This window comes from Harpia harpyja, chromosome 1, assembly GCF_026419915.1.
Source record: "Harpia harpyja isolate bHarHar1 chromosome 1, bHarHar1 primary haplotype, whole genome shotgun sequence".
In the NCBI taxonomy this organism is placed as follows: domain Eukaryota; kingdom Metazoa; phylum Chordata; class Aves; order Accipitriformes; family Accipitridae; genus Harpia; species Harpia harpyja.
The window spans coordinates 80,536,034-80,607,687 of record NC_068940.1 but is presented as its reverse complement, the minus strand read 5'-3'; the positions used below and the strand labels follow the sequence as shown (position 1 = coordinate 80,607,687).

The 71,654-nt window shown below is 42.7% G+C and overlaps 2 protein-coding genes across 5 annotated transcripts; one reads left to right on the top strand and one right to left on the bottom strand.

Moving 5' to 3' along the window:
* The first annotated feature begins 25,006 nt into the window (after positions 1–25,006).
* TAC1 (tachykinin precursor 1) lies at positions 25,007–31,932 on the top strand. 3 transcript variants are annotated; one of them, XM_052801635.1, is made up of 6 exons: positions 25,007–25,103; positions 25,914–26,054; positions 26,205–26,301; positions 26,975–26,998; positions 28,664–28,717; positions 31,296–31,932. In XM_052801635.1, exons 2-6 carry the CDS (start codon positions 25,932–25,934, stop codon positions 31,343–31,345), a joined length of 348 nt encoding a protein of 115 aa, XP_052657595.1. In that variant the 5' UTR covers positions 25,007–25,103; positions 25,914–25,931; the 3' UTR covers positions 31,346–31,932. The 3 variants fall into 3 exon arrangements, with proteins under 3 accessions (XP_052657595.1, XP_052657604.1, XP_052657586.1); XM_052801644.1 differs by having other exon boundaries at positions 25,008–25,103; positions 25,917–26,054; XM_052801626.1 differs by lacking the exons at positions 25,007–25,103; positions 28,664–28,717 and adding an exon at positions 25,146–25,167 and having other exon boundaries at positions 25,917–26,054.
* A 20,232-nt stretch (positions 31,933–52,164) lies between these two features.
* ASNS (asparagine synthetase (glutamine-hydrolyzing)) lies at positions 52,165–70,030 on the bottom strand. Of its 2 annotated transcripts, none has more exons than XM_052801603.1 (12): positions 69,900–70,030; positions 68,402–68,684; positions 65,898–66,135; positions 64,238–64,423; positions 63,838–63,939; positions 61,602–61,729; positions 60,690–60,816; positions 59,199–59,305; positions 58,750–58,850; positions 55,444–55,525; positions 55,017–55,172; positions 52,165–53,677 (listed from the first exon to the last, which is right to left on the bottom strand). In XM_052801603.1, exons 2-12 carry the CDS (start codon positions 68,648–68,650, stop codon positions 53,468–53,470), a joined length of 1,686 nt encoding a protein of 561 aa, XP_052657563.1. In that variant the 5' UTR covers positions 68,651–68,684; positions 69,900–70,030; the 3' UTR covers positions 52,165–53,467. The 2 variants fall into 2 exon arrangements, with proteins under 2 accessions (XP_052657563.1, XP_052657572.1); XM_052801612.1 differs by having other exon boundaries at positions 68,402–68,669; positions 69,900–70,029.
* Positions 70,031–71,654: the final 1,624 nt, after the last annotated feature.

Here is a 71,654-nt window from a genome sequence, read left to right as displayed (position 1 = left end):
CATATTGCAATGTGGATGCAGAAACTGTAAGCAAAGTTGTACTGGTCTGACTTTAGTGACTATGACCAGACTTGAAGATGCAACAGGATTCAGTAACGTGGGTCTGGCACATTCTTGGTAGTTAAACCAGTTCTCAGGTGATATATAATTGACTTGCATACTCATCAGGACACAGTTTGATTAATTTTTTCTTTTTAAAGAAATCATCTGAAGAATTGTTGTATTCCTCCTTGTGAATTTTTCTGTGAACTGGGCCCGATTTCAGGTGGTTCACCATGTTCTAGCTTACAGGTTGTATAGTAGTCACTGCTTATTATTTAATGTATTTTAAGTAAAGCATCTCAACAACTTGTCGTAGTCATGTGCTTTTGCTCTCCAAATGGATGTCTTTTTTAAAGGCAAATCTAGAGTGGGGCATGACTCTAATTACAGTTCTGGAGGATAGGGAGTTATGCATGCTAATATCTATGAAACTCCGAGGAGTTGTAACTGTTTGTATGAATAAAGCAGCAAGTCATTAAAGCATTCACAAAAGAGAATAATATGTTACCAATAGTAGCTATATGACTTTACCATGAATATTCATAAAGCTGTTAGTGCTTTATTTTTTATATTGTTACATTAATGCCAAATTAAACTATACTGCAAACAAGCACCTTAGTAATCAGACAAATATATCTTGGAGATGTTGAGAGGTATTAAGCGACTGGTAAGACCAATGTGTAAATTGTACTTCAAGGACTGTACTTGCTTAGCTGGTCAGCTGGCAAATATACCAAAGAATTCAAACATAAAAGACAATGATTTGCATCATGTGGCTGAAAACAAATAACTGCCTCTCCATTCAGCAGTTGGTTTGCACTAAGACTAAATCATTCATATGGGATGTCTCTTGTATGTCTCATGAGATGCTATAGACAGCTTTGAATAAGAGAGTAGGGAAAATTTCCTTCATTTCCATACAATTCCAGTCTTCCCATTCACTCTTCTTTGACCTGTGAATGGTCTTGGATTTCAGTAGTAACAGCAGCTGGTGAATAAGGGGTTGGCTGTCAACATCTACCTGCGAGCACAGTCTTAATTATTCAGTGCTTACCTGGTCTTCCAGGAGGCTGTTGTCTACTTCCGTGTGGTGATCAACTCTCCTGAGGAACGTAATGCCCCTGGAGACTGACTGATTAGCTGTGTGCTTCTTCACAGGGCACAACTGTTAGTACACAAGACCACGGCTCCAAGCCACTGAAACACATTCCTCCTTGTTGAGGTAATGAGAAACAGCCCCACTTAGTGATGCAAAAAGACTTGGGATAGGGTGGGTTTGTAGTGCAGAAGGACTGAGAGGGAATTGCCCTGGGACAATCCGCTCACAGTGGTTGGCCAGGCTCTGTCCCTGGGAAACCCAAAATCTAGTATTCTCTGTGTGATGTTTTAAGCATAATTAATTGGAAAATAGGCAGTAGGCATCACGTTCACTTTCACCTACTCACAAACTGATGATACGACTAACAGCTAGAAATAGAGTGCTACTTGAAAAAATCACAGCAAATAAATGATTCAGACCTATGAGAAAGTGAATAAATTACATCAGCTTAAAAGCCATGCTAATGAGTGTATTGACTTTTTTTTCTACACTGATGGTTTTTCGGTGAGCATATGTATCACAAGTTTATCACACTTTGCTATTCAAGAGTTATATGTACATCTGCTGCACATAGCCAAGGGGACATTTGCAGAAAAGAGATTGGAAAAATTGGAGATCTGTGAAAAACTGTAGAAAATATTACTATTGTTTAAACACCACAAATTTTTATTGCAGGTATTGATTTATCCTGCAGAAAAATACTGTTAGTAGAAGAGAACTCTCTTTAATGTACCTGTATTGACAAAAAAGATAGAAGAAGAAAGGTATCTGATCCCAGAAAATAGTTTTATGCAGGCAATGATTTAAGCTATGTTGGCTTCATTAGAAGAGAGGAAACAAAGCAAAGAGTCAAATTAATTTTGTCTGGAGCAAGCAAATTTCATTTTCCTGCTCCCAAGAAACAGTAGTGAAGGACAGTTTTCAATGCAATGAGCTTAGAGAAGGCAAAAAGTGCCAGATCATTAATTAAACAGTAAATAAGGAAAATTAAGTGATGTGCTGAAAATGAAGGCAAAAGTGGAGACACACTTTAATTGAGGGACAAGTAGGAGAAAAGCAATTAAGATACCATTTGGAAGTAAACAGAAGAGGTGACAGAGGATACATCATCCTCCAAGAAAACCTCTCTAGCTCATTAAATACTTCAAAATTATTTATTATGAGCACTCCCCCCCTCCCCTTGCCAAGCTTTGTGCTATGTGCTCACAGAACTTGGAGTAGTAGGACTCTAAGCCCTGACAGGTTGGCCAGTTTTCCTCTGGCCACAGGGGCTGGTGACATGCTGAAGCACTAATCCACTACTGCATTATTCTAGTTGATGATATGCTTACGGTCCCTCTCATGTCCAGTCCCAAACCCACATATACACTTGCTTACTTTCTGATGGGTTGTTCGCAAAGTCTTAGACCTTCAATGTATTTACACTCTGAGATGCAAGGCAAAACAGAGTAACTGTGGGTGAAATCCTGGCCTCACTGCATGTGTGGTGTTCATGTCAGCAGAGCCAATATGCCAGTTACACACTTCTCAAACCTCTGCTTTCCTGTTGCGACCTCCTCTACACACGTAATGTTGCGTGATGGACATAGGCAATGCAATGCTAAGCTCAAGCCAAGGATCAAGCCACCCAACAGGGGTTTTTGGAGCATGGGCCTCCCATTCAGAGACTCACTCCACAGCTGCAACACAGCACCAAGACTTTGCTCCTACTCCTGACTCTTCATCTCAGACCCAGCTGGGACAAGGGCAAGATAGGACCACAGTGCAGGCACTGGCTGGTAATGTGAGGTGGGACCTAAGTGCATGGGTGTGCCTGATGCCTCATTTAGTGGATGCAAATCCCCCAGGACTTAGAAGAGTTAGAATTACTCATTAAATCCAAGAGCCTTCCTCTCATGATATCAAGGGATGCACTTTGCATTGTGTGATTTATTTTCTCTTAGCTTGAAAAATAATTCTTCCTGTTTGCCTCTAGTGCTGTCTGCTGCCTATGGGCAGAGCCATTTAACAGGTGTAGCCAGAAACGTTAACTGTTCTCCACTACTCCCCCCATACATTTCTTAATTTCACTGACACTTGTAGCTGATGGTATTTGCCTTGGGAGAGTCTTCAGACAATCATTTGAGGAAAAAGCTCCTTTCTCCCCACTTTTACTCAACCCCCAGAATATGCTCCATCACCCTTCAAGTTTCCCTCCTGTATAAAAAAGAAAGAGTAAACCAAACAAAACAGAGTTTGGGACAGACACTCAGGCCAAGCAGCACCTCAAAGAGAGATTAAAGTTGGCTCAGCAGATGCTTAGAGTGTCTTCTAATGTAAATGTTAATTTGTGGAACAAGCCACAGAATTCTGAACATTTGCTTGAGGTTTACATATGTGTTTTACACATGTCTCTGTGTCTAAGGTTGGGGCAGGGATGCGCTGCCAGCACAGCAAGATGCCAGAGCACTCCCACCATGCTGAGCCGTAGGTCAGGCCCTACTGAACCCCTCTGGCCAACTGAGTAGAGAGCAGTCCTGAACTGAGAAACCCCATTTGTTCCTTGCATTTAAACCTTCACAGTTATTTGTCTACTTTCCCTATCTCAGTCCTTCTGTTCCCCCAGTTAACTGCCAGGCACTTGGAACAATACTTGTTCTACTGTAAGGTTAGCTAGCGCCCCGAAACTCCCTTTTTTAGAAAAGTAACTTGCTTTCTAAACCCAAGGAGAAGAGTGGGAGGGAGACTGGATTCTGCTACATTATCAGTTTGGAAGCAAAAGAGTATAAAAGGATGAACACTAGCAGATTTTGCATCATTAGCTAATTTAATGCGTACTAATGTATCAGCACCATAAAGTGCTTGGTAGCTTAAACATCATTATGCTACTGCAGGATTTGACAACTTGTATCACATACCATGGAGGGCACTTGGACAGATTTTGGGAGTGGGCATGGCTAAGAGATGAGCACTGAGGTAAACAGAAAGGACCAACTGTGCAGCAAGTCCTTGTCTCCCTGCGGGATAAAGGGAATCATTGGTCTATCAACTGCATTTTGCCCCTTCAAGAGCATCTCCAACCTCTGCTGAGCTCATGCCAGCACACTTCAGCTCTAATTTGGAAAAGGAAGCCTGTCCAGCCAGACCACCCTTAAAAGGCTGCAGATCTCTGTGTTAAGATATGAGAATTTAGACACTTGAACTGATTCTGAAATGCAGCAGTTTCATTGCTGCAGCTTTACACATACTGTAGAGCTAAAACTTGAAAGCTTAACTCCTGGTTGGTTGCTCCTCGTGAAGAAAGGTGGCTGAAATTGCTCAAGTGAAAAACCAGTGGGCACAGTACAACACTGGAGCCAAACTGGAATCTTATTTTCTAAACAATATAAATAGGAGATATCGCTTTCCGCTCCTGAAAACTGAAAAGATAAAAATGGTGATATTAAGGTCCCTAAAATCTAAACCTAAAATCTGATGCTTAGAGTAAGAGAGATTGCACCAGCATGATGTTTTTTCTGCTAGGTTTCTTTTGTGCTCCATGGCTTTTTTAAAAGTATCTTGAAACTAGAGTTTTTCCAGGTTTCTGTCTATATCTTTCAAAAGATTAAAAGGTGAGCAATAGGTATCCTTTACACCAAGTTACAGTTTTTCAGGGTCTGAAAAATATTTTGAAATTATTTGAAATTGTTGGGGATCATGACCAAAGTCTGCCTGTGTACAGAAGGAAGAGCCCAGGCCTCAGTTTCGAGTGCAATGCAGAGGCTGTGAACATGAAATGGAGCTCCATTACTCACTCAGTCTGAAACAATTAACAAGATATCTTCTTCTTATTGTCACATTTGTCTACATGTAAGACAATTGTGAACCACTTTCAGGAGACCAGAAATACATATAGGCAAAAATATAGTAGATAAGGAAACCCACTTTGCCCTCCCATGAATCATGGCTGTCCCCAAATCTGCATCCCAGATCCCCTCCAGTCATTCTTACAGCTCCCTCACACAGCTGGGAAATGGACCCTTTAATTTTTGACAGAGGAATTAAACAGTTTTTGGGTAGAGGGCATGAATCGTCCTCTGGAGGTACTGGGTTACCCCCACTGAGTACGGAGGGACTCTGGGAACTAGTTTAGACTAAATATCTAACTGTTAAATAAAGATACATGGGATGACCTCTAGTGCGTCACCAAAGTTTGTATCAGATTTTAATTAACCATAAAAATAATTTATTACTCTCTTATACCAACACAATCCGATCTGTAGCATCTCCTAAGTATGCCTGGATTCAAAATGAAAATGCTGATGATTTCTGGAACAAGTCTTGCTACCATAGTAGGCCATGGAGACGACTTTGCATCAATTTTACTTTTCAAAGAGTCTTTATGCTGCAAATGAAAAATCTTTATTCAATACAAGCTGATTTACAAGGCTAAATACTATGAGAATGGAAGTTATTGCAGATGGTAACATTAATTCATACCCGTGCTTTTATTTTACGATACTACTTAACCTGGAAGACCACACTGCAAGTTAACCTTAGTATCATGACTTACCACTGTGAACTTATATAAGTTAACTAAATCACGTATAGAGCTGTAAATATTAATGAATATTGGAAATGCGCGCCAGTTATGAGTTGTTACTTATCTTGCCACTGTGAATATTAATGAAGTCTAGTGAGCGGTTGCTTTGGTTGTGAGTGGTGTTACTAGGTGTAAAACTATAAATATTAACAATGCGGAAAAGACAGTCTATTTGGTTGCGACTTGTGCTCTTTTCTGAGCAAGTATATACATTACACCCTTCAGTGTTTTGATGGAGGTTTAAGCAACAGCCTCAGCCTCCGCTGCTGCTACAATAAAACAGTATTTTGACAAACACGTCCATCCAAAACGCACGAGGTGGTTCCATTTCTGAGTTTTGAACACAGCTCTGTCTGCCAAAGGCTGTCGCAGTCCCACCATCAGTGCTGCATTTCAGGGCTTTTAGAGGAGGATGTATCTGCTGAACCTTTGGCAGCCCCAGACGTACATCTTGTACTTTATGCTATAAGCAGTGCAGATGGCAGCACTTATGTTTAACTTTTGCTGATACTTCCCATTGTAAAACTTGGTTTTCAGTTGTTTTAAAATTTCCCAGAGTTTTCTGGTGTGCCTGCTCCCAGCTCAGGTTTTCCGTTTATCTGTTTCTTGCCAGTGCTGCAGGAAAGGTGAGGACACTGGGCCTCCCTGCACACCGAAGGGAGGGCAGCACCCTCTTCTCCCTCATTTCCCTCTGAAGCCTGAGATGTGCCTGACCAGCCCTGATTCTGCTACATCAGATCCGCCGTGGCAATTCTGTGCAATTACTGGTGTAAATCGGGGCAGAGCCCTTACCGTGCAGCCTACGTGAAGGGCAAGTGCAGAGTAGAGTCCAGGCTAGAGTAGGGTGCAGCCTGGAAATCCACCTAACTGTGAGATAGATAGTGCTCCTGTGACCTCTCTCCTGCCTGATTATTTAGTGTGTGTTAGCATTTACAAGGGAAAGATTCTCAGGCCGCCTCATGCTGTTGCTATATTTATGCATTTTCCAATGCTGTGCTGTTGGACCCAGATGTGATGGTTTCCAGAAAAAAAAAAACCATGCCAGGGTCACTGGGGTGAGGGAGCTGTAGATAAGAAAAATATTCAGAAGAGGGCTACTATTATGAGCAGTTAATCAGGATTGGCTAATACTTCAAGGCAACTGAATTTCCCTTGGCTTGTACATTTCCCATTGAGTTTCTACAACCAGACAAGGCACAGGGTCTTCCAAAATTTCTGGAAGAGGGCAGCAAATGCTCACTTTCAGACTTGTTACATTTTTTTTTTAAGCAAGTATTTAAGAATGAGGGTCCAACAGGAGAAATCAGTTTGGGAAAGAGAACTGAATTAGGCAAGGAGGGGTTGTAGGGCATTAAAAGGAGTACAGGAGCTGCAAATGCTCACTTTTGTCAGAAATGAGAAACCAGTTCTTTGAGATTTCATTTCCCTCTTTAGACTTTCATTTGGGAAGTTAGGTCAGCACAGTTATTTCTAGATCTCCAGTAATGAATATTAGATGAAACTACATTTTCTTCTAATTGTCCACGACTTCTTGACATAGCTCATATCTTTACTTCAGTCCCGGTAAAGCCTACATTTTCTGCAACAGACAATCACAAAACTACACTGAAAATGTCTCTTCCATGCCTTTCCTTCCCTTTTTATTTTATGGCAATTTTTCAGAGTGTTTCTATTAAAAAAGAAATGGTTTTAGACAATGACTGTAACCCAAATGGATTTTGTAACTATAGTATCAATAATATAACACTTTGACAGAAGAAAAGGAGCATGAAAAAAATGCAAGACAAAGTCCTTATGGGACTTGCTTCCTTCAGGGATACAAAGCACAGGGGTAATAGATTACTCAGTTTTCCAAAGCCTGTTAACAAAATGAATGTTTTTGAGGGTTTGTCTTTAAAGTACAAGTACGAAAATGTGAGTTTCTTGTTTCAAGACTCTGTGGAAACCAGGCTGTACCTTGATATTGCTAGAGAAGTGCAAGTTTAGCCAGACTAAACTTTCTGAAAAAGACTTTTAGGAGTCTAGACTAGGAGGAAAGTTTCTTAGGTTGCCTGATATTTTATAAACTGGGGTTTCTAAATAAGATGAAGCCTGTTGGTTTGTAAATGAGTTTCTGTCTCTATTAGAGTAAAGCATGGAGTGTATCCTGATTAACATCCAAAAGTTCCTTAGTGTTCTGGCTCCCCATGCCTGCTCCAGATATTACTGAAAAGTTTTGTCTAGACCTTAGTTTCAGCATATAGGATATAGATTAAATAATTGCATGATATTGATATGTTTAAAATACTTTCTATGCAGACATAATTGTCTATCATGTATCAACAATTTGTATTAATGTATTTTAGTTTGTCACATTCATCAGCAATATCACCATCATTCATGTGAGTGTCTGTGCATGTTTGTTTGTATCTATGTATAGATATGTGAGAGGGAAAAAATGACCATCTAGGCATTGCTCTTTGATATAATCTTATGATTAGTCTAATACTTTAAACTGAAAAAAGCTGTACCTGTTTATCTTTACATAATGCTACTATACAGGATCTCATTTCTAAAACACCGAGTAATTCTCATTTGCTTTTCCATCAAGGTTTAGTTGCTATTGGAGTTTATGGTGCTTTTCCTCTCTAAATATTTCTAGTCTTGCTCTCGTCCTTTTGCTCATCTGTAATCATCTCCACACCAGTAAGTTCATCCTCACAGCGAGGCCTCACAAACACATCTGCCTGCTCCACTCCCTACTGCCCAGCAATACCTTTCAGGGAAAAATTTCTCAAAGTGAGCTCTCCTTCATCATGTTTAGAGTTACATTGCACTGGATAAAACCACATCCAACAGGTATTAACAGTCTTTGTACAGCTTCACTTTCAAGAGTTGAAAAAAATGCTTCTAGATTTTATTTGACCTTTATTTGACTGCCTAATACGATTATGACTAACACAGCTCTCTACACATTATGACCATTAATCATTATTTGCGCACAGCTCCTTTCTGTGGAGGTACAATTTTCTGTATGAGAGAAAAAAAGGACAAAAGTAGTTGTATTTTTAGTCTATTTGCCAAAGACAGAGAAGATTTTTCTTTACCTGACTAGCCCAATAATCCACTTAGCTAGTATGCTTAAGAATTTCTTACTGCTAATATAATTAGACCAATTTAATTAGGATGAAACCTGACCTAGGGGATGTTCACATCATTTTATCTGGATGACTGAAACTTTTTAGGATGGAGAATATGAATGGTAAATGACTAATATTTTTATTCTTACGGAACTATAAGCCTTCCAGACTTGTAAGTATGCAAGTACTTACGTATATGTACGCTCAGAAATGCAAATCTTTCAGGCTAGATGCAGAAGACTCATCCCCAATGATTCCCTGGGATCAAAAGCCTACTTGCAGACAGGAAAGTGAAGAGGCATAAATGCAGTCAAATGAAAAGTAACCTACTGTTCAGTCTAGTGTTTCCAACTGCTCTCATATGCACTATTCAAGCAATTATAATCATTGCCAAAGACTGCTTCCATAAATATAGAATACCTTTCTATTTATTCTTTTCTAACTGTCAGGACAGCTACTTCACGTGCACCTAATATAGCTCATAGTATGGCATTCAGTGATTGCTTCAATGATCAGGTTCAAGCTTTCAGATACACTATGACATTTTATTTTAAAGAACGGCAATGAAAACTGCACTGTTTCCTTTTGATGGTTTGGTATCTTGATGCATGGAGAACAGCTGCATTCCCAGTTGCAACTGGGCTGTCAACGCTGTGAGAAGTTGTCAAAAAAGTCCTCAAATCTCTCACGTAATCTGAAGCTGTAACCCAGATACAGCAACAGGGATGAGTCCCACAATTAGTACTCTGTGTCCAGACCACAAAATCTGAACACAAGATCTAAAGAGCACCCACACTGGGTTAGACCAAAGATACTTCCATCCCAATATCCTTTCTTCAATACTTACCCAGCATGGAAGGAGGACAGCCTGATCAGGAAGGTGGTTTTCCCAGGGTGAGGCTCATCCCTTGCATTCCTAGAGTGCTGATCTTTAATTTTTTTCAAATGCAGGAAATTCAGCTGTACCATTTGTGGTTAACTGGGCCGAGTTCACTCTCTTCCTGTAAAAGACTAATACTCAAAATAATTGAAAGAAAAAAAAAAAAAAGGCAGGCCAGTACCTACCCTCCAGCAGAAGGTGCTGAAGCTCCATAAGAAGTCACTGTGGCACCTCAGCTCCTGGTGTGTCCTCCAAGTCATGCATCAGTTCCCTGTCTGCGTCCGGGACCAGTCTGAGGAACACAGGAATGAGCAGTGCATGGTGAAAGCCGTGCAAGCTTTCAAATCAGCTGAGGAAGAGTTAATCCATATTTTCAGCCTCCCATCATGCCCTTTTCTCCTGGTGGCATATCTGACAAGAGGTACAAGTGCTATAGGCTCCCTCGAATGTGCTTGGACCACAGGCATCCTTCTGAGACGGTAGCATACCCTGATTATCTCTCCAAAAGAGTGCAGTGGACAATGTGTCACTTAGAAAGACAGGAGAAGAGTTTGAGCATTTAGAAGAAGCTGATGGTGCAAAAATGGATGTCCTGCCTCCAGCCTGTAAAGAAGGGCAGCTGCTGTCTCTGGGGTGACACCTAGACCCCTCAGATGTCTTATGTAAAATCATTATTTTGTGTGTGAATAAATTAGTCCAAAGAGGTTTGTCTTTTGAAAGCAGTAAAATTGTCAATAAATATATGATACTGTAACTAATGGAGAACAAATCTAAATAACATAAGCGGAAGGCATTTTGTGGAAAATAAAACCCAATCCCCAACACATAAAAGCAGATAGCAAAGAGCACATAAATGGAGAGAACTGGTAGTAACACTCCTGAATACCTCCTCTCCCCCTAAACTTAAATCTCAACAACTTCCTGAGCCAGGAAGCTCTCAATGGCTCTTTTTTCTTCCCTTTGAGTGTGGAGCATGGCTGGTTGTTAATGAATCCAAGAAATGTTTTTAGCATCCCAGGGAAGGAGCTCCACAACTCTTCCCTGTGCTATATACCTCCTTGAGAACCTTCCTCCTGCTGGCTGCCCCATAATGCCTCCTGCTCCTTGTACTGGGAAAGGTGGTGAAAAACCAGTCCATATCTAACTCTCTATGGAAGACCGTTACCATCTCCCCTTCGGTTAGCCTGAAATACTACCGTATCCTCTGCCTGCCACCCACCTGGCATTCCCCGAGCACCACACATCATTATCAACTCCATGGCTTCAAACCAGTTGGCAAAGGCTCTGTATATGTTTCTGTTGCACATATAAATAAGAGGGAGTCTGGGGTCCAAAGACAAAATATGGGTGGCTTCAAGTAGACAAGCTGTTCTGTGAGCAGGCAAATACACAAATTCGGTTTCTTTAGGCTCTACCCTATTTTAGTTTTCTGTAGCCATGTCCTGTGGCCTTATCTCCAACAGCAAGCAGTAGTTTCAGCCCTGTTGTTACAAGAGGCATTCTGTTTTCTTGACACTTGAGGAACATCTTTTAGAGGTCAATACTTCTACCAGATTTGGTTGGAATTGTGACTATCATGTTGAAAAACGTTCATAGTGGGCTGAAGGACTGATGAGGAAACACACAGACATCATGATGATATAAGCCTTATTTCCTAGGAAGCTGAGCTAAAGTCTACCTTGAACTAATAAATTATTACTCATTCCAAATCACATTTTTCATATGATCTATTCTTTTATGAGCAGGAAGGAATATTAGGCATATAAATCCTTCATTCATTGACAAGATAACAGACCTGCTAACATAAAAGCTTTTTATTTTACATATGAAAAGTAAGTCTTTTAACCAATTTAATAAGAAAGCATTTATCTTCTTTTTTCTATTGTTTTAGTGATTCAAAAGCTGAGAAATCCTGAATTAATTAGAGAATGAGTTAGTTAATAAATTAATTATCCTGCACATTATTTTACTTTGAAATATCAATGCTGATCCAAAACTGGCAAAGAGAATGCAATTCTACAGATAAAATGTTAATATGGGGGGAATACTTTAATCAAAGCAAAAGACTGATTGTTTGGTAGTGGTAGAGGTGGAGGAAAGGGGAGAAAAGACCTGCCTGACCCCAAATTTAAATCCTCTTTAAACAAATCTGGGTCCACCCTCAATAAAGAAACCTTATACTACATACTGGCACATTTGGCACATTGTAGATTATCACAACAGTATAACACCACTCTGCATTCCCATTTCCAAATACGATTCAAAGGCTTCAATCCAAAATTGCTTGCTTAATGCCTTTGTGCATCTTCTTTATTATGCAGATACTCTCAATGCATTTGCAATGAGTTCCCATATCCTTCCTATTATTTCAGACACGGCAAAGCAGCTCTGGTGCTTTTGGACCAGTAAGGAAGCTGTCCATTTTTCTTGTCTCATGGCATCATTTCTGTTGAGCAGCTCCTGATCTTGGCTGCAATATATGGTCTTGAAAGATTTATTTGAGAGTGATCTTTTTCCCTCTTTGATCTAAAATGTTGAACAGTGATTGCAGTTAGTTGAGACACGCTGATGACATTGACAACTTAGACACTGTGCACGGCTCATCACTGAGAGGAAGAAACTGCAACATGTTTTAAGAATAGCAAATGCAACTTTGAAGATCAGTTAACTTTCTTCACCAAGACAGATTTTTTTAAGTGGAAAAATCCCTTGAACATATCTTGTGCTTCAATTGTATTGTTTTATAATATCCTACCACAGCACATAAAGCAATGTGCAGTTTATCTAACATAGCAAGCTGCTTAAGATTTCAAGTTTTCTTTTTTTTTTCCTCCATTTTTTACCTACTCTATTGAAATAAAACCTTTCCAGTGAGAATATCCACCAGATCCTGCTTGTATGAATGACCAGGAAGATGCTCCATGTCAGCACTTTAAGAGTAGTGTATAAAAACCTCTCTAGTGAGAGTATCACAGGCAAGGTTATTTTACAAGACACACTCTTCTTAGATCAAAAACAGTGTTTCTGACAGAGGGATGTAAAATATGAATGTACTGTAAAGCACTCCTTTCTACGAAAACCAAATGCAATATATGATGGATAAAGGGTTTAGAACTAACAGGATCAAATCTTCACCATTCCTGTTTACTCTGATTTAAATATAATTCTGACCTTGCTTCTCCTTCCAGAAACCTGAAAATCCTATTTTACAGGCCAAAGGGCAAATGGGCTAGGCATTGGAACATTCACTGAAAATAGGAATTTGTAATTCTCTTATTTTGAAAACCAAAGATGCAGTCACTCTCCAGTGTTTGAATGCCATAGGTAACATGATCTTGATTAAGATCCCTATAGGATGCCTAAAATACCCTTAGGATAGGATTAAAGCTGTGTAACTGTATCCATATAATATTTAATTATGGTAAAATACCTTCATGTAGCCAATGTCTATATTACTGGGCTTGGGATGCAGACAGATTCCTGAGTGCAGGTACATAACTTAGCCACATACCAACTCTGACTCACAGCAAAACTTAGGTGTTTGCCTCCAGGATGTGGGAGAGGAGTCACAAACTGAAGCAAATAGGTGCCCATTGTGGGTAACTGGTGGCAGTCCTGTGACATATCACAGTGTGCATCAGAAGTTGACTTAAGACACAAACTCTGGGCTCCTGCAGAAGGCAGCTCATCCCTACTGTCATAGGACAAATCCCACCCTGGAACGTCCCCTAAGCAAAAATAGTTCTAAATGCTCAGCTGCGAAATATAGCCACTCAGAAGAGGATAAGAACAGAGCAGGAAAATTGTATAATGGATCTTGAAGAAACCAGAAAAGTACTATTGCTCTGTGCAATTATAAATATAATAGCTTCTTTTTGGAAAGGAAGAAAAAAATAATCATATATCTGTTATTTTTATATTACTCTTCTGCTATATTATGTTATAGTCAGACCATCTACCGCTTGAATGGAATTACTATGTACTAGACAGTGATGAACCATCCAAATCATCTGTTTTCCCCTTGCGAGTAGAAAAAAATAGTCACCATAACCGTTTCTCTCTCTTGATTGTACTAGCAGCCTTAGACAAGCAATAGTTCTTTTCTCTTGAGTAAATATACCACAGCAGCCCTGATCACTAGTGACACATTTACATGGCCTAAGTCACGAACCCAAAGTGCAAAAATACTCACTGCCCCCCCCCTTCTCCCTCTGCTTAGGAAAGCACAGCACTATCTTTTTTGAGCTCTTTTCAGGTCCACCATTCATACATCATCCTTCTGTTTGTCCCAAACAAAAATAGCTTAATTTAAGAGGAGTTTCTTGTTTCTGGAAGTATTAAAAACACTGATTCTCTGCTGATGTGCTAAAGTGTTAAGCCAAAATCAAGCAGCAGATCTTTACCATCTCAGCAACCACAGCACCAGTTCTGCCCTGACCTTGCAACAAACTGGTCCTTCCGTCAGACCATGCCACTGGTGACAGGAAGGCATCCAGGTTGAAAACAGCACATTCTTCACTCAGCAGTCACCATGCTGACTGGGACATGTGGGACAACAGTTGCAGGTGAGTAGCAAGAAAAGAGGGAGTTAGAGATGTTTCCCAAACCACTCTGCCTGTGTCACTGATCATGCCCCTCATTGCCAGGTGCATCCCTCTCCACCAGAGAAGAACTTAGGCAGGAGGTACCTCTGGATGTCACCCAGTCCAGCCCTTCTCAATGCCAGGATAACTTCAAAGTTAGACCAGGGACAGCAACCATGCTCTGCACTTCTTAGCCATGGATAGACTGAGAGTACACGCTCTTGTGCTTCTCAAGCAGTTATTTGTGTATCATTACATGGAAGGGGATCATCTTCTACAGCAAAGATTCCACCCAACAGGCTGACTGAAACACTGTAGTTTCTGATCGTGGAATTAGTCTAAGTTGAAGCACCATTCAAAACTTTTCTCCAAATCCCAAACTCTCCTGCTTCCTCCAAGCAAGTATCACCTCCTGCATGCAAACCCGAGCTGCAGTTCTGCCTTTAGCTTTTAACCTGTCTTGCTTTACTTGTTTTCTCCTCTTCTCCAATGCCTTTCATATTCTCGAAGGGTGGGATCCCCTCTCCCACTATGAGACCAATCTAGTGCAAGTACTGGTCCTCAGGCCTGGCCATGTGACTGAGGGTAACTTGAAGAAGTGGTTTCATCCATAGATGGTTTTTGAGATTTTGGTGACCCCTTATCAGCACCTTTCTCCCTCAAGAAGCCAACAAACTTCTTTCAGAGTCTTCTTCTAGGACACACAAGGTATTGGCTGCATACAGGGATGCATGTGGCTGCTTCATGAGAGTCTTCATGCTTCAATTCTGTTGCCACCTCCTGCTCCTCAGGCACAGATGTCACATCTTTTTCCACAGGTCTTGGGAACACATGGGGCATATGGCATTTGGCGAAGATCCTTGGAGCACAGAAGACTCAGAATTGCTTGCGGTATCACAGCCTCTGTTCTCCATGCACAGCTACAGCAAAAAATTACATACTCATCTCTGTTTAAGAGAAAGCACCAGATAATTTTATGCATGTTTTGACATTAAAGGGATTAAAGTGGTGCTTATGCATGGTCTGGACTGGGGATGCTCTCCTAATCTCTGCTTTACGTCTGTGAAAAGTCACACCAAAATAATTTATTCTCTAAAAAAGATACAGAGGAGATAAAATGCCTTTAAAGTAGAAGTAATAATGACAGCGATGGCAAAATTAGTCTAGCCCTTAGCTAATATGTTTACTGACATATTTAAGAGAAAAGGCTTGTGCTCACCTGATGGTTGTTTTCCATGTTGTACATGTTTTCCACGTTGACTGTGTGTGTAGAGCTTGGCTGTTTGTTAATAAAAGAATTGTAATCAAATCACAGTCTGCCAGAGACAAACCCTTGCTTTCAAAAGTTAGTATAAAACATACAGTGCAGAAAGCAAATGCTGTCGCGTTCCATCTTTCTTAAGCTAAATATCAAGGGAAAAGTATAAAAAGTGGAGAAAACTACTAATGTTTAATGAAATACTTAAGAACATATGAGAAACAGAATACATAATGTGTCCTGAGGTTATAGACCTCAGATCTATGAGTAATACTTTTATCTTTGATGTGCCTAAATATATTTAGCATGTTTCTGTTAATTTGCTGCACAAAACCTGGGGTAAGCTACTCAAACTTAGAAATATCATAACTGGTATTTTCATGAATTATATATCAGCACAGTCATGTGGAAGGATATGAACATTTTATGAACACAAACTATCTTCATTTTAAGATGGGGAGGAAACTGTCCACCACTCTAGCTTTCATCTGGAGCATGTTTATTCAACATACTTCCTTACGGTAGACATATTTAGTCTGGCATAAATCTTACATTATCCTAATATTATTAATGAAGAATTTTATTTAAATATGGATTAGAAATGCCGCAATGGAAGTACCGATGTATTTTTGAAGCTTGCCAGCACTGCTAAGAACAACATTACCTTTCAGTCTAGTTTCATTAACCAAAGCTTTACTTGAAGATTGGTGCCTTCATCCTTCTTTTCTAAACCTAAGAATAAATTACTCAGCAATATGCATTGCCAGTGAATGCACACTAATTATGGCAGATCCACATGTAATCTACTTCTCAGATTAGTTAAAATGAGTGGTATCATTCCTGTAATTTTAAAACACCACAGCAATTCCCCTCAGCCCTTTGGCAGAGTGTTTGTGGATCTTTACTTTCTTGGAAGAGTAAACAGCTGATGAGACACCTAACTTGAAGATGGGCAGGATAGGAGAGCTCCATACTTTCTACTGACTAACCCCAGGTGGTCTCACTGTTTGTGCACTGGATGTTTGAACTCCATTTTCAAGCATCTAAGTCTTCCTGGTGTTGGTCAGGAGAAGTATGAACCTGAATTTCATTCCGTTAGGTGCTCTAATAAGCAGCTAAAACTTAAACATTGCAGTCCTTCATTTTCTATGTACCCAAATCCTCTTAAAAAATAGAAAAAAAATTAGTAATTTCATATGAAAATACAGGAAGACCTCTCTTCCATAATTTGGAATACATGCAATGCATGCCATATGGTTCCAACATTTGGAGGCAAACAACACGTCACCTGAACTGTGTTTTACTAAATAGCTGTTCCTTCCTCACATTCCTGGCTGCAGACAAGCAGTGTTGCTTCTGTACAGCGCAGCCAATGCACTCAGCTATGTGTGCAGCTGTGGGTGCAGAGAGCCAAGCGGACTTGCAAGTTGGCAGGTTATGGGGGAGTTAGTACAGCTGCAAATTTGCTCATCATTTCTGTCTGAATTCATGATTCTGGATGTCCTGGGAAAATCAGCTGTCTGGGAAACTGTTCAGGGTGCTCTTTCATAATCAATACAAACTACCAAAAATATTTGCATACACATACTACAATGCATCTGTGAGGGCATTGGCACTGAGGCAGAGCACAGGTCTTAATGGTCAATACGAGATAAGTCCTCATGCATCTCTTGATTAGCTAAAATATGACAATTTTGCCTTAACTGGAGAATGCTATGAATCTAGATGAGACCCACCTCTTCCTGCTGCAAGTGAGCAGGGGAAGGGGAGGAATTCAGGAGAAAGGGAGATGCCTGCTCATGGCTGTGCGCCCCTTTGAGAGTGCAGCTGGCCTGTGAGCAGAAGCAGGTCTTGGGAATGACACAGTCCTCTGTTGCATGAAGCCTTGAAGTGATGAAAGCTTTTGTTTCTAGCCAAGTGATGACCCAGTGATGTTTTCTCACAGATATACCTAAAAGACTCAATTTTGTCACCTTCGTAATTTGAGTACTTCTTATTTTATACCTCAAACTTATAAAGAATTAATTTCCGCTCTAGGACTGCCTGAATTGCTAATTGGGTGCAGTTGGCAAGTGTCTCAGGCCGGTCCAGTAATCTCATTTCAGATGAACACAAGTCCAGCAGAAGTGAGGACTCTCCCAAAGGCACGGGTGCTTCCAGGTTAACATCTCATTTACCCTTGTTCATTGGTCTCCATTGACGAGAGGGAGAATCCAGGAGCAAAGTCATTATAGCAGGTGAGATGTGAATGTATGGGAAGGGAGGGTGAGGAGGAGGGCTCTTACAGAGCTCTGACTTCCAGGGCACCGCAGGGCACAGCAGCCAACACTCAACAGGGAGTCCCTCCTCCTTAGCCCAAGCCAGAGCTGTGTGATGCTCCTGCTCTGTCCTCCAGCCCTTCGCAAACACTCTCGAGTCTTTCATCATGCACATCAAAGGGAATTCTAGAAGAAACAGATGCAAATAATCTAAATATAAATCCCACCATATCAGGGACTTTGCATCAAGCAGTGTGGGCTGAGGGGGGAGAGAGAGAAGGCTTCTTTGATTTCCTTGGGCATGGAGGTGGCCCCCCAAGACTTGCTGTGAGAAGGTGTCCCCTCTCTTTCTGCCGATGAAGACAGGGCTCACAGCTTGTTAAAGCGTTTGCGTCAGACGTGGCAAGGTTTTAAAATTGCTCAGAAGTCAGCATGGAGTGAGTGGGAAAGGATGACAGCGAGACAACGAAACCAAACAGATAAAATAACCTCACATGCAATCTGATGAAAAAGTCTGAGGTTTCCATAGCATCCACCAGCAACTCTGTCACCTTCCTCCTTAGGACACATGTTTGAATTCGAGCACAAATAGCCCTTCTTTGGTTAGGCAGCTACTTTTGTAAAACTTCTGTGTAATAAATGATCCCCATAAATTCGTTTCACACTTTTTTTAATCTTTCCAGCTGAACGATTTGGCAGGGAATGACCTACTTAAAAATGAACTTGTCACAGACACGAGTTTAGAACTTGAGAGTTTTAAAAAAATGCATATATTATAAGATTCAAAACTGGAAGAGAAGGCAGCCAAGCCATAGAAAGGTATTTTACTTCAAGTGATTATCAAAGCAGCACAAAAGACTGTCCTTGCTATTTTCTCTCCTTCTGTACTTTTTTTCTGCTTTATTTGAGCATCTGAACTCCTTAGATCTCCCACTGATTTTGTCCTCAGGCAATTTCTTTTTCTTTACTTCACTTTTATTTCATTACACACAATGCTACATCCAAGACTAAATTCATGGATGTTTGTTCCAAAAATGCCAACTTGTTTTTACAAGTTGTTGCACAGGTTTTCATATATGGATTAAGGATTTAGAATGAAGTCTCCTAAAAACTATGGAGTAAACAAAAAGCAGAAAAGTCATAAGCAAAATTTTTGAGGACTTCAAAGACTACTGGAGATGTTGTGAACTTCTGTTGAAGATACGTGAGGAAGGAGAGAGATACACTGAGGTGCAGCAAGTGCAAATAACAAAGAAGATAGCGTTATTATGGATTTGTAAAAGCTATTTAACATAACTACTAAAAAACTGGTAGTTGCAGTAGTATTAGAATTCATTTAAATTTTGCTGAAACTATACCCTTTTATCCTGCTGATTTCTGAATCTATTTTTCAAATGTGCTGTGTTACTGAGAAAAATATTAATATTCAATGAAGATATAGCTATATAAATTATCTAGTTTCTAAAGCAGAGTAAAAAAGAGGATGATGCATCAGTGTTTGATCCCAAGAAACTGTTTCAATTAAGCGCAGATCGTAGCAGCCATGAGCAGCATTAATCCCTTTCTGCTGTTGCGATGAACACCGGGAAGCTATGGAGGATCAGCAGAAGGACCCAGTGCAAAATAAGCCTCATCCTCCCTGCAGGAGAAGGCCTGGAAGTAGGAGCGGGAGGCAAGGCTACCCAGCCTCGTGCCCAGGAACTGAGGGCTGCTGTTGCACGTCACAGAGATAAAAAAGGGAGAAAGAAGAGTGAGTGGAACAGTCATGTGTCCGTCACTTTCCCAGATAACCAAGAAGTGCTGTTGGGTCCCATGGCGTGGGACCAGGGCTGGTCCTCCTCCTGGGCAACCACTCCGGTGTGGCCATCCTCATCCTCCTTCGCCACCGTTGTCTGTGACAGGAGCCAGCCGGTGCTCAGTGCGATGAGGATAGGTTCTGGTGGCAGGATCACATAGAAGATACTCGGGTGTTGAAAACAGGCCAAGGGCCTGGCTTTGATGATCCGTCTGCAAAATTTAATGAGACCAAGGCCAGTCTCTGAGGGGTCTCTGAGAAAAGATTGTCCTTCCTACAGAAAAGCTTTACAGAAGGTGTGCTAAGGTTAGATTAAAAGTCAGCTTTTTGCTTTCACCTGTTGATGAAGTAAGTTTAAACCCTCCCTTTACCCTCACAGGTCACTGTGAGGTAGTTTTCAAACAAGCTTGAAAAACTGAAGCAAAAAGCCTTAGAGAGTGAGCTCTAGACTCAGAAGGTTCAGTTTGAATCAAATCAACTGATTTATAAATATATTTGTAATCTAATAAGTATTCAGGAGACAATCAGAACAAAACGATGTCAGCAGTTTTCTTCTCAGAGTGATGAACTTAGAACTTAGTTAATGTGAAGCATCTGCTCCTTGGCTGCTCTGAGTCCTTTGCACTGGGAGGAGTGTTCACATTGCAGTTTTTTCTGGTCAAGCTCAGACCAGTGATGCCCACAATCTGCCTCAGCTTCTGGAAAAATTTTGTGCCACATTTCATGGTTGCCCCAGCCGTTCTGTTGATGATGGCAAATGTGGAAAACACTGTGTTCATAGTTAAAAAAGACACACGCTGTCTCTGTGAGGTGAATACCATTCTGTATTTGCTATTGAAATGTGTTGTTAGAATGTCATTCTCTGTTGCGTTTTTTTGAGCAACAATGAGCAAACATTGCATCTTCCATGTTTCTTGTGAAAACTATTTGGAGAGTTATGGTAAGGCATCTCCAAGTAGCTGCAAGTCCAGATCTTCTTCTCACTTTTGTTTTGAATGAATACAGCTCTAGAAATGCCACAGAGGCCTTTCTCCTCACCAGCTCCTGCAGATGTAGAGATGGCTTTGCACAGGTTTGCTTCTCTCTCTCTGAGACCTGCAAATGGTTGAGAATAAATGCTTTTTCTCCTCCAAGGACAAGTTCTCTCAAGTAGCTCAGGAAGCTTGACAGGACTGCATTTACTCCTCTTGCAGCGGACTGTCTCTAGAGCTACTAGGTTGGGAGGATAGCCTTGTCTGCAATGTTTACATTATATGTTTACATTCAGTATCTTAATACCCTGAGATTTATTTTCATTTCAGTTGATCCCGCATCCCACCGGTATCCCTAACTTAGCGTGGACAAAACGATGCCTCAGATCAGGGTTAAAGAAGCTCACTCTAGGTAAGATGCAAGTGATACTAGTGGCTCGGCAGGATGGAGAACAGCGACAGGAGTGTAAAAAATGACAGGGATCAGAAGAGTGGGGAAACCCATAAACTTTTCAAAATAAGAACCAAAGACCAACATTGCATTTGCAGCGCTTACCAAATGATTGAGTAAGTGCAAGATCAGCCTTGCTTCTGCCTGTACCTGCCCAGGAAAGGGCATTCCTGTGACATCTCACTGCTCCCCTTCTTGCCTGCCTGTGAGCACAACATAATTGAACCTATAACATCTGATTTCACAAGGAGAATAATAATCTCTCACTCTTTGTGGATGGGGGCGGGGGAGAGAGAGAGAGATGCATAATTATCATGTGTGCTTCATACGCATTAATATGTACAAGCATATGCTCTGAAAATGTAAACCTTCATTAAAGGAAAAATTAAAGGTGACAAACTTGTAATGTAATATTTAAAATACAGGTGAAAGAGTAATTCACTAACCTGGCCACACTTAATTAGAAAATCAGGATGTTGTTGTGAGTTCTGCTAATTTTTCTGATGCCTCTCAGATGCTTTGCCAATAAATAATCTTACAGTGTCAAAATCAATCACTGTGTTACAAAGGCCCCTCATCTGTGATCGAAATCATTCTATTTCCCCTGGAGACACATACCTATGAAAAATTTAAGAGGTCATCAATCATGGTCTCTCTTTCCAATGTTTATAGAGTTGTATCTTTGGATAAGAACATTTCCAGTGTTCTTGTCATGATAGAAATCAGAGCTGAAGTTTGATATATTTACAGACAGGATCATTGTGCTTAGGTAGACTGCACCTCATCCCTAATTTTTTGGAGTTATATAAAATAACTGTTCTGGGGCTGTCTCCATTATTTGTAGATCCCTGGTAAAGGGATGAAAAGAGATCTCAATATATATGACAATTAGGCTTTAGGTTTAAGTATATAGCATATAATTGTACAGCATAAGGCTACTGAAGAACAATGCCAGATGCATTCAGTTCATGTCAAGTGCTCTGAAATTGTGTGTACTGGAAGAATTCAGATTTGCATTCTGCACAAAATCTTACAGTGTCACATATAATCTGCTATTTTCCCATAACACGTTAGCTGTTTGTTGATGGTATAAGAATCACTTGATAACAGTGTAGCAGCCAATGTGTCTTACCATTAAACTATTGGACTTTTTACTGGAAACCAAAACATTATCATAAAATTCAAATAAACATTTCACAAGGATCATCACACAGGCTGTATCATATTAAAGCCATCGAAAAAGCAGTTCTCCGAGGTGTGTTTCATAAGCAATTGCTTCCCAAATAGTCTTCTATTAGTATTGAGATTCAAGCCAGAACAAGTGCCTTTAATCCAGTTCCTAAGCTCAATTAGGGAAATGTCTGGATAAGAACTCCAAAACCGCCTTTCCCTGTCACTTCCACAGGAAATGTTAACCCCTGTTTCAGTTACACTGGGTCTAATGATCTCTTGATTCATGAACAAAAATATTCACACTAGTTGTTAGAAATCACATGGTCTATCTGTAACAGGAGGGTGGGATCTGCGCCCTGAGCGTGGGTAGAGCAGGGATATTCAACACAGACACCTTGTACCTGCAAGGTCTCTCACATGCTTATTCACAAGGTAACTCATAGATATAAAGCCACTAATATCTTATGTCTGAGGCAGAGGCAGGTTTTGGCAAAACAGGCTTTTTTGTTTGTGCACAAAGGACATTTTAGCATGCTCTAAGGCATCCCTAGGGCAGGGACCGGGCAGCACAAAGGCAAGCAGCTTCAGCTACTTGACCTACTTCAGGTCAAGACGTAGCTCTTAATCCCTTATTTGAGCCTTCTACCTCCTCTCCACATGAAAAAATGAACTCAGAAAGTCTTCCTAGGAATCGGCTTTGCTCATTAGCCATGAAATCTGCTCACTTCCTGAAAAGTTCATAGTGTAATATCTGAGTATTGCAGGTCAAAGAAAGATTAAGCAGTCAATTTATTTTAGAAACTGAGAAAGAGAAAAGTGAGCTTGACCTATTAGTCATTTTTTCACTCCCACCCAAACTATTAGATAAGTCTGAGATAAAGTACTTGAATTCATTAAAATTTCTGAAGAATAGAAAGGACTGCTTTTTAATTTTCCATCTCTTGCTCTCTCAAAAAAGAAAATCCCTGTAATTTCATAGGTCAAGCTAAGATTGCATCCATTTTGGTAAAACGCTGAATTACAGAACAGATAGGACTTTTCAGTTCAGATTTATCATACTCATCACGGACTCCTGAGTGGTAGAGATTGACTTCACAGGAAGCTGGGAGTTCTCAGGATTTCTGTAAAACATGAGCTTCATCAGCACTCGTAGGATTTGCATGCCTGGTTTGATATATCTGACCTTTTGCTCTGTTGTTGTTGTGGTAAACAGACACAGCATAATGAAAAAACACAAGAAAACAATTTTCCTTCAAGGGTCTTCCAAGCTCACACATCAAAGGGAATGCTGCAAAGCTGCAGCACGAAAAGCTGATGGTTTGGGTTCCCAGAGTTGCTAAACAATGTCATTTCTGCCAGCTCGTTGATAGGCAGAATGAGGAGCATTCACACCGCCCACGCTCGAGGTCTCAACAGAGGTGCCCACAGCAGGTGCTTGGGCTGCATGAAGTCCCTCGCTGGCTCCTCCAAACCACGCTTTCTCAACCACCCTCACAAGCAGCCCGTGCTGACTTCAGAGGGACCCTCAGATCACTGGGCCGCAATCTTTCCTATTTACGTGCAGAGTCTTACAGGCAAAGTGTAGACACCCCCAAGAGGGGGGAAGAGGCTCATGCCTGGCTGTGCTTTGGGCAATACTTTGGGTCCTGAGGAGCATTTCTGGTTAACGGGGAGGCCTGATATTAATCATGCCTTTATTTAGCAAATGAGGTGCCGGGTCCCCCTTGGATCCACAGTTGTATGCCAATGAACAGTCCTTGGAGAGGAGGTTTACCACCGTCAGCAAGGCCACCTTAATGGTGGCATCCTGGAGCAAGCAGAGGGGTGGTACCGGGGAGCGGATTCTAGCTCCTGAGCACTCCCTTCTCTCTCAAAAGAAACACTCTTAGCTCCTGCTAAACTCTGCAGAGCCCCTGGTTTAGGCGGTGGTACCACACACCGTGACAACACAGGTGCTGAGGGACCACCGAGGTTAACCGAGAAGCCTCGTGCACAACTGCCCTTGGAGAAGTAAGACCGAACAACTGTGGAATGGAAGATAACCTAGACAGTTACCTGAGCCGAACGCCAGCAGCAGCGCAAAGCCGTCGTAGGGGAAGGGCGAAGGCAGGGATGCGCTGCTGGAGAGACTGGCTCATTTCCAGCGAAGGCGTTCGCCCCGTCAGAGCAGCCAGCCCAGCCGTGCCTGCCTGCCGCCCTGTGCGGCAGCCCCTCTGCAAGCACACGCACCAGCCCCGGGGTGCCCAAACGCTGCACCCACCGGCCGAGGCCCCCCCTCAGCTCCGTGCATCGCTCACTTCTGGTCCTGCCACGCTCCCCCGGCGGGCCGGGGCTGCCTCGGCACCGGCACGGGGGAGGGTGGACCTGGGGGGGGAAGGAGCTCGCCCAGGCACGGGAGGCGGCCCCGCCGCCGTGCCCGCCGGTGCTCGCCCCCCGCTTCGCGCTGCCCGCCGCTCCCCCGGTCCTCGCCCGCTGCTCGCCCTGCCGGCGCTGCCGCTCGCTGCAGAAAGCAGCTCTCCCCTCGGTGCGGGCGCGGGGACGGCGGGGGGCGAAGGGAAAAGCGGCGTCGGCACCCTTACGTCCGCACCTCACGCCTGCACACCCGCACCCGTCGCCGGGGCGGCCCCGGGGGCCCGCAGCTGCAGCGGGAGGGAGCGGGCAGCCGCCCGGCCGCCCCGGGCTCCCCGGCCCCGGGCACCTCCGGGAGGCGCCGCGGGAGCGGGCGAGGGGGGCGGGGGCTGCTCGCCGGGGCGGGGGCTGTCACGGGGCTGGGACGATAAAACCGGGGGTAATTGCATTTAGGCAAATGAGGCTGCCTCGGCCCTCCCCGTCTCCAGGTATATAAAGTGGGGAGCGCTCCCGCGGACGGCCAATGCGCACGGAGAGCAGCGCCCGCCCTCCCCGGTGCAGACGGTGCGTGTGCCTCCGGGAGCGTGTCCGTCCGTCCGTACCTGTATGCGTGAGGATGCGCTTGCCTGTGTGTTTGTGACGGTGTGTGCGTGTGTACTTCTATGTGTCCGCCTACATGTGTGTGCGGGGGGTCTAACGCGTGTGCATCTAGGGGGGGTGCCTATACATGCTTGTGTGTCCGCACGTGTGTGTCTCTGTGTGTGCAAGCATGTTTTTGTGCTATCCCGACGTGGGTATCTGGATGTGCGAAGGGATGCGTGTGTTCCTTGAGACACGTGTGTCTGTGTGTGTGTGGAGAGCTGTATCTCTACATAGGTGTGTGCATCTAAGGTGTGTAGCTGTTTGTGTGAGTTTATAACTAGATGTGTATGCACCTGGGTACGTGTGTGAGGGGGATGTACCTGGCTGGGTGTGTATATGTGGGAAGGTGTGAATACCTAGATGTATATCCATGTGCGAGGGTGTGTTTCGGTGTAACTCTGTATGTGTGTGTGTGGAGGGGTGCCTCTGGATGCTTGTGTCTGGCTGTGCGCTGGTGTGTACACCCCCCTGCATAAGAGTCTATATGCCTTGGGCATGTGTACCCCCAGAGGTGTATGGAGCAGTCGGGGGGAGGGGGCTACCCACGAGCGTGTATGTCTGTATGTGCCAGGGAGCGCGCACCCAGGTGTGCACCGGCGTGTGCGTGTGAGCGTGTCCGCGGGGCCGCGTGCCTGCGCGTCCCCGGGCGTGGGTGCCCGCGGCCGCTCGCCCCGCCGGGTCTCCGGGTGCCGGTGCCGCTGCTTCACCCCCTGCCCCCCCCCCCCCCCGCAGCAGGACGTCGAGGCGGCGATGAGACTCCCGCTGGCTTTCGCCGTGCTCCTCCTGGCCTCGGCGCGGGCGCTGGCCGAGGAGATGGGCGCCCCCGACGACCTCAGCTACTGGTCCGACTGGTCCGACGGCGACCAGGTGAAGGTGAGCCCCGGCGGCCGCTGCTCCGCCGGCGGGGCTGCGGGAGCGGGGCGGTGGGTGCCGGGCGCTGCCCCCGGCGGCTCCGCGGCCGTGGGGCTGGGGGCGGGCGGGGGGGGGGGTCCGCGCTGAGCGCCGGCCGCTGTCCCCCCGCAGGAGGAGCTGCCGCTGCCCCTGGAGCACTTCCTGCAGAGGATGGCCCGGAGACCCCGGCCCCAGCAGTTCTTCGGCCTCATGGGCAAGCGGGATGCCGGTGAGCGGGGCGGGGGGCTGGCTCCCTCTCACCCCCCTCTGCATGCTTCTTCTCCCAGTGCCGCTCCGAACTCCACAGCGGTTGTCGCTGGGTTTTAACGCCTTAAACCTGTCTCGAACGTTGTGATGCGAGTTGCTTGGGTTTAGTTTTGGTTTGGTTCGGTTTGGGTCTTTTTTTTCCCAAGTTTAAGATCAGTTAAACCCACCGATTGGAAAAGAGGGGGCTTCACATTAACGTGCTAAGTGCACACCAATTATAGCACGTAAATACCAGTAAGGAGTATCGCGATAATTCACAGGTCGGCGTATGGGCCACTGAATTGCGCATATTGTGTGATACGTGCACGCTCGTGCACTGAATTGCACGATGCCCAAATTGTGTGGAAATTGGTTGTGTATACAATTATTGCCGTGTTTTCTACATGTTTACTGAATCAAGAATTGGTCAAAACAACCTGGAGCTAAACAGATCTAAACTGTGTTAGTTTAACTAAAACAATTTTCTGTAGTCTCTTCAAAGAGAAATGCACCTTAATTTCCCTTAAGTGGAATATGCGTAGGGCAGTTTCTGTATTTGATTCTTCAAAGCATTGCAGTAACATCATAAGTATATGCCAATCCTTTTTCATCAACTCTTTTTCCTTTTTTTCTCTTTCCCTTCCTCTTCCAATCAGGATATGGCCAGATCTCTCACAAAAGTAAGTTAAAAAAATGCAAATATTTTAAGTAATTGTTAGAAGATATTCAAATAGGGAATAGTGTATTTGAGGGAATTAGTCAGGAGGTGACTGGGTTCAGCTAAGGACTGGCAGCACCAGTGATGGAGAAATGTTCTGTTAAAGGATTGAATACCCCCAGTGCAGCTGTGAGCCTGTACCTCATCTGAGCCACCACAAGCTTTGAGATTTCAATCAACATTAATGTGGGGATGTTGCAGCTCTCTCTTATTTCCCATGGGGGGGGTTCTGTAAGCCTTTCTCTTAGGCAAGGCAGGCTTACTGCCAGACACTGAGAGGAACAATTAAGATGGCAAAATCTGGAAAATTAGAATAGTGAATTCCCAAATCCCCGAGAATAATTCCATGGGAGAGCCCATGTCATTGCATGCAAGATACTGTATCTGTGCTCTCAGCATTGTCTGGGTGGGACTCAGACCCCTGCTCACAGCAGGGGCTGATTGATGGTGTGCTGCCATATAAACAAGCGTATCTTGCCCCACTAATAAGCGTGCCTTGCTTTGCTTCTGTGTAACACCACGCGGGAGATGGTATCAGCAGTGTGGTGTTACCTTGTTCTCCACAGTGACAATTTTATTCTCTGAATTTATCTGAAGATGCTTAGACAGGAGCCGGAAGACTTTTAATAAGTAAAAATAATCTTGTATTCTGTGAGACCTCCTCTGTCCACAGAGCTCAATAACTGTCCCGGTGTTCTGTTAGCCACAAGATTTTATCACTAGGATTATGTATTGGAAGACCAATTAAAGAGTCTGATACAAAGCTCATGCCAAATAACCTGCTGACTAAAGTAAAAAATTATAGCTTTCTGAAACTACTTCAGCTTGAATTAATACCTTTGAGGTCTGAGGATCATTCATCTTGCTTTGTAGATGAATTAGCCAAGCAAAATTATTTCCAAAGAGAAATTTCTAAGTTTGCCTCAAAAGACAGTTTAGAGAAAGAAGAATGGCTCCTTTTTGTTCCTTATCTGAAACCATAGCTACCACTATATCTGATACATGCTGTAGGCCAAAACTTGGAGTAATTTATCCTCTACACGTCTGGTGCCTTGAGGAGTACTAATGGGACAGGAAGGTAATATCTGAACTCATAAATATTCCAAAAATAGAGCCAGATTGTCTAGTTCAGACATGTCCAGACATGGAGACCCATTGGCTTCCTCTCTAGTAAGGGCTCTGCCTGACCTGCGAGGAAGATTTTTCTTCCATGTTACAGAAAAAAACCACCAACACGGAGAAGGGATGTATCACACGGATGCAGGCTATACCAAGACACTGCCTTCTTGTGCATTTGCTCAAATCAATAGGAATTGTACTGGGAGAGGAATAAGAATCAGTTATTGGCCATTGTTTTTCCATTATACTTAAAGCAAACCCCACAAAACAAAAAGTCTATCTGAGTTAATGAGAAGATGTCCACTAACGGGCCTATGCCTTGGTCTAACCTGTTCAGTCTGACTGATCAGACTAATGTTCGGTCTCCATTGTCTGAGAGTGGTGTGAACAACCAGTCTGTGAGATGAACAGTTTTGGAGCCTGTGTCTTCCTTCCTCACGAGAGCATGTTGTCTTAAAAGCCTGCCTATTTAAAATGTATTAAAACACCCCCAAATATATTTTTTCAGGGCATAAAACAGACTCCTTTGTTGGACTTATGGGCAAAAGATCTTTAAATTCTGGTATGTATATGACTAAATCTGGTACTTGGTGATATACAGCCTCTTCATTCTGTTGCCTCTTTGTTCTCTGCCAGCGGATGGAAGAAGCAGTCTTTATGTAGTATAGACCCAGAGTTCTCTGAAAAAGGATCAGGATTTTCTTTGTTAAGATATTTCAGGGTCTGCTTTACTCCAATGATTGAGATGATCAGGCTGGTCTGAGTTGCAGGCAAGGTCAGGTAGAAGTCACCAGGGCACTTTCCTTACTGCCCTGTCCTTGCCAGCAGCATGTTCTGCTGGTCCCCAAGGTGCTAATACAAGAAAAAACTAAATTTTACTGACACATGAAGAAAAATTCAGAGGCTGAAAATGTAAAGCTCATTTCAACTTATGATCTAAATCCAGATCTCCCCAGGTAAAGGGATATCCTCATTGTCTCTGGAGGTTATTATTCCTCAAACTTGGAGCAGAAGGTGGAAGAGCGGAGATCTGCTATTAACACCACTGCAGGTCAAGCTGTTACTCATTCCTAGCCTCTTCCAGCTTTTCATTTTACCTAAAAAACCCCCACAGCAACAAGCATTTTAAGCTTTGAACTGATACTGTGAATTTGTGTTATTTTCCCATAGCATCCATATAGGGCAGAACCCTCCTCCCTCATATGCACAACACCCTGTGGGTAACTGCGGACTGCCAGTAGCTCTAGCTTCCCTGTGCTATAGGGCTGTACTGAGGAAATCCCTCACTGTGAACCATAAAGTGTCAGTTAATTCCCCAGAACAGGAATTAAAAACATAAAAACCCTAATATGTATTTCATGTCTCTGAAATAGTTCTCACTGTTTTGTTAAATTGATGATAAAAGTTAAATTACTAGCTGACATCTTTATATTATGTGGATACACGCTGTGATCTATATTCTGCAATTATGGTTGTCAGTAACTTTTATTTTCAATTAAACCCTGTTCAGACTAGTAATATTGCTCTTTGCATCATTTTGTAAATTGCTATGTATCATGAATAATTTTGTACAATTTTATCTGTGGTGGCAATAGCTATTAAATGCGTAATACCTGTAAATATATCTGCTATCACAAAAGTAAATAGCCTGGAAGTGATAAAGTGGGTTTGCTTTTCATTTGGATTACATTTACATTAATATGAGAATGTAAAATACAGCAAATGTTTAAAAAAGGCAAAGATTTTATGGTGCTAATTTCAAAATTGCTGGTATAGTCAGGATACTGTTATGTGGTATTTGTAACAAAGGGGAATAATGAAGTTTTACCCTGTCGGGCTACGTAATACCTGCCTGACTGGTAAAACTAGAATTCTCTGCTTTTCTGCCCGATTCCCTGAGAGGAAAATGGTAAGAAGCTGCTTCTGCTCCTCTGGAGGAGAAGATAGGTCCTAAGGACTATGTAATTGAAGCAAGATCAGGAGTATGTGCTAGGACTGTCCTTACTTCTCCCTGATGAAAAATATTTAACTGGTCAGGACCTTTTCCTCGTGCCGTGCCTTGGTGCCATGGTTTTCTTCTTCCGCAGAAAGCCCCTGAGTCTGCTGGCAGTGTGCAGGACCCTGGCCCCGCTGCTGGGTGGGAGTGCGGTGCTGATTTAAAGCAGGGTGTGACAAAGCAGTGTACCGGGGTGCTGGTGTCTCAGTCCCTGGTGTGGTAAACTGGGGTCTGACACTGTCTCCCAAGCTGTGCAGTCTGTCGGGTGAATGCTCCAGGTAGAAGCTAGAAAACAGTCACATGTACAGTAATACCGTAACAATCCATACTCAACTCATTTTGCATTCAGCCTGGTGAAAATTGAAGTCTTACTAACTTAAAACTGTCACGGATCCAAAATGCCAGCTCCCTGCAGGACCCCAAACTAGCTGTGTGTTTGTGTGCAATAGTCAGGCATGCATACACTCTGTGAAAGCAATCCTCCCTTCGGGGTGGAGGCAAAGATGACCCTGGTGACCAGCTATGTCACCCGATGGTCAGGCTCTGACCAAGAAGGGCTCTCTGGGTTTCCCTCTCATTTTTAAAGAGCAAGAAGGAGAGATCTACTGCTACTAAATGCTAAATATGTTACTGAAGACTATTTTAGGCTGCAGTTAGTCCACAGGGTAGTCTGAGGTTTGCTTAGCTCCTGCTGCAGATTTTAGTAAAAAGTATCACTGTGTGCAAGGCTTGGGGACAGGGAGGGTTTAAACCTGGCAAAGAGCTGACTCTGCAGGACAGAAGGTGCACATGTTGATGCAGAAAGCCTCTACCCACAGATTGATCCGAGTGCTCAGATCCCGTCAGTTAGATGGATTACCAGGACGTAAAGAGGCTCTGAGCTAATGGTGCTTCAAGCAGCTTGATAGATGAGAGGTAGAAAGCACTGCTCAGACCTTCAGCCTCCTGGGGGATAGTGTAGTCTGAGGGGTAAATCCAAATCAAAGCAGCTCAGGGTTGGGCAGGGAGCCCTCACCTCGGTTCCAAACACGCCGATGGGGTCCAGTGGTGACCCTGCAGGCTGCAGGTCTCTGACATTTCCTTGTGCTTGCTGGGGTTTACACAAGGCTGCACCATGTGCTTCATTCTGCTTCATTTTTTGCAGGATCCTCTGAAAGGAGCATAGCACAGAATTACGAACGGAGGCGTAAATGAGACATTCCTGTGCATTATTTATTAAACTTCATTTGTTCCAATGGCCAATGCAGTGTAATATAAACTAACCACTGTACGGAATAGTTATTTATTTAATAATAACCGCTGGGGTTTGGTTTTTTTTGAGTTGTACATTCAATAAAATTATTATTTTTCATATTGTGGCAGCGATACATGTTGTGTAGGTGCGTTGTGGTTCTGAAAAGACCAGCAACCCTGGTGACGTCTCACAACAAAGCACATCGTTTGATATGACCTGTAAAGTTAAGTTCACTAAACAAAGAAAATACTCTTCTGTTCATTGAAAGCGAGTCAATCAGCTTCACAGCCAGTGCAGAACAGAGCTGATGTACAGTCTAGTGCCTCAATTTGTTTTCATGGTTTATAATGTACTGTAATTTCTGTATCAAAAAATATATTTGTATCATTGCAGCATGTTTTATGTTTTGTGACTACGTATCTATACGTTTTAAAAAGTGGGGGGTGGGTAAGGCTTGAATGGGAATCCAAGGTCTTAATTTCATAGTCTGGAATTTTATGATAGTAACATTTTAAATAAAAAACTACTCTGGGGATTTTGCAACATATTTCTTTGGTGATAGTGATGGAGTTATTTCCCACATTGGTCCGGAATGAGACTCGGATCCAAGTGACAGCGGTCTGAGACTGAAAAGAAATGTCAAATTGATGTCTTCCTTTTGCAGGGAGGCTGTGAGCCTCCTCGTGCAGGTTTGGTGAATCCTTTGGGGGATTTGCTACTGGAGACGGGCATTCCTGGGATTGCTCTGGGTCACGCAAGGTGCCGTCCACCCAAAACCCGATGGAAATGAAGTGTGTTGACTGAATGAAAAGGGTCTCATGTATCCTCCAGCTCCAAGTGGAATAAGTTGCTGTGGAATTCATCCACTATTGCAGGTTTATTATTTGAAAGCCAAGCTTTTAATAAATTCTAGCCCTCAGCTTCACAATAAAAGCACCTGTTGGCTTGAATCCATGCAATATAAGAGAAAAAAATGTGAGTGTAATTATCTTTTTAATTAAAATGTCTGGTTACTATATTTCCAGGACAGTCCCAAAATGCTACATGCATCTCACCAGATGACAAGGCAGCTGGAGACCTATATTCTTTCCGCTTGCTAAAAGCTGTACTTCTCTGTTTGATGCTATCATACGAGCTTTCATCACAGATGAATCAGCAGTGAAAACAGCCAGTGTATACCAACCAAATTTCAAAATAAGTAATATGAAGTGATTAACTGGTGGTTGTTTTCCATTTTGGAAGTGAACTCAGCAACCTCCATTTTCAAGTCTACCTGAGGCATCCCCACAACTGCATCCATTAAGAGCGGGCAGGCTCAGGACTTCCCTCCTGCTAGGTTAGGAGCAGCACCTAAGCCTGCCTGTGCTTAAAACAGGCCCCACGGCCAACTAAGAAGGAGCCGGCTCTAGTGAGGTGGGGGGCTACACGGTGGGAAAACTGAGGCAGACTTGCAATGGGGACCACGCTCATGTGAGACACAACGGCTGTACTGGCGCTCTGCCAGCTCTTCCTCTTGCCAGGGCTAATTTTCAGACTAATTAACTTCTGTATGAGCTCCCGCTGAGCTCAATGAGGGGGGAAAGCTGGTTGCTGGGCTAACAGCACGGCAAAAGGACTGTGGAAATGCATGCTGAATAACGCTCAGTGAAGGGTAAAAAGAAAGAAAAGCTTTAAAATGCTGTTCCCCGAGCATGGAGCCCCACAGTGCTCACAGCCCGTGTGTGCTGAATTGTGAGCCACGGAGAGGAAAGAAAAAGCCCGCTGCTTGCTCCCTGCAGCCTGCACATCTGACAAACCTCCCTGCAGAAGCAACCACTGCAAACATTTGCATCCAGAGAAAGCCACGCAAGACACAGTGGGCTTTAAGAGTTTGGAGGACAGCACAGATATTAGTTAAGAGCATCCAGCAAAGGGCTAGGACTGAATTTTCTGGCAAAACCATAGAATCACAGAACGGTTTGGGTTGGAAGGGAACTTTAAAGATCATCTAGTTCAACCCCCTGCCATAGGCAGGAACACTTTCCACTATACCAGGTTGCTCAAAGCCCCATTCAACCTGGCCTTGAACACTTCCAGGGATGGGGCACCCACAACTTCTAAGGGCAACCTGTTCCTGTGTCTCACCAACCTCATCATAAAAAATCTACCTTCTTTCAGTTCAAAACCATTGCCCCTCATCCTGTCTCTACAGGCCTTGGTAAAAAATCTCTCTATGTCTTTCTTTTCTCAGCCCCCTTTATATATTGAAAGGCCGCAATAAGGTCCCTCCAGAGCTTTCTCTTCTCCAGGCTGAACAACAACTCTGTCAGCTTTTCTTCACAGGAGAGGTGTTCCCAGTCCTTTGATAATTTTTGTGGCCCTTTGGACTCGCTCCAACAGGTCCACATCATTCTTATGTTGGGGGCCCCAGAGCTGGATGCAGTACTCCAGGTGGGGTCTCACCAGAGTGGAGCAGAGGGGCAGAATCACCTCCCTTGACCTGCTGGCCAGGCTTCTTTTGGTGCAGCCCAGGATACGATTGTCCTTCTGGGCTGCACGCGCACATTGCTGGCTCATGCCCAATTTTTCATCCACCAGTATTCTCAAGTCCCTCTCTGCAGGGCTGCTCTCAATCCCTTCATCCCCCAGCCTGTACTGACACTGGGGGTTGCCCCAGCCCATGTTCAGGACCTCGCACTTGGCCTTGTTGGACTTCATGAGGTTCACATTGCCTCACTCCTCAAGCCTGTCAAGGTCCCTCTGGATGGCCTCCCTTCCCTCAAGCATATCAACTGCACCACCACCATTTTCCCTAGAAGGAAAGGCTGACCCTCTGGCGTCACAGTATTCTCCTGTTATGCGGCTGTCTAATGAGTGGGTTTAATTTGCCATTTGAAGCAACTAATTTTAATTCCTGGTGGCAAAATAATGTCAGATTTGTGCTAATTTAGGTTTTGAACAATAAGATTAAATTGGCATTGATATATGTGTTTGTACAGACATATATTCCAAGCTAGAAATAATAAACCAAACACACAGCAAAAGGCACAGCTTGAAATGTTCCAAATAACTCTACCAACAATACAAAAACCCCTCATCGTATTTCAGCACTGGGGACTGTTCAGACGAGGTGTGCCACGTCAGGGCTGTGTCTGCCCAGCGGGTCCGGGACAGATGTCAAGGTGCATGAAGCATGCACGCCTGCAGGCATCCAGCCCAGCAGCTGCCCATCCCCACTGTGGGCTTGCTCCTGCCACCATCCTAGCCCAAATATTTGTCCTCGCAGGCATCCTGGGGTCCTGGATACTCAAACAGGAATTCTTATGTCTTTTTTCAGTCTTAGTAGTAAGCAATATAGTCTATACATTATTAAGTACTTCAAAGGGATCTTATAATAATTTCTGTGGTCTTTAATCTCCCTTTTGAGGCTCCTTCAGCTTTTAAACACTTTTATGTGTTGGACAGCATTGCTTGCAGCCCCGGGCCACTCGTGCCGTGGATCACTGGGTGGTGCCAGCTCTCCAGCTCCACTGCAGGCTTTGGAGAGGCTCTCACTAAATCCCCTGCCATTTCTGCAACAGCCATCCATGACCGTGACACAGACTTAGCTCTTTTTTGATCGCAATAGTCTGACATCCCTCAGGCTGCGTAAGCTAATCGATAACACTGCAGCAAGGGCATCTGTCAGCAACATGCAAGTGAGCTTAAATAAAGCAATAAAAATCTTTCTAGGAAATCAGCACAGAGAGTAAACCCAGTGTGATGCTGGTAATTGTCCCCACTGGAGGGGTGCTACAGGCAGTTTGACATCACAGCCCGCCTCCAACACACTCTGCCCCCTTTTTGCTTCTCTTTTCCCCCAGAAATACATCCTTCATCTGCATCATGACAGGCAGCTGCTCTTCTGATAGGCACTTGTCTCCCTCACACACACAGGCACTCCCCTTCCCCAAGACGGGGGATGCTGAGGTCAGGCTCACAGCAGCCTACCTTGCCCAAGCGTGACCCGGAGGACCAGCAGCTCCATCTATCATCTCCATCTCTGCGGTGCAGGTGCAGCCAAACTTACCCTGGAGAGCCAGAGCCATTGCGCACATAGCCTCCTCATGAACCGGGGGGATGGGAGAGGGGTCTGGCCCCCGTACGCACCTCGCCAGGGGAGCCCGAGCTCTGCAGCTCTTGCCCACTCGGCTGTCACGAGCAAGTCCTTTGCTGTGTTCATATGAGTAGGCTGGTATCTTTCAGCATGATCCTAACCAAAAGAAAAGGAAGAATCTGGAAATGTCTGGGCACGGAGATCTTTGTGGGGAACCCAGCCCCCAGCCATCATTAGCTAGAGCAGAATAACATCAAGAGGTTTTTTTTTAAATTATTAAAGTGATTCTTAAAAATGCTGTTTATTCAGAGGAGGCCAGTAGCAGCTCCTTCAGAGCTACCAAGAGCCATTATTTAAATGCAGACTTTGTCCCTGTACTTTCTTAAACTACGGCTTAGATAACTGCTTTAGCATAAAGAAATACCAAGCAAGTCCCAGTGCAAACTTTGGTAATGACCAATTTTTTTCCTGATGAGCCTGAACAGTTCCCTTAGCCATAATATCACAGACTGCATTAACGAATATCTCCCAGATGAGAGCATACAGCAGCTCCTTCCCTGGAGTTGCACTGTATCAAGATGCAGCCGCCTGCGATTCCGGGTACAGCTCCGTGTCCTCACTCTACCTCCAAAATGGCTTGCTTCCCTTTACAGAAAATAGTCATTACTGGAAAAGTGAGGATTTTTTTGACTGTTAGCGAGCATACAAATGTCCTCAAACCTATCTACATCTTTCAGGGAAGACAGACAGACTCTCTTTGCATTATTGTTTTAATGTTTTTGAAAGAGCATAGACTGAAATATTTGTCAACAGGAGGGTCATCTGGGCTGTATGAAATTCATGATGATATTCATTAAAAATTATCACTGCTCCATCCCTGATAGATACCCGGTTGTCAGAATAAAACAGCAACACATCAGCTCAGAAACTCCTTTTTAAAGAGAGGCATGCAGAGCGGGTACAACAAACATCACCTCTTGTTTTCTACTTCCACCTCCAAATTAAGCAATATTACCACTTACTGCATACAGAAGAAATGAAATGTGAACAGGCTGTTAAGAAACCAAACTCTTCATCTGTCATGGTGCTTCACGCTCTCCCAGAAGCCTGGAGGGAGGAAGCCTGGCAGGGTGAGGTACCTTGGCCAGAGGTAACAGGGGTTGAGCTAGAAATGCAATGCGCACGCTGTACCTAACCAGCCACTTCTGCAAGATGCTACCTAAGTGCAAAGAAACTTAGGCAATGATAAAGGATAAGGTTGAATGTTAGGAAAATCTCTGGCAAATAAAAAAATTTTTAAAAAAGCTTTTTTTTTTTCTATCTAAACCATTTCTTACATTGTTATTTCAGAAGCATAGCTGTAAGAGAGTTAAAAGACATTCCTGCACCAACATATGTCAATATACTTTTAACATTGTTTTCTACATGAACTAGTTTGAATTGAAAACACCTAATTAAGCAACAGAACACCTGTAATCACAGACATTCAATTCTGGCACATAGAAATGCTTTTTATTTTCACTGTTGTAATACTCAGAAAACAATAGGCACATTGTAATTCTGTGTACCAAAGCATTAAAATTCAAGCAATACCCTCTGGAAGCAAATCTTCCTTTGAGAAGATACACATTCGTTACTGAAGCAACATATACATACAGTGTGGTTACATTAAGACTGCATTTAAAAGCAAAAGTTAAAAGTAAAATCCTGTTGGTAGGGAATCAAACAATGGTGACAGATTTTCTGCATATCTGTGTGAAAAATAGGCTACATTTGTGTCTGTTAAGTTGTATGACGGGTACAACTGAGAAATGAAGTTTTCAGTGTGATAGAAAAGAGATACTTTAAGAGATATTTTGCATATACCTGCAGTTATCTGTTTGCAGATGAAAAAATTTGCATATGCATTTAGCTGGGGTTTTTTTGTTGCTCGTATGATGTATCCATACACTTGAGTTTATTTTAACAGAAGTATGCCACATAGCTGAAGAAATAATGTTGCATGCTGTTTCATTTTCTAAAAATATTTGATTTGTGAGATACCACCCTGTGATGGATTACGGGGCACTGGGACTGCACCCAGAAATACAGATACTACATTTATTTAAAAATAAGACCTCTGGGGCAGTGGAGCAAAACTGATTCTGTTTCAGTGCGGCTCTATGCTGTCTGCCACTGAGAGGAGGAGGGCTGGGGAGCTGACCGAGTTTGGCAGCGTGGGGGGGAGGTGGCCAAACAGCCCCCTGCAGCGGTGCTGTGGGACCACGCTAATGCCCACAGCACGGTCCCACCTACAGCTCAAGGATCTCTGGGCCACAGGACCTGCTGCTCTGCAGAGGTCCTGGTGCCGCACTGGCTGCTGGTTTGAGTAGCCTTGTTTTATGAAAATCGTCTGGAAAAAAAGGTAGAACTGCACAAAATATTTTCCTCTTTACCCTTTTCTATGCACACAGTTACTGGAAGAGTCACAGGGCATTAGCTGCCCAAACAGAGTGGATCTAGCTTGGCAGCACCTGTGGCAGATGGGAATGGTCCTCTAGGCACTCTCCAGCTCCATTAAAGCAAGCCCTTCTCCATCCATTGGGGAAACTCTCCCCCAAGCTGCAACCTTCAGCTGTCAAGGAGGAAGAAGAGGAGCTGAGTTTCTGGCAGGGAAGCAGATCATACCTCTGTCCCATGCACTTGGCTGTGTCAGCGAAAGTTACACACCCCTTTTCTTTCCATGGAGTGAGTCACCACTATAAATGCACCTGCCTCTATTCAGAGCTGAGAGTCCGAGACGAGTTTATTCACTTCCCTTTTCAAGTGTTTTCTAAAGAAATATTTGTTTTACCATCACCGTTAGTATGCCTGCATCTAAAGTTGTCATGGTTTAACCCAGCCGGCAGCCAAGCACGGCGCAGCCGCTCACTAACCTCCCTCACAGTGGGATGGGGGAGAGAATCGGAAGGGTAAAAGTGAGAAAATTTGTGGGCTGAGATAAAGACAGTTTAATAGGTAAAGCAAAAGCCACACATGCAAGCAAAGCAAAACAAGGAATTCATTCACCACTTCCCATCGGTAGGCAGGTGTTCAGCCATCTCCAGGAAAGCAGGGCTCCATCACTCGTAACGGTGACTTGGGAAGACAAACGCCATCACTCCGAACTTCCTTCCTCTTCCCGCAGCTTTATATGCTGAGCATGAGGTCATATGGTCTGGAATATCCCTTCGGTCACTTGGGGTCAGCTGTCCTGGCTGTGTCCCCTCCCAGCTTCTTGTGCCCCCCCAGTCCACTCGCTGGTGGGGTGGGGTGAGGAGCAGAAAAGGCCTTGTGTCCTGGTTTCAGCTGGGATAGAGTTAATTGTCTTCCTAGTAGCTGGTACAGTGCTATGTTTTGAGTTCAGTATGCAAAGAATGTTGATAACACTGATGTTTTCAGTTGTTGCTAAGTAGTGTTTAGACTAAAGTCAAGGATTTTTCAGCTTCTCATGCCCAGCCAGCAAGAAACCTGGAGGGGCACAAGAAGTTGGGAGGGGACACAGCCAGGGCAGCTAGCCCAAAGTGGCCAATGGTGTATTCCATACCATGGGATGTCACATCTAGTATATAAACTGGGGGGAGTGGGGGTGGGAGGAATCACCGATCAAGGACTAACTGGGCATCGGTCGGTGGGTGGTGAGCAATTGCATTGCGCATCACTTGTATATTCCAATCCTTTTATTATTATTAATGTCATTTTATTATTGTTATTATTATCATTTTTAGTTTCTTCCTTTCTGTTCTGTTAAACTGTTCTTACCTCAACCCATGAGTTTTACTTCTTTTCCCGATTGTCTCCCCCATCCCACTGGGTGGGGGGGAGTGAGTGAGTGGCTGTGTGGTGCTTGGTTGCTGGCTGGGGTTAAATCACGACACCTTGGCTCTGCGTAAGCACTGCTCAGCAATAATGAAAACATCTCTGTGCTATCAACACTGTTTTCAGCACAAATCCAAAACATAGCCCCATACCAGCTACTATAAAGAAAATTAACTCTAACCCAGCCAAAACCAGCACAAAAGTATACAGTTACCTGCATTGCAGAGGAGATGATTTATTGCACTGAATATGAAAAGCAAATCTCATCCAGCATTTACCATTACAACAGCAGAATGAATTTGGGCTGGAGCACTTTCCAGCTCAGACAACTTATATCTATTAGCAAAAAAAAAGAGCTTTGCTGCAGAACAGAGAAGTAAAACTTCCAAACAAAACAATACCAGATACCAAAATGATGAATTTACTTTGCCTTCCATCAGGAAGTGTTCGTGCGGAACACAAACCAATGAGCCCATTATATATTTCGCATCAGGGGAAGTGTTATGGCTCAAGCAGACTTTCTTTAGTATTGATATGATATTATTGGTACATTTCAAAGATATTTGTTTAACATTAGTAGATTTTATAGGTGAACTGCATAGCCAAATAGAACTCTTATTCTTTTTTCCTTTGCCAAGCAAAACAATTGTTTTATAATTCTTAATGCTAGTTCTTCCAAAAACTTGTTCAAGAGACTCCTTGAGAAAGACAACCAGCACCAGGGCAGTGCTGCCACATCTCACTTCCCCTGATGTTTTCCACAGGTACCATGTCCTTGAGTCATGGGATTTTACGAGTCTCACATTTTATGCTGAAAGAGAAATAAAATTTCCAGGTAATAGGTTAAGTAGAAAATTTTTAAATTATTCGGAAAGGAGAAGGAAAAGAGAAAATGCAGGTACAATGTCTTATAAAATTTTATGGGGTTAATATATGCTTTTTTTTTTTTTTTTTTAAATGAGTGCCTGGCACTGTCAGCACTCCATATGTTTGTACACTAGAACTCAGTCACAGATTCTCAAAGCCATCAAAATGCTGGGGGGAAATGTGTCACCTTGTGTTACTCCCTTTCTCTGCAACTTTACAGAGCAATGAAACTTTATTCTATAGAATCGTTTCTGCACTGCAGAAGATACCCTTACCACGGAAACCCAACTATGCCCTCTTTGGGATTTTCATCACCACCTTGTTATTCTGTTAATGGCTTCATCAGTGTAGACATGAGATGCTGCTTCTACAATAGTCCCCAACCAGAAGGGATGCACACCATATTGGTTCGGTCCAACAAACCCAAGAGCATGGCCAAAGACAGATAGGAACTCCCTTTTGCCACAGGCATACCATCTGAGTGCACAAAGAGAGGTCCATCTTCAGGAAAAATACATTTCACATGAAAATCATTAAAAGAAAAGTCTTTCTTCACTACAAAGGATGTTCCTAAAGATTTTGTCTATGCTTCTCAGGAGGACTTTTCTTTGAACTTTCAACTGTTTGGTCAACTATTAGAATTGTAAAGAAAGAGTTTTCACCTTCCTGACACAGAAAGAGGGTGCAGGAACTGTCAAGGAGTATTGTTTCTTTCATCTTCATTAGCTTTCTGGTTTTAATTCTCACGGTGATGTAAAGGAATAGATCCTGCAGGAAATAAGAGAGAGACATTATTTCTATTTGTACTAGAAATTAGCAACTTTATCTGAATGTGATATTTCAGTGATCTGAGATTCAGAGCAACCACGTCACAGGCTCTTTGGTTATAAAAAAAAAAAAAGAGCTTTTTTTTTTTTTTTTAAAGTGTAATAAGTTACGTTATATCATGAAATGTTTTCTTAAGAGCTATGCAAGTTCTTTCTTAAAGGAAACTGTTAGCAGGGCACCACCAGCTCTGTCTGGCAGCTGTAGCCCCCTCTCTCAACCAGATTTCACTGACAAAACCATGGTTGGAAACTGAAGCTAGTGGAGAAAGAAACAGTATGCTTAGCAATTCAGACCAGCACTGTGGCTGTATTCCTCTCGTATCATTGCACCTCAAAAGATAGAATAATCATGATGCCCCCAAACACAGGCTTTAAGCATTTGAACCAGCTGAGGCAGCTGTTGTAGCGTTTAAGGGTGATTACGGTAAATTTCTAAAGTTCAATATTTCTTCAAAACCTCACTCTACTAAAACACTCATCAATCTTTCTATTTTTGTCTCCAAAGAGCAAAGATGATCAAAGTTATAATGGAAACAAAAAATGCCCCTGAGTAGTTGCAACATTTTTTTAAGATAACTCAATTGAAAAATCATGATTGATACCTCATACACTTTGGTTTGATATTGATTCCTTCAGACTTATCTAAAATAGAAACAATTAAACAAGCCAATAAAAGATCCTGAGATTTAGAGTAAAGATAAGCCTTGAGTAAAAGGACGCGTTTTCCTGAGTATCCTGGATGGAGCCATCCATTTGCTGAAGTTATCACTTCAGATAAAATTAAATTTTCTGTTTACCTATCACCTTTTGTGTTTGAAGCAAAAAATGTCTTATCTTGCTCCCCTTTTTGTTTAGCATTGCATACAAAGACACCTCTTTATATGCTGAAACACAGCACTCCAGGGAGCAGAACTCCTCTTCCCTGGCTCCCGGAGCTGCCGAGGACAAAACTGCTCCATTTCCAGCCCCTTCGCTGCTCTGCAGCAGATGTCCCCTCCGAGGCGGCTTTGTGAATCCCAGGATTTAGCGGACATCAGCCAGTACTTGAAAGGCAGAAGCTAAATAACATTCTGTCGTCAGCACTGTAACAATAAAAATACTTATCCTGAACTTGTGCTGTGCAGATTGCCAGTTGCAGCAGCAGTGCTTTCCATTAGACCCTGACAGAAAGCATCACCTCCAGCTCGGTCGTTTCCCCGCAGCACCTGGCTAGGCAGCGTGATAGCTCCCATGCAAAACCACAAGGTTTTCCGACCGTCAGTCCTCAGCCTGCCTGTGCACGCAGAAATAAAACCAATAGATGATAAGCACAGGCTGCAATGGGAAGGTATTAACTCTGCATGACATTTTCATATCCCACGCCTGCTACAAACTCGATGTGCGCGTGACCTATTCTTTGGCACTGCAAAATTAGCAGCTAGGAATTATCAGCGAGTTAGAGGGCTGCAAATATTGCTGTGCCAGGGGAACTTTTATTCACAGGAATAATGTAGGCTTCTCTCATTCCCTCCTAGGAACTTTGATAGAGCCAGGTCATCACTGAAAAATACTTGCATATTTAAACTGTTCCATTATCTCATAAATGCCTCTAATCAGTCATTTGCATGCTAAGAGAAGAAGAATGGTAACAAAACTGAAGAGGCATAGGAAATTAATGCAAATACCTCTTCACAATCTCATGGAGCAAAAGATTTCCCAAAAAAGTGTATTTATGAAGAAAAAAAATGAACAAAATTATAAAAAGTCCATTTTGGCCATGGTGATTAAGAAAATTACACCATAGTAATAGGTTCCATAATAGACTATTTCAGTAAAACATTTGTGTAGAGGACACTGGTCTTTCTACAGAGAGCTACTTACTGCATTTATCTTTTCTATTTCAAGCTGGGGCAGTAAGCCATGCTTAAATATAAACATGACAGGAGAACTGTCTGGCAGCTCCAGCTGTTTTAGCTGTGTTCTGCACTAGAGCAAAAATATCTGAACAAAACTAGAATAATCACCCTGAGCTATATTGAAACCAGTTAATTCTTTAACAGTGAAGGAAGTGTGATTTAAAAATAAATAAATCACGCTGAGATGTCTGAACAAAATTCCTGTAACCTAGCATCCTCCACAAGTACTATTTAGAAGATACAGGGAGACCAAGAGACCTCTAGATCATCATACATATTTTATGTTGTTTCTATCTATATGGAGCAACGTTACATGTGATTCAACTTACTCAAGGTATCCTACTGTCTTTACACAGAACTGTAAAGCGCTGAAAGATGATGCTCCTACCCTAACCATAATCCACCACAGTGAAGCCTGAAAAGAGAAAACCTTGTCCTGTGGACCTTGCCTAAAGCAATGGGAGTCTTGCAGTGGTTTCAGGTGGCTTTTGGCAAGGTCTCGAAAGCAAAACTCTATGTTTGCTCCTGTACCCACAGGCAGCCAAACTCTGCCTAGCTGCATGCCAGGTAGCTGAGCTTTTTTCCTTCTTCCAAGCCTGAGGCATTCCATAAAAATCAGCGTTCAAGCTAATACAATATGCACCAATATGAACTAGTTAATCAGTTCATTTTTACATCAGGCCCTTTTTCCCCACACAGATCCTGCCTGGTACATGACTGGCCTGTCTGGGGTTTTACTCTGTGGACATTGCCGAGTCCCTTCTTCAAGGTCCTGAGCACCATCAGAAATTGCTGAGATCAGGCACTGAGAAAGGGGAGTGGAACAGTAGAAATCACTGAATTTCAGTCAGTAGGCTGATCCAAAGAGCATTTTTAGCTGTCTCAATGAAGCATTCGAGGGATCTACTTCTTACTTCCGTTTTTCTTTCATTAGGCTTGGATATAATTTTAAGGTAAATGCCTTTCCAAAGATAAAACAGAAATGTTTTACTGTAGATCATGGCAAAACTAAGGTTTTTAGTTTTCTTTTGAATTAAATGAATTTTCTGGAAAAAAAATCATGACATAGAACAAATCTAGCAATGCTGTGCTAGAACAGACAGCTTGACCAACAGAAACATTTGCCTGGATCACATCAGCATGTGGCTAATTTGAGCCCTCACACCCTGAGAACACTTAAGGAGAACATAAATTAATTTCTTTACCAGACTAAGCACACAAAATTCTGGGAGACTCCTTGCATAGTTAAAATTCCTCTGAATTGATCCTATGTGCTTATGAAATAAGCATAAAAATACCAAGCAAGTACGCTGTCGACCCAGCTATTGCTTTCTGGTAACTTTTAGCTTGATTTGCCAAAAAGATATAACACATTCTTTAAACAACACTAGTTTGGTTTGACCAAAAAGAAAAAAAAAAAATCAGTCAATAAGTGTAGTCAAACCTGGCGTTCACAAAGGCTCAAGTCTGAGAGGTCTCAGAGCTACCTTGCTGCCCCCAGCTTGGTGGTCATGCCCTGGGAGGGAGCATCCCAGAGGACTTGTCCTCTTCTCTGTCTTTCCATGAAATAAAAGTTCCTCTGCTCCAATCTAGGTATTACATTTATTTTCCTGGGGCTGCAGAATAAGGAGAGACATGAAAAAGTCCTTCCAGACTTGAGCACCAGAGATGCTCAAGATCCAGAGGTATACGGCACCATGAGCTAAGTACTCAACTGCCACTGTCCCCCCACCCAAACTCCAGCACGTGGGGATTCTAAGGAAGTGACTAATAAAAAGGAAAGCTATATTCTGTCATTCCGGTCCTGCACAAACTTGATGTTACTATTGTAATAAGTCTTTGTGAAATTAACAGGGCAATAGGAAAGCCAAATTGTGCAGCTGTAGGATGAGGGCTTCAGCAGCTCCCAGTATGCTGTACTGGGAGTCTTTTCTCTGTCAGCTCATGATCTGCCCCCAGAAGGGCTTTGCAAAAGTGCTGACAAGGAGGAGGAAAGGAGCAGGAAGGTCCCACATAAAAGATATGTCTACACATCAGCAGCTAGCTGAAACACATATCCCACAGCTGGTATGACAACCAGTGCCAGCCACACTAAGTCCAGTTTAGGCATGAGACGCAGTCACGACGGGAACTGCAAGCTCAGGGTATGCAAAGTGCATCTTCTTCAGGGATGTGTCAGCAGACCAGAGTGTGGGAGGTGTAGGTCAGATCCCATCACTGGTAAGAGTAAGACGACTTGTCTTTTCTGTGTTACTTCCCAAGGCACTTTGGGCCCGTGGGGGTTCACCTCCTACGGAGCCACATTCCCCTGGAGTACACGGTGCCGTAGTCAAGGAGATGAGTGGTGCCATCAGTCTGCTAACGTGCATCCCTAAGCCTCTGCTCTGCCCAACTCCCCAAGCAAAAATTTGCTCAACTCAGTGATGTGTTACAGGAGTACTGAAGGCACAACAGGCACAGGGTCCATTTGCATCCAGAGCCATCCAAGGCGTTGTTTTTCTCTGAGCTGAGACTTTCAATCTCCCAAAGAACGTCACTGCATTTCTCAGTCCTCCACTCCACAGCTTGTTTTTAAAAGATACCTCAATTAAAGGGAGATGGCCTAATATGGATAGATATTGCAAAACACTTTGCTACTATTCACCCAGCCTGTAGCGCAGTTGATTTTGGTTTGCGTTTTTATAGCTCAGAGAAACAGGCAAGTTTGTCTCCAAACCTCCTTAGAGATAAAGGATGTGTATTTAAATAAAAGCTGGAGGGCAAAGGGCATGGGCAGGGAGCAAGATTAACAAGTTGTCCTTCACCCCAAGTTTTGGAAAGGCCCCATTTGTTTGATGATGATATATCCTACCAGAGGGGATCCCAAATTAATTTGCTTAGATACCACCATGAGTAGTAGCATGCCTGTGTGAAGCTGTAAGCTTCTGGGAGAACAGGTATGGCTCCATCCCCTCCCTCACCTCACATCTACCCAAACAGGATCCAGACTTTCACCCTCATGATATCCACCTCATAACTGCACACTCCCAACGTATACTCAGACCGGCCTTCATCTTCCTCTTCCTCCAAAACTGGGACCTACAAGCCCTCACTCACCTGATAAACACCGTAGCAGTGTTTTTTCCCTTGACTTCCCCAGTCCAGCCAGATCCTGAGCTGGAAGCCCTGGCTGGGTTCCCACAGGCACTGACACAGTGGCACGTTGCTCTCGGCCAGACGAGTTTGGTGACACCCAGCCACAACCAGGCATCAAACATCATTCAGCAGGGACACAGATATTGAGCAGCACCTTCTGACATATGGCAAAGCACAGGCTTGCTCAATTTACAGTCAGCTGCAGAGTCACATTCAAGAGCGAGGGGAAGCCCATCTCATTGTCCCTAAATGCTACGTTTAAGCCCCAGATACCCATGCTTTTTTTTGCTGCAGGGGAGAAGAAGGTCCACCTTCCCACTCAAAACTTCAAGATGAGATTATTTCATCAGTAGTTGGGAGATCTGCCATAAAAACTGGTCAGGACAAAAGCAGCCAAGCAGGAAGCCTTGCTAGAGAGCGGCAGACACAACCCTTGGGACTGCATGCTCTGGAGAGTGAGAAGGAGAGCACATGCAGCCCGGACTGAAGAAAGTCTGAACCCTCCTGGTCATTACTCAACTTCACAGCATCCTTCTGAAAGTGGGAAATGGCTGCACTGGAGAGGGCAGAGAGGCTTAGGTGCTTTCCTCCTGCACAGTAAGGAAGTTTACATTGAGTGCGGGGTCGAGCCCAAGTTTTCTATCCTCTTAGAAAAGTAAAGATGGCTCAAGAGCTGTGCTGGGAGTGGCATTTCACTGTGCCTCACAATATGACATAAAAGATGTTATTTCAGAAAACAGAGCTGGTGTCACAGTACACCTACATACATCCCCATTCCTAATGACCTTTCAGTTGCTAACATATCTTTTCCATGAATAACTTATCTACTACAAAGAGCAGGCTGTCACGCCAGGTTTCTTCGTATACCACACAGGAGCGTGGTGGCAGCAGTGGGGAAGAGGCTGTATGACATGATGACAGACACAGTTGAGGAGTATGTGAGTCTGGATAGGGAGTTTGAGGGTACACATGGGTGCCCCACAACGTGTCCTTGACCTCAGTACAACTCCTAACCCTGGCATTATTGCCACTTTTTCTGTGGAAGTGGAGGCAGGAAGGATTTTCCAGGGTGGAGAACCACAGACAGCAAAAGGTCCTGGTTGCTAAGAAAATAAAAATCTCAGCAAGAGAGTAAATAACAGAGATATAACAGCCCGTCATCCAGGAGAGCGTGGCAGGGGTCTCACAACAGCTGTCTCATCTTAACCTGGGAGGCCGTGTCTCATGTTTTGAAAGTAACCGATGGCACCTGACACATGGGTCTCTGCTACACAATGCGAATGCTGCCTAGGGACAGCAATCCTTTGATGGGCACCTCCGCCATCCTCTATGCCAGCTTCTGCATGAAAAATTCGTACCGAGTTAGGGTCCATAAAGCTCGAAATCCCCAGACACCTGCTCTGCGTAGAGTCAACCTGCAGCGCAGACTTTTTGGCTATCGGCAGTGAAAATTTTTATAATTCAGTGAATTTTAAGGCAGTGAATTTTTATAATTCACAAAAGACACCGTAGCTCTTTTGAGAGACCTGAGCGTTTGCAGCTTGGATTCCCATGATGCCAACTCAGCCCAGGCAAAGCCTGCGCCGTGCAGGCATGAGTGGGACCAGCCCAGGGCACCAGCAAACCTCACCAAAATCATACATGGGCAGAAGACAGCACTTCAGAACATATTCTCAAAATATAATAAATTCTGATGTCCGCAGATGGCAGCCTGTTTATCTATGGCACATGCTTCCCCACACTTCCTTACCAACCCAATTTCAGCTCGAGGAAACAATCAAACCTTCCTGCCCTGCCCTCCCAGGCTGCCAGAGGAGTTCCAATTAGTGTCAATTGGGATAATAGCTCTATTTGCATTTTTAAGCTATTATTAGCAAGCTGTCAGTCAGCCAGTAATTTGTATCACTTTGGTATAATGAGTATTTAAATATTTAAAAAGAGAATGTTCCTTTCTACCTCCCCCTTCCTTTTTGTGCTAAAATAATAATGGTTTTAATCAAAAGTAATTTGTATTAATATACATTTTGCCCCAGGTGTTAAGAGCAGTCTTCAAGAGCAGTGGTGAGAGATGTTAAGTAACACAGTTTATTAATATAGACAACTACTTCTATCCTCGATAGTAGCAGAAAGAGAGGCTGCTTTTGCAACCAGATCATTCTGACTCTCTTCTTGGTCTCTGCAAGATGATTAGGGTGTAGGAATTGAGGTCAGTTCCAATAATTTTATGTACCTGGAATTATAATTCTCTAAAGGACTATTTTGGACCCAATTACTCTATCTTCTCCTTAGTGAAAATGCCTCAGTTAAGCACCCTGTACCACACACACACGCGCACACACACAAAAAAAAAGACAGAAGACCTCTCTCCAGAGTGAGCCTGGAGCAGGTGAAAGGTTGGGTTTGTCAAATCAGACTGCCAGCTATACATTGCCATTATACCACCAATAGTCACCGGGGGATGTTGTTTCTTGATGGGGTTCAAGTCTAGATGCTCAGGTATATGCAGTCTGATGCTGTTCATCATCACACAGAGCTCATAAAACAACTGGTTTGGCCACTTACAGGAAATCTTTCCAAATTTATAAGACGTACTGCATTTTATAATGCACATATATATATTTTTAAAATCATTCTTTTGAGGAAAAAGCAGAGGTATGGCCCTAAGCCTTTCTGATGTGCACCTGTAAAACTTCCTAGTAGGACTCTGTATGACTATCTGAAATCCTGTGATCCACATGTTAATCATGACAAAAATAGGAAAAAAAAATAACCGCTAACAACTTCAGAGGTAAAATTAACATTCCTCCTTCCCCAGCCCGCTATTATCTTCCATCTTCCCTAGAACCGGCATTTTATACCTGTTCTAACCCACATTTCTAATTTTTAATATCATAACTGTTTTTTAATTGCTTTAAAACTGAATATTGAATGCCTTCAATACAAATGCATTCAACTCTTAGCTGCCTTCTCACCTGCAGCACCAGCATAAGAAGCTCTGCACAGTATCTTGCAAGCAAGACCAATTAAACAACATTTTTCTTTTCTGGTTGGCTTTAACCCTATTCTAATCAAGTACTTAGTAAATTCCTTTCCGTGAAGCTCACGCACAAATCCCACTGACAAGTGGGAACGAACAGGCTAAAAGCCCGAGGAGAGCAGGATGGAGAGCAGTCTTCCCCAGGGATGAAGAGCCCGATTGCGCAGACAGGCTAACAGCGGCTGCCATCTGCCGGCTAGAAAAAAAACAACAACCCTAAAAATTTAAGAAATCATCCCTCGAAGCAACCTCTCGATCCGAATCCAAACTTTGACGCGCTCTTTCTGGCCCGCTGGAGGAAACGTGCCCGCCTCTTCGCCTCCTGGGACTCGGCGGCCGGGGCGAAGCTGCGATGCTGGAGCGCGGAGCCAGCCCCGACCCGTTCGCACGGGAGAAACACCAACGCCGCCTGGGCCCCGGGGTGCTGCCAGACGGACACATTCTGCTGGAGATCGTGGGATACTCGAAGGATACAAACCTGAACATACAGTGCAGGAAAAACTAGCTGCCCAGCTAGCGTTCTTTTACTGGAAGAGCTTCCAGGCAACTAAAAGATGGAAAGTGGCACTACAGAGCGGCATGGGTGAAACACCACCAACAGCTGCTGGAAAGAAAGCAGCACGCTCAAACCCTGTTTATGTCTCATCGCCTCCCCTAGCTACTACCCCTACCCACTCGCAAGATACCATAGCAGCATAAACCACCTCTCTGCTTCGTCCTCCTCAGTCCCTTCTCTCCTTCCTCAAGCTTTGTAAATAAAAGATTAAACTTACTAATTTAAATTTCAATTAATTAAGATTAAATTTAAATAAAAAAAAATAAAAATTTTGTGCATTACCTGCACCCAGAGGCAGGCTCATTCGAAAGTTTCTAAGACTTTCCTAACTGCAGCCTTTACATCAACTACAATGTCTACATAGATATATAAATATCTCATATGTAAATAAAAAACAATAGGCCCTGAAATTCCAAAATGAGGAACAGTGACAGGGATGGTGCAGGTGAGGTACGTGCCTTGACTATCCCTAGGAAAGTCTCTGAGGAACACACAGCTTACCTCGCTACAGAAACAAGCAGCCTCTTCCGCACTTCAGCCTCATTCTCCTTTGGGGAGACTGTTCAACAGCCAGCTCAAACACAGGCTTACCTTGTATTAAATCCTCCTTTGACAACTTCTCTCTCTATTTATGAATGGGAATCAGACATTAGGTCTGCGTCAGAACAAAAGACTAAGTCCACCCCCCCAGAGTCTCAGTGTAATTTTTTGATATTTTACTTTTAACCACAATTTACCATATTTTACCTCAGTTCTGAGTGGAGAAACTAACAACCTTGACTGATATTAACTCTGAATCTGGATAAAATCAGAACAATCACTGAGGAATTAGCTTCCACAGCAAAGCAAACACTGGCTCCTGCAACCTCGTTTTCCAGAAGCTTTTTTTATATTCTTGATAAAGACAGTTAAATACACATCACCTTGCAGATGTTTATCAAATGACATTTCCCACACTGAAGGTCCTCTACAGAGACTCTCCATATTCTCTTAAGTAAAATAGACTGCTTTAACGCTCTACTGTGATTTTAAACACAGTTTCCAAACATTTTACGTAATTTCAAACCATCCCATATAGAAATCTCTGCCTAACGGACCAAGGGTCTCCAAAGTCCTGTGAAGTGTTCCCTGGCTCGTACATGCTGGTTAGTACTAGGGAGCTTCTCTAGAGAGCCACTGTCAGAGATGCCTGGATGTGGACACAGTCAGTGAAGCTCCACAGAAGCCAATTAGCTGGAGGTTAAAATAGCAGGTAGGCTTTATTAAAAAGATGAAGGGCATATGTGTCACTGAGCAACCTTAAGCAATTGGTAGGTCCTGTACACTGCAGTGCTCTCTTTGGAAGATAAGCTCTTTACTTCTCCTTCCTCAAAAGAGGGAGAGATTGCAGTGAAAACATCATTTAATAATTTAATCAATCCAAAGCAAAAAAATAAAACCAATAAATAAAAATAAACCACACTATTTTATCCACTTTGCAAGAACCCTACAGGTTCTCCCCCAGCCCTCAGCAGTCCTGCAAGCCGTTACCTATCTCCTCCCTCTGAGGTGGACCACTGACTTTAATTCCCCATCCCCACCTCTGACACACTACTCAAACCAACATACTCAAGCTGTCAGAATAGTCCAGCTTAATTTTCTCCAAAAAAACCCCAGAGTGAGAAAAGGAGGCAACCACAGCAGGAAGCAAGAAAGATAAAAAGTAAAACTGGGCAAGACAGTGTTGCATACTGGACCTGCATCCCATTCCCTCCTGTGACAAATTACAAACATGTCTGCAGCTAGCAGATGATCCGGAGTAGCTGTTGTTTTCAAAAAAAAAAAAAAAAAGAAAAAAAGAAAACAGAAAGTACAGAGTGTCACAGAAGCTGAAAAGGCTGTAGAATTCGGGTCTATAAATGGAGAAAGAATGAACAGGTTTTCATTCCCGAGACTCTTAGCAGTTATACTTTTAACCAGAGTAAGGCAGCAAACACTGTATTTTTCCTCTGCACATCAGTAAAAAGCTAAAATAATTAGAATCACCAGTCTAGGATCTTCCCTCACTAGGTAAATGGCCAATGTTATGAGGAATTAAAAAAATTAAGGTAGATTTCCTTGAATACCTGACAATGTTGCAGCAGAAAGTGCATTTGAGTAATGACCCCAAAATGTGTTGAGCCTATTTTTACCTCAGGCAAATGCTATTTTCTTATCATTTCAGCCTTGGGAAGTTTACAGTGAGTAGTAAATCTTATCTTTACACATCAGTACCTAATCAACATACTCTATACTCCTCTCCCAAGTCAAAATAGACTTTGCTGCTTCAAAGAAATCCAAAAAGACATGCACATGGCCCTTATGTAAAGAAGGCTGCAGAACATATTACCTTACTCATCATATATTCATAAATAACTAGTATGTGCAAGTTTATGTCAAAATATGGCCACTACTGGCCATAGCTGGACAGTTCATGGGCTCCATGGTACCACCGAGAGGCTTCAGTAACGTTTCTGGAATAGAGATTCAGACGCAGGATTAGCGGGGGAGTAATAAATACACAGTCAGTCATTTTATGAATATTTTAAACCAGAATTGCTTATATTTTATCTTTTAAATAACAATTGGCTTTGGTTTCCTAGTCAAGAGGGACAATAAACTAGACTTCTGTCTTCTTAAAGAGCATGATGCTAATCAAGTCAATCTGCAGCACACATGTATATTTCTTGACCACCCTTATGTTTAAGTTACCTTTAAAAAAGCAGCCCCCATGCCTAAGTAGTTAATAAAAAGTTGTCCTGGGTAAACAGTCATGTGTTTTTCAGTAGGGTATTAGAAGCTCTTGTGGTTTCTGAAGAAGCTTTTTTTCCATTTTTACAAGCAAGGTGTCTGATCCCACTGTCTTCAGTGATGCTTTGTCTGACTAAAATCTACGGTTAACAGGGTTGGTTCACCACACAGTTGGCCACATGCAGCTGAGCAGCAACACGGTCTACCTTTTCATCATACAGGTGGAAAAACTCTCACGGTAAGTGAAAAATGTCTTAAAATACTTAATCATGCAACTTCCATCAGACTGATACAAATCACCTGGTTAACACTCTATTTTCAAGAATAATAAATACATTTAAAAATTGAAGCCCTTGAGTTAGAAACAAAGACGTAACTCGGCTTCTCTTGTCTGTTCTGCTCTTTGATAAGTCACAATATCTTTAGACTGCTGGTATATTTACAACATTCAAAACAGCAAACTGGTGGCTTCACAGTAACAAATAAGATTCCCATTCATTTAAGTAACACCCAGCACCACCACTATTATAAACTCTAGTAAGCAACTCTGCATAGCTATGAATATCTAAATACCTTTTGAAAACCAGACCAAGGTTCTCAGGAATGCTTAGAAAGACATTCAAAATAGAATAATATAGACAGACTATCCAAATCCCACAGCCAGGAACACAAATCACTAAATAACTAGGGTCAAATTCCCCTTTGCTCAGAGGGCCTGCAGCAGTTTGCATCACTTTGCCTTATTCAAGTCCTCAAAACAGAGCTCACGTTAAAATATATTAAACGACGATTAAACGACTGCAAGGCAAATGAATACAATCGACGTCACATAAGGAACAGAGCTGCCAAATAAGGTAGTTCCTTGTCCATAAAGTATTTTCCCAAGAATTACAAAGTTTTGGTACAGCAGGGTGAATTTTTGATAGTACATGAACCACAGAAAGCTCTTATTTCCAACAGCATTGTCAAAATGCATCTTAAAGACCTTTTAAGCTTTAGGTTTGCATAATTTGTTTGTTTTTTTAAAAGCAGAGTGCATGCAAATTGCTTGCAGCACTTCTATTTGGGGGATTATTTCAACAGCCTATTCTTGGGTAGCTGACTTGTAATGCTTCAACGTGCGAGCAGAAGGATCAGTAGCTTTAACCCATCTTGGCATCCAGTAGTGGGGCAGCCAGCTGCTTTGCCCTGAGTAGTGCTTTTCAAAGATCTGGCGGTAGTAATAACTTTCTTTTGTTTTAGGAGGATTGAAAGGATATTTCTCCACTGCCTTTTCCAGCAGAAGGTCATCAACCTATAGACATAAGCAAAACTCAAGTTAAGCTGCAAATACATGTAACTTTCACAAGTTGATTTGCTGCAAGTTAAAGACATGCAAGGCTTTACCAACCACTAAATGCCCACAGGTTTAAAAAAAAAGTGTCTATTCCAGAGGCAGACGTTTCTGCCAGGTCAATTTTTGTCATAGGCTCCCTTGATCTTTATGAACACATAACTATATTTCCAGTCCTGTTAATATTTCTCTCTGCAGTGTATGTGAAGCCTATTTCTCTTTGGGTTACAAGCACCTTTGTTAGTAAGCTCACAAAAACTTCTTTCCTATCCTTCTCTTTGCTGTGATTCAACCGGAACAACTTAAAGCAGTCTTTTTTGCCATGTAAGCAGCTTCCTGGTTTTTTTTTCAGCTCACAGAGAGCTGTTGACTCTGCTTGCTCATAGCAACAAAAGACCTGGGATGCAGAGGCAAAGACACCTGCAGTTGCTAAGGTGGCTAAGAAAGGGAGGATGAATAGTTGCACCAGTTGAGACAATTTCTAAGGCCGCTTCCACTGCCAACATGCTGTCTAACTCCTCACAGCCATGAAATAAATCTGCCCCTACTACACCAATATAGGTTCAGTACAGGCAGCACAACACTGTTGCCTGACCCAGCTACTTTCTTGCCTGAAAGAGAAAGAAAATGGGAAACAAGCAGTTGGTGGTAGGACAGACAAGTACTCGTCCACAGGCTCGACTACACATATTTCTGTATAACAGAGCTCTGGTGTAAACTGGGTGTTATTCCTTTCTCTTGATGATTAAACTACTGTACACCAGAGATGATTATCCTTTGCCCAAAGCCAAAATGCTGTAAGTCTTCATTGGTTAGCAATGCAAGCAGAGGCTTTAAAAAGCAGAAGGCTTAGCTAGGCATGGCTGGGAAAAACGAATGACACAAACAAGAAAGGACATTATAAAGTCATTATGCTGTTACTCAGCTGCAGAGCAAGTTCATGCAAGTGCCTTCAGCTGAAGCAGCTGCTTTGTGTGTAACCCAGAAACTGCGTTTGCTGACACACGATCTAATTTGAAATCCAGATACTTAAGTAATGTTCATTTCCTTACACAGTCATTTGTGTCAGGCTCTAGCATTTCTTTGTATTTAGGATTTCAAATGCCTTTAACCAACTCAGACAGCTAGAAGACCACTGATTATGGTTTATCTTGCTCCTCCACCACAAAGCTCAAATTACTGTGATACCCAGATTTATTCTTCCAACTAAGCATGTGAGCTGCCTCCCCTTGGCAGCCATATCTAATACACCTAAATGTGAAAGACAAAAAAAAAAAAAAAAAAAAAAGTGGTATTGTACCTGTTGATCAATATAGTCCTGAAGAATAGAAAACCAGGATTTCTTTACTGATGCTATACCATCACTGAAAGCTTCTTTGGGTCTCCAGAGTATTTCTTTGGGAAGTAAGTTGGTATCTTCAAAGGACTGTCTTAAAAGGTATTTTTCAATTCCATTCTGTTTGCAGAACAACAAACAATGTTGTGAGTCTCAGGAACTGCAGTACAAAGATCTGGCTTTAAACATCTCAGAAATGGTTTCCTTTCAGAAAGTCTGGTCAGAAAAGGTTTCCCAGTAGTGCAACAATCCAGCAAAATATTTAAGAGCATGCTTGACTTTGGGTATAGACTTAATCACTGAATTCAGCAATTTGGTCATGCTTAGAACACGTATCAGTGAATTTGTGTTCTAATTGTGTACACTTGCGTCCAACCCTAGTTTTACATACCTTTGGGATTCGCAGTTCTGCTGGTAGAGATAAATAATAAGAAGTAAACCGATGATCCAAAAATGGGACTCTCAGTTCAAGACTAAATAGGGGAAATAAATAGAAAAGATACTGAATTAATCCAACAAGTCATCTACTTACAAATTCTGTAACAGTTAAGCTTTCCCTGTCTTTCACATAAACACTAGGTTTTCTGCTCTTACTTAGAAGAAATTTTCCTTGCATATTCATGACTATCTGCATTCAATTCATCAATTTGGAAAGTTAAGTATATGGTCTGCACAGATTAAATAAAGATCTCGATGATTTATGATGCCATCTGCTGGACAGCTTCTAGTACAATGAATTTAAAGACTACAGTCCTGCAGGATTTGCAACAACCGTTGTACCATGTAAGCAAAAACACACTGAAAAAAATCCTGTTGCCCCCAGAGAACTACCAAGTTGCTCACTGGGATTTGCACCAGCATTTGTAAAGATGTCACAGAACCAAGCAAGGATTTCTGCTGTCATTTCTGAAATCCACATTTGTTTGTGTTTTCAAGAAACAATGAAAAGGAGCCTGCATGGACACCATTAAGCTATTGGCTACTGATTCTGCAGCATTTGCACAAGTTCTCTCCTATACCAGTGGCAGGTAGACACGAACAAAGTCTTTCTGCTTACATTCTTTTATGCATACCATGGCTTCTAAGGACACAGAAGGCAACAAATAAAATTACAGTAACTGTGTCTTCGGTAGGAAGAACCCCTCTCAGTGTGTTTCCTCAAGAGACTGTATGCTGCCCAGCTTCAAAGTCAAATGGAGATGTTATACTGCATTGTAGTAATTTCATTGTCTCTGTAGCTTCTCCTCTGATAAAAAGCTTCAACTACTTCAGGTAATACCCATCTTCCCAAAAAAAAGTATCATCATTCAGCAGTCAAGTACTGAGGCTCAGTTTCCACATATACTGACAAGATTTCCCTTGCAAGTCTTTCCTTACAGTTATTTTTTTCTAACTGATAAAGGTACTTTCATCATTTCCTCTCTACTCTTTCCTCTCCCTCATCATCATCTCCTTCATCTTTTCCTTCCTCCTCATTATTTCCTTTCCCTTTTCTCCATAAATCTGAACACCTTAAATTCAGTTTTAATTTGTTAATACAAGGGTTCTTTCTTCCTAGCAGTGCTGTGAAGCTGACCCCAGCTTCTCTTCAAGAAATGGCAACTCTCCAAAGAAGAGCAGCCAGATATTGAACAGCCTTGGTTGGATATGTGGCCAAACTTTCTAGCACAAAACAAATTATGAGGCAAATGGCAGGCCTCCTGCACCCTGTCCATCTTTTATATAGGAAAGAGAAACCTAAGATATTTATAAAAAAACAGGCAAGTCATTTTGTGGCAGGATCAACATACAATGCAAGTTTCCCAATAGGTAAGTTGTTTGTTTTGCCACAGGTACCATCTTTTTCTCATCTACAGCCAGCTTCTCAACAATATTCTCCTTTTAATTAAGGTACTTCTTTAGTAAAATAATGCTATTTTTTGCAGTGTGCAATTTGGTGATTCTTTAAGATATCGGTCACACAGATTGTATCCTAACATCTCTTTATTACAGTCAGCTACCCGACTCAATGCACATACTTTTCCTCTTTCAGTACGTTTTTCTAATTCTTCATACACATGCTGATTATCAGATTCAGGATTCCTCTTTGTCTAAACCTCAAAAAACCCCAAAGTCAAATACAACTTTGCCTTCCCTCTTTAACTCTGTATATTTATGTTTCTAATTCACTGCTTCTATAAAGACCAGTACTATCCCAGCTAAAAGATACTCCTGCATCAGTTGGCAACACAGTGGGCCCTATAGTCACAGAAGACCAGATTAAATTTTGCAGTGTGGTTTGCTGTTGCTCTAATTCCTTCAGGCTACAACTTCAATTTCATCTTGGCATACAAATCCCCAGCAGTCTTTTGCTTCAGAATCAAGAGCTACTCTAAGCAGATGCAATTAATCAAGAGGTACTGTAAGCAGATGCAATTAGATTCATAGTGTCACTCCTCCTCTCTTACTGTTAAGAAACAGCACCCAAATCCACTGTCTTTCCTCATCCGCTAAAACTTTCTTTGGTAAAACATTGTCTGTAGCAATCGCAACAGCAAGTTTGCCTTGCAGTGTTTAGAACAGAAACGTGATTGATGATTACTCTGAAGACCAGATTTGCCTGCCCCGTAGACTGCTAGCCCTCATAGAATCATAGAATGGTTTGGGTTGGAAGGGACATTAAAGACCATCTAGTTCCAACCCCCCTGCCATGGGCAGGGACACCTTCCACTAGACCAGGTTGCTCAAAGTCCCATCCAACCTGGCCTTGAACACTTCCAGGGATGGGGCATCCACAACCTCTCTGGGCAACCTGTTCCTGTGCCTCACCATCCTCACAGTAAAGAGCTTCTTCCTTACATCTAATCTAAATCTACATTCTTTCAGTTTAAAGCCATTACCCCTTGTCCTATCACTACACGCCCTTGTAAAAAGTCCCTCTCTGCCCTTCCTGTAGGCCCCCTTTAGGTACTGGAAGGCCGCTATAATGTCTCCCCGGAGCCTGCTCTTCTCCAGGCTCAACAATCCCAACTCTCTCAGCCTTTCTTCATAGGGGAGGTGCTCCAGCTCTCTGATCATCTTTGTGGCCCTCCTCTGGACCCAATCCAACAGGTCCACGTCCTTCTTATGTTGGGGCCCCCAGACCTGGACGCAGTACTCCAGGTGGGGTCTCACCAGAGTGGAGCAGAGGGGCAGAATCACCTCCCTCGACCTGCTGGCCAGGCTTCTTTTGGTGCAGCCCAGGATACGGTTGGCTTTCTGGGCTGCGAGCACACATTGCCAGGTCATGTTGAGCTTCTTGTTAACCAACACCCCCAAGTCCTTCTCCGCAGGGCTGCTCTCAATCTGTGCTTCATGCTGTGCTTCCCACCCATTCAGAGCACACCCTGAGTGCCTGTGCATATCTGGAATGTTAGCAATGCCTGTTCTACCAAGGCAGGTGGTATCTTGAGTTATAGTAAGATACAGAGCTCAAGCAGACTATGGGGTGCACCCCATTTGCTACTACTACGATGAAGACCGATGATCATCTTAGAGTAGTTTAGACCCAGACAGTAGGAATTATCCTGCATCACAATATTCTGAATCACTCAGTAATTCAAACAGTAACAAGTCAACAATTAACTGTTGTAATTTCCTCAACAGCAGCTGAACTTTTAAGATCTTCTTAGGCTTTTAAATCACATGAGTCCTCAGCATCCAAGAGACTATGTCTTACCCATGTGCTGCAGTAGTTCTGTCCGCACGAAGTACATCAAACAGATAGAGCTCCTTCAGAAGCCTCTCGCTCTCTTCTGCAGCTTCTTCGGGAGATGGCGCCTGCAACCAGACATAAGCATGTAGCACACAGACATAATACAGCTGCACTGAGGGAACCATTACTTGCTGTCCTGTGTTTGAGTTATAGTGATCACTGAGTGGTCTAGAACTAGCAAAGACTACATACAAGAAATAACAGTCTCAGGAATTCTGAAGTTTAAAAAAAAAAAAAGTTATTTTTTAGGTGATTAAATTAAATCCCTTGGATTTTATGCCACCTCAGGGGAAAGTCTCAACAAATAAACAGCTGTGAAAACTCTCAAACATAACACCTTAAAATCTCAGAGGTTTTCCGTTGAAGGGGAGAACGAGCAACTCAGGGGCTTTCTGTATAGGGAATATAATTACCTTATGGAAATATATATATCCTTGTGTCAGCTCATCTGATCCTTCTCCTGAAAAAATGACCACACTGTCTGTTTTCTTCCGTATATATTTGGAGACAAGATACATACCTTAAAAAAAAAAAGTATAAAGTTATTAAAATACAGCTACATGTATGATGCTATACACAGCTAGTACAGTTTTAAATTCGGCATTTTAGAAGTTCCTCTCCTACACTACTTTCTTCTGTAGCAAACAACTGCAATATGCTAAAATAACAATTCATTGTTATTCAAAGCCATCAACAGCCACACTAACTAAAGTGCTGCAAATACATCTAAACTGTGTACTTACTCTTAACCCTCAAAATATCAGAAAGATGTGTCTGTCTGATGCTGGGAATGCTGGAGGATTCCCGCAGGAACACACAGAGGAGTTGTTCTGACTCAGTTCAAAATTAAGCCCATGATTAATTCCAGTACAGTCCTGAAAAAACCTAGCTTTGGAGAACAAAACTACCAGCAAAAGTTCCTGTTTAACTCTCTGCCACTGCAGGTTGAACTGGATGAAACCCTTTTTTCAATTATTTTTTTGTAAAGAATTATTTATTAATCAGAATTATGCCTTCCCCTCATTGCATCTATCCAAACAATATGGGTTTATAACAAAAGTATTAGAGATCTAACGAAAAGGATCTAGTTCATTATTTCTCATACTAAGCAGCAATCACAAAGAAAGATGATATATGAAAAGCTGGCTTTATTTTTTAAAGAAACACTTTCAATATTTCACATTGCGAAGTCCTATCTTCATGTACTAAATTACAGGCAGGGACCTGGATTTTCAAAACTGTGTTGCCTATTTGGCTTATTAACTTTTTTTACAATGTTTTAGGCTGACACAAGATTAACTGGGTAAAATGCCGTAGCTGGCATTACACAGAAGGTCACACTGGATTAGGGTTTTTCATTCTTATCAGGTTGGCAACCCTTTGCAAGAAGCTGCTGGTGACTTCCTTTGTTTCTCAGAATCAAGCATACTTTATAAGAAGTCTACCTGGCTTGAGTGCACATGTGTTACTAGAAGGTGACAAGAAATACTTCACTTTAGTATTAAGATTATGCAAGGAAAGGGTAATCATAACCGTTTTGCTATCATAACATTCAGTACCTCAGATAACCTGTGAATTTTCCCCCTTCCTCCAAGGTTCATACTTATCAGAGCAGAAAACCTAGACCTGTAGATCTAACGTTTCTTCTTCAAATAACTTTTGGTTTTCATCCCAAAGCTTCAGGAACAGATCTTGACAATTGTTTTGTACAGTCAGTGACTCTGAAACTAATAACTGCTTTTGCCTCAGTGTGGTATCACACACAAGACTGCAAAGCAGAACGTGGGAGTCCCGGTTCCCAGATTCTGTGACAGCTAAAGGATCTAATAGATGACTACATGATTTTACATAAAATTTTATTTGGGCGATATAAAGCAAAGATTGCGATTAAAAAAAAATCTTACCAATTGAAGCTCTTATTGTTGTTATATCATAGGTTTCCAAGGAGAAGATAACCTCCTCTATTGCCTGAATTCCCTCTTCAGAATTAAATATTACTTCATGATGTTCACTGCCTATATGTGCTGCCACCTGTTTGTAAAAGGTCACAATAATGTATTGCTTTTCAATTAAAACATTTTTTAAACATACCTTGTGTTCAAAACACACACACACATAGTGAAAGCACCAGCTCCCTTCTGCCACAGTGAGAATTACATGACATTAGGCCAAGAAAAGATGATACTGTAGCAGCCCCTCTGACTTGCAGTGGCGCATTCACCACAGGGAACACAGTCTCCGTAATTACAGTGTTCAATCATGATTACAACAGACCATCCAACTGCTTGCCCAAAGCATAACAGAATCTGTAGAGGCTCTAAATACTTCATATATTTGCCCAGAAGAGAAAAAGCAGTTCAAAAGCCGTAACAGCCTGGATACCTAAAGGGTACCCCAGATGCCAAACTGTTTGTACAAGGCTCTTAATTCGGTAAACTGATGATTAACTTACAATATTTAACATATAGACAAATGCCATAGCATAGGAATCATAGCATGGAGATTTACCCTAAAACACAGAGGCAGAATTGAGACAACTCCGAAGTACCATCCTTTTGGTAACAATGCAATGGGAGTCTGTCAGGAAAGTCTTCCAAATGCAAGAGAAAGCAAGTAAGGCTCAATTATCTCTTTTGTAAGATTTAACTAAGCAGCAAATGTTGTACTAAATGATTTACTGCAAACTCAATTTACATCACAGCAATACATGAATATTCAGTGTTACTATTAAAACCATACCATGAAGTTAGCACCATTAATACACACTGTTTAGCATTCAGCAGCTCAGAACAAACTGAAAGCAATGCTTACTATACCTTTCTGGCAGCCAGTAAGTCGGGACTGTTTTCCATTCCAATTGCAAAGGTTTGTAATGGATAATTGATGTTGATTTCTTTCATCAGTTTCAGAAGAACAGCTGCAACCAAGCTGGAATCTAAGCCCCCTGCCAAGAGAACAAATTATTTGGTTAGGTGTTTGACTGTTTTTTTTGTTTCCCCTTAAGGACACTGAATCTAGATAGTGGAATCTCCTGAGTGGACTTCATTTTTAAGCCATGTGAATCCAAGGTACTTCTTGTACAAGTGCACATTTACCTCTGCTTAACAAGAGAATCAGGCAACTTTAGTGGAACATCTTCAGTAACAGTTGTTAGTACTTTTGGTGTCAGAAGCATCAGTGGAAATCCTTCTTTAAGATACACAGAAAGTATTCCGAAAACATTGTACCACAACAGAACATGCCCCTTCTAAACTCCGCTATAATGGGATTTAGTCTCCATTTCAAAACTGCTCTCTGTCCTCTTCCTACCTACACATTTGATACTCTACTGACAGAACTATGTAATTTTTTTTTGGTTTGCTGTTTGAATAAAAAAGAATTAAGTAAAAGAACAGAATGTTTAGTGTAAGGATTCCACTCTTCCCCAATCATTTTTCAAAAGTGAAAAGGTTCACCAGTGACATTCTTTTTTTTTAAATCCTCTTCCTTCTCAGAGGGGGACAGTGGAAAGATTTGAACAGTTTGGAAAACAAATGGAAAATAAAACCGAGAGATGTGCAAACTGCTTATATGTACCCTAAGGCTCCACCTTCTTATTCTCATGAGCTAGTTCTGCTAATCCTTGACTAGTTCTACTTGCTGCTCCCCTTTGAAGTACTGAGCAAAACACAGTACCTGTCCTCCCACACCTGCCTGCAGTTCTGACAAGCATGAGGCAAAATCCTCTTCTCTTTGTTTCCTACAGTCTGCATGTGGTTTTTCAGCTGAGTGCATTAGCATTCATTCCCACCCCGATCCCCTTTGCGGGCATGCTACCTTGTAAAAAAAAAAAAAATCTCCTTCTCTAGAAATTACATGCAGAGTCTGAGAAAAGGAGAGCACAGAAATCGAACTGAGTGCCTAGGATGCAGAAATCAGGGAAATCAAAACCTGAGTTTCCACTGTGAAGTTGCAGAACTCCCTCTGTGACTGGAAACAAAAGAACTTCTCCAACTGTGATGCTCCAAGCATACTCAAAATTGTGAAGCACTGAGATACTCTGGTATTATACCAGCATGGGCACTTAGTTTTGCTACTAATACATTCTGCATGTGCATCTGAGGAGCTGCTGACTACCTTCTAATTTGGGTTTTGAACATGCTTTCTACTGAGGCTGGGATCTTCCAACTGTGTATTTCCCTGTTTCATTTACCTCCTTCCTACTTTTTATGATGCCACAGTAAGGAAATGGTCCAACAGTATCTCCTAGTCAGTTCTCTCTCATTCAAATGCATATTTAATAGGGTTCATGATAAATGAGTGTAATTACTGATGTTCAATGAATGCATGAACAGCATATCAGAACTCTAACTACACGTACAAAGTGCTACAAAACCACACTAAATAAGACGTCAGTCCCATGGCTACAAAGCCTTACCTCTGTAAAGTACCTCTGTAACACTGAACCACCATATCACAACACCGATCAGCTAAGTCAGTGAACAACTTCCTGTACCACAAGCTATTACCTCACCTGAAAAAGAGTGTAGCAAATAATTTTGGTCCAGATGGTCCCCTGTAATTTGGTAAATCAAGGGCATTCTAGGATGGAGGCTACAGCAAAGAAGGTGACAAGTATGAACTTCACTTCCTCCTGCTATCTGAAACATGCCAAGGTTTTTCTTCTATGCTCAATCTGAGCAAAGTGAATATAATAATTACATTTTCAACACCAACTTAAGCACAAATCTCATATATTTAAGAGTATATTGGGTGATTTTTCAATAAGAATATTATATTTCTTTCCTCTTAGTTAAAAATGGTCAGTGTCTCAACAAGCCAGCATCCCAGCCTAGAGTAACCTTTAAAAGCATAAGACTTTCAAGATACTTGTTAACTGGAAAACTTTATCACAAACGAACAAGTTCTCTGTTCTCTGCTCTAAAAAGTGAATGAAGATTCAGATCACCTCAGGTACAGCACAGCAGAACAGTCAGTATGCTTTCCTCTAACTAGCAGAGGATGGGCAAAAGAGAGAGAGGACACAGAATTATTGTGATTCTTGCTACTTACCTGACAGAAGACAACCAATCCTTCTGTGAGCCATCAAACGTTTTCTAACAGCATTTTCAAAGAGAATACGGATGTTGCTTTTCACAGTTTCAAGATCAAAGCCTGTCCAGAAAAAAAAAGAGGAAACAAATTCAAGAAGTATTACTCAGACTTTGCTGGATTATGCTACTAGGAAACAAAGATATTTGTCTGAATTTCCTTTGATAATGAGGGCATGCAAGTTCATCTTTGTACATGACTGCCTACAAAACCAGTTCTTAAGTCCCTACATTATAAAGGTTCTTCCAGTTTTTTTTTTAAATGGCACTTTTTTAAACCAATCAATGCAAATTTTATATTCAAAGATTATAATTTTTTCACTTTTTAATCAAAATAAGTAGCAAATGCTTTGCTGTACTACCTGAAGGCAGAGTTTCCACTGTATCACATGCAACATGGAGTGGTTCATCTTTATAGCTATGAAATTTTACTAATTCCACTGATGCAACCTTGCCAGAGGGCTTTAAATCCAACACTTCATAATGACCTGGGAGAAACGGTTCCACTTTAGGACATAAGGATGTTGAATGCTTTAAGTTGATAAGTCCTACAGATAAAATGAGAAAAAAAAAAAGTCAGAGTTTTTGACCTAGGATAGTTAAGTCATACCTCACTCAACAGCCTCTGTACTAAAACTACACACAAATATTTTCTCCAGGTCCTAAATTTGGTATTAAAAAATATCATTTTGAGTCAGAGTCTGCCCTGGCTAGAGCATGATTCTGCTTCTGGCAGGCTGCACACAGCCATCTCAAGCTGAGACAGATAGCAGAGAAAGGAAGCCAGCAAGTTTTACTAATTGGCAAGTAGCAATTCAGCCCCATGAACATTAAGAAGAGCACTTTTCTTACTGACTACATGATATCCTGGTCAAGGTGTCATATGCTTACGAGAATTCAGATGACAATTGAGAACAGATTCTGTGTTTAAAATCAAGTGTAGTCAAGCTAACAAGGGGTTTGTAATAAAACTACATCACTGAAGTGATTGCTTAATTGACATTGATTTAGTGATTTCATAACTCATCAGCTCCAGACTGATCTACACCACTGCTAATGAATGCCAAGAATCAGACTTGTAGACAAACCTCATTTCCATTCCTCTTGGGAAAGAGGATGTTTTGCACCTGCTGGTCACTTAGATGCCCCTTGAGGAACGCCACAAAAGAGATACTGAATTCGTGTTAGAAAGGGACTGGTAATTCACTGTGATGGTTATAGGACACAGTCCCTAAAGTATTCACTTCCCTTCTTCCTCCCCAAAAAGCAGAGATGGTACGGCTCTTAGTACCAGTATGTAGTACTACTATTAGAGGAGTCGACCTACATTGGAGTCTGATAATAAAATTGATATACGGTAAATGGGAAAGACACAAATAATCGTGAAAGCCAATTTTAGCCAAAGTGCATTTCAGGCAATAAACTCCCTTTTGGCACTGTTTGGATTTGTTTATCCAAGTGTCAAGACTAGAAATAATTAGTTAAGAAAAAAAAAAAGTAGTGAATGTGTCATCTCGAAAGAAAAAAATCATCAAATTAAGTAAGTGCCACTAGAAAATTACCCAATGCTGCAGGAAATTTCAGTAGGGTTTTAAAATTCTTGGCTTTTACAGATTAGCAGTTCTTGTGGCATTATTTCCCAGTTCACCATAGAACACCAGGAACAAATTCTATAATTTATCATAGCATAAATCTAGCCTAACTCTATACACTACATTTAACTTTGGGGTAACATAAAACATCTTGGGCTCAATACTGCTATGATTCCAGAACACAAAGAATTATAAAATTAAATAAGCAAGTTATTTTAGAGATATTAAGGACAATTAAACATCTTAGAGGTTTACTGTCTGTGGTTTTTGTTTTAATAACGTGTAGTTCTTATACTACTAAATATAGTTCATTTATTACTGAACTTACAGTTCACTTTCTCTTCACACTTAGAAGAAAAGCCTGACAAAGAAGTTTGTCTCCGACAACAATACCTAAGATTATGTAGGCGCTAAACACAACTGGTTTTACCTTTTGCCTCAGAACAGACACCCAAAAATCCATCATCAGTCAGCACCTTGAAAAGTGGTCTGACTCCATAAGTATCTCTTGCCAGAAACACTTTTCTGTTTGCAGTGTCCAGAAGAATGAAAGCAAATACACCATCTAGCATGGATGCAGTTTGTTCTATTCCTCCTCTGTTGTAAAGATGAAGGATAACCTCACCATCCACTAACGTTTGAAATTCAAATCCAAACTGCTTCTGCAACTAAGAAAAAATATGAAGAAAAACTTGAATAAGCATTTGCAAACATTGACTGCTTATTAATTGAAAAAACATCATTCATGTAATTGTTTAATAAGAAAAACTGATTTTTTTTTTTTAAATCACAGTTCAAAAGTTATATAGACATTTCTGACAAAGAAGGAAATGAGGCTTTTGTGTTCGAAATATTATCCAGGATCATCTCTCAGACACTGTAGATTGACTCTGCAGTCTTAAGCAATTCACATTATGGCAAGTTTTCATGGATACATCTCTATCTGAGGATGTCAAACTGCAAACCCATGACCCTGGTCTTCAGAAGCACTAGCCTCCCCATTTCCCACAGACAAAAGGCAGAAGCAGGCAGCCACTGCTTCTAAAAAAACCAACTCCAAACAGGACCAGAAACAAAGACATCATTTATCGTAGTCTCAAATCACTTGGTGCCACTTTCTTATCAGATAATAATAACATTTACATAAACCCCTCCCTGCCCCAAAACACATAGACACTGGTAACATCTCTGCAGAGTAAAGTACTTCAGAAATAAACTTTGGTTTACTTATGCAGTCACTGCAATTCCCCAGTGGTTGTTTTTTTTTTATGCACAGAGAATTTCCTTCTGCCTAATCTTCCTCCATTCCTCTAACTAACCTTTTCACTCTGCCTGTGCAGATGGAGTGGGGGAAGAAGAAATTAGCTGTCAGACTTAAGTCAGACCAAATATTCTTCATGTTCTTGCAGCGCTACTCTTAAAGTCCTTTCAATATCTACCAGACAGGGGGAAAGAGGAGGTTTCAATAAAACACTAACAAGCCAAGAAACCCCACAAAACCAACACTTTAGCATTTTAACTTAAGTTCTTTGGTTTTAATTGTTATTTACGGGGCAAAGTCTTGGATCAAACCGAGTCAATATCGAAATAACTAAGTCATTGCCCTAAACAAGATGCCTGTTGCACCAACAATCCTTTCCTGGGTAGGTTTCAGCCACAAGCCTGAAAGAAAAATCTCTTTATAAAGAAAGAGGGTACATAATGTAGTGAGACCAACCGAACAAATTCCTCCAGATAACCATGCAACTTTTGCATAATTGAAGTCCCCTTATGATTGTGTGTGTAGCATGATTGAGAGTAATTCTTACTGCTTTCAACAGCAGAAGAACCACAATGCAAAACACAACAAGTACTACAGACTGTTGGTACAATACATTTCACGTGTACTGCAGGGCAAAGTGTACCTCACCTTTCAAACAGACAGATACTTAAGAATTGGGGGACAGGGGGAGCAGAAATCTGCCTATTCAGTCAAATTCCCAATGACTGTACTGACATCACTGACAGCAGCCTGACTCTGACTTCAAAAATGTGATGTTAGAAGTACTAAGACATCTCAGATTATTCACACGTTTCTGATACTACCACGCTCAGTTTATGATTCATTTTAAGCATTCAATTTCAGCATGATTCAGAAACAGTCACAATTGTAAGCTGCTTTATACGCCAAATTTGGATGATCTGAATCACTTCCGAGTAACACAGGCAGCATGGACATCTCAGCACAGGGATTGAGGCACACAGACGATGATCAGCAGCAGTATCGCACCCATCAGGGACATTCAGACACGTTAGGAAGTAAGTACAGAGTTGCTGCTTGTTTTGTGCCCGAGAGACTTCCTTAGGTGGCCCTCAAAATCCCCACAAAGCATCTGCCTTAAGCTGCAGACCCCTAAGGACTTTGGTGGCATACTGGAAACATCTCCCTAGTGCTTGTTGCTTTCACATAAATACATAAGCATGCATGCTATACATTAATATATTATAAGTGACATATCCTATCTAGATCAATATGCAGAAATAAAAATGCAATACCCAACAGCTTGGAGAATGACCCAAAATAACTGAAGAGCAAGACAGTCTAAAAGCATTTGCATTATAAAGAGAGAAGGGAAGACAGAGGCTTGGAATTCCCCTCCCCAAGAGATAACGAAGAATGCACCTTTATTTTAAACTGATCAAACCTGAAGATACAAATACTTATTGCCCTTGTTGTCAATTAAAAAATTATTTTTCAGTATCAAACAGTAAGTATATTACTAAGCCACCACAGATTCACAGCTCACGGAGATAATTTACTTCCTTTTAAACACTAGTCATTTGATAACTTTTAAATTTTTTTCTGATATTGCAGTCCACCACATTTTAAACATTTTCTTTTTTTGGGGAAAAAAAAAATTTAAAAAAAAGCCACGTGATCCATACAACACTTACCTGTTTGAAATTGTAGATTTCTCCGTTGTAACACAGCCACAGATATGGGAATTTCTTCACCCGGATAGGCTGCATACCATATAACTGATCAACAACCGCAAGGCGGTGGAAACCAAAACAACAGTTGGTGAATCCATTGACGTTCTCAAAACGAAACGCGTCGGGACCTCTGTGTGCTATCTTCATGGCACTTAGACACTGGACAGAAAGGCATTCATCACTCCCAAACAGGGCCCAGATACCGCACATTGTGAGGCTGTTGATCTACCTGAAAGTGGACAACCTGCTCAATAAAGACATGAACATTATAAGCAAGAGCTGACACCTAGAAAACACAAATAACAAATACAGGCTATTAATCGCTTAGCAGTCAAGAGGACTGATCAAGAGAATAGCAGACTTTACTAACACGAGGTAACACCCCGTTTGCACAGAATAATATGATAAGCAAACTTTGGCCAGCAAGAAATTAGGCTTAAGTTTACCTTTAGGTACACCAAGGTTGTCTATGATTTTTTTTACAGAGCACAGATAGAACAAATCATTAGCGGGCAGCGGGTATGATCTGTTGAAGTAACATCACCTCAGCAGAAATGTTAACAGTCCTTTCAGTTTGCGGCCTTTCAGTATATAAAAAAGAGGGCTTATAATATAGAAAGATGGAGAGGGGCATTTTAACAAGGCCTGTAGTGACAGCACAAGGGGCAACAGTTTCAAACTGAAAGACGGGAGGTTTGACTAGGCTTCCCCAGCACAGTGGCAGGCCCAGACGAAAAAGGTGTGGAGGGAGCAATGCTGGTGCAGTGCCGTGCTCCCCGCAGCATGCCTTTTCCAGCCCCGGTGACCCTGGAGATAGAGGCCTTGTAGCTCTCTGAGCCCTCACTAATGGCAGAGGTGGGCTGGGGCTGGGGACCTACAGGTCAAGTGATGGCACCGGGGACCTCAGTCCAAGCCCCAAGCTGCCACTGGGGTTAGAGTTCAGAGAGCCACAAAGCCTACAGCTCCAGGGACACCGGGGCTGGAAAAGGCACGCCGAGGGGACCACGGCACCGCACCAGCACTGCTCCCTCCGCGCCTTTCTCATCTGGGCAAGCGATGGCGCTGGGGACCTCAGCCTCCGCACATGGAGCTGGGCTTTCCCGCCAGCTGGGGCGGCTTCCGGGTGCCCCACGGCCTCCGGGGCTCTTCTAAGAGGCGACCGCAGGCGCCCGCGGCAGGTTCCCGCTGCCCCCCCGGGCCCCCCTCCACACGGCCGCCCCTTCCTCCGGCGGCTGCAGCGCACCCCGGGCCCGCCGCGCCCTCGCTCACAGGCCAGGGCAAGGCGCGGAGGGGCCGCCCGGCGGCGGGGCGAGGGCGGCGGAAGGCCGGGTGCCGCGGCCGGCATCCCCCGAAGGCCGCCCGGCGCGGCTGCGCTCGGCCCGCGAGCCCGGCGGCGCCCGCCGGCCCTGCTCGGCGCGGCCCCGCCGCCGAGAAGCCGCCGCCCGCTCCGGTGCCTTACCCCGTCCTGACCGCCGGCGCCGGGAGAGCCGCCGTCCTTGCCGCGGCGGGTGATGAAGAAGGCGGCTCCCGCCGGCACCGGCCCCTCCCCCGCCGCCTGCTGCTGTTGAAACCCGCCGCGAAGTTTCATCATGCGCCTCCCCGCCCTGCCGCCGGGCCGGGGGCCGGGGCCTGTCCTCGCACGCCGGGCCGGCGAGGGTAGCTGAGGCCGGGCCCGGCCCGCGGCCCCGGCTCGGGGAGCCCCGCGGCAGGCCAAGAGATCCGGGGTCTGCCACCTCCGTCGGACCGCTGCGAGGAAAAGGACGCCCCGCCGGGCACTGCTGGGCTCCCGAGGCTGCCTCGAGTTGTGTCGTGTAAAGGCAAAAGAGCTCGGGCGCCTGCACGTGGTTGCCGTAAAGCTGCTGTATTTGGTTTGGGAGAGAGAGAGCCTGCAAAGCTTACGCCTTTGGAAGCATTTACTGAGGACTCAGGATTTTGCTGTGCAAAACTCGGTTTTGAGTAATAGATGCTATGGGTAAAAAGGGATTTTGGTGCCTCCCTGAACTTCATTATCGGACGTTTTGCCTTTGAGAGTGCTAAAAGTAAATTAAATTCAACTCTGAAGACTAGGATGTGAAGTGCTAAATATAAGCCTTAATTCTCCACCCATACTGCGAGAGAGCCATTAGTAGTAATTTGCATGCAGTGCGCTTTCATAGCTAGCTTTAGTGGGCTTTGTGTACAACTGCAGTGCTATGCATAAGTTCTTCAGGTTATGCAGACTGTCAGCAGTTAAGTGTGGTCTGTGTGTAGAATTTTAAAAGCACCTTTAAGAAGCCGTTAAAAGGATATTTTTCGGCTTTAGAAGGAAAAATGTGTTGAAGCATCCTGTGCATGAGAAGTAGACTCCAGCGCTGATCAGGAGTAGATGTAGGAGGTTTCTGTTCAGCACAGCTTCACCTGAACACAGGACTGGCCTTGGCAGAGGCAAGGCTTTGGGCAGCCTGCAGATGCCATGTGTACAGTCCTCAGAGCTGTGCACGGCCTGGAAGAGCAGAGTGAAAGTGCAGGCAATGGCACACTGAGTCACTGCTCACAGAAGAGTAGTGGTTGTGCTGGGGAACACCCTATATCTTGCTTTTTTTCCAGAGATCTAAACGTCACAAACTCTGCATTTTTAAAAACTACAAGAAATAACAGACAAACATTGTATTAACCTAGGTTGTTTTGGTTTTGGGTTTTTTTGTCAGAGACTTTTGTAAACAGCTTTCTTTACATCTTCTTTTCTCCACGCAGAGAAAAGAGTTTTGGATAAGTCTGCTTAGGCTTAAATTGTTGTCTGGACATTTTCATTTTATGAGCAATTCCTGGTTCATAACTAGAGCTCATACAGTGCTTTATGATAGTAAGTCACAAACCATTTGGTAAACTAAGGATCTTTTCATGGAGAAGCTGAAGCAGGGAGGATGAGAAGTAACTTGCAGAAAGTGGCCTGGTAAGGCTGGGCAAGCACAGCCAGGGAAGAGTGAAACCTCTTAAGTCCTCATTAATGTCTGCATCCTTAGGGCATGCTGGGTAACAGCCACATATTTATCCTCCCCTTTACTACCACTTCTAAAAACTGGGGATAACTGCTGCATTTTACTATGTCTTCCATGTTTAATCCCCTATTTTAATGGAGTTGATGATGTTATATATGGGACTAATGGCAGAAATACCACATACGGTCTGTTTTTAAACACTGGCAATGTTACTGTTTGATAGTTACAGTAGCATA

Excerpts from the sequence above, each read along its gene's own strand:
- ASNS (XM_052801603.1), bottom strand. The coding sequence starts at position 68,650 with ATGTGCGGTATCTGGGCCCTGTTTGGGAGTGATGAATGCCTTTCTGTC. Across the intron at positions 61,730-63,837 it reads GATTGGTTGTCTTCTGTCAG|GGGGCTTAGATTCCAGCTTG; the intron begins GTAAGTAGCAAG and ends TTCTCTTGGCAG. Across the intron at positions 55,173-55,443 it reads CAGAACTGCGAATCCCAAAG|AATGGAATTGAAAAATACCT; the intron begins GTATGTAAAACT and ends TTCTGCAAACAG.
- TAC1 (XM_052801635.1), top strand. The coding sequence starts at position 25,932 with ATGAGACTCCCGCTGGCTTTCGCCGTGCTCCTCCTGGCCTCGGCGCGG. Across the intron at positions 26,055-26,204 it reads CCGACGGCGACCAGGTGAAG|GAGGAGCTGCCGCTGCCCCT; the intron begins GTGAGCCCCGGC and ends GTCCCCCCGCAG. Across the intron at positions 28,718-31,295 it reads CAAAAGATCTTTAAATTCTG|GATCCTCTGAAAGGAGCATA; the intron begins GTATGTATATGA and ends CATTTTTTGCAG.